Raw genomic sequence first — 72,089 nt, 5'->3', positions numbered from 1 at the left:
TCGTCGGAACTGCTGCCGCCGGGTGCCCGCTGTAAGAACAGCCGGCACCCGACGTGGTATGGAGCGGGATCCACCCGCGATCCCACTCCATACAAGCATTTGTTCGACTTGCGAACAAATCAACTTGCGAGCAGGCTCCTGGAACGGAACCTGTTCGCAAGTTGGGGACTATCTGTATTCAAAAAAACAAACAAACAAATAGTCTGACACCCACGTGTCAGATGTAAATATGCATGGTGCAACGCATTTTGGGGCAGATCCTACCCCTTTATCAAGCACAAGTCGTCTGGTCTATACCTTCCAGTACCTAATCCACTACCTGGAAGATACAGATCAGAAGATTTGTGCTTGATAAAGGGGTAGGATCGGTCCCGGAATGCGTTGCACCATGCATATTTACATCTGACATGTGGGTCAGATTCTGTTTTTTTGGAATAATAAAAAAATATTTTTTGGGGACATTCTTTTCCAGATTGCTCTATTCCATTCATAAAAACATTAGAATCCCTACAAGCACATAGATCTTCTTTTTTCCACACTCTGTTTCCACTGTTCCTTACCCACACCTCCAAGGTGTTGGGTTTTGAAGTCTCTAGTGCACTCCAATCATTGGATGTTCTATGGGTTGTAACGCACTGAGAAACATCACAGTGGATGTGGATTCCAGGGCTAGTGGGTAGGATCCCTTATCAGGGTCTTCCCTGTGAGTACCAGGTAAGTTCCCTTCCTTAAGGCCCTTTTACACACAACGATTATTACTCAAAATTCGCTCAAAAGCCATCTTTTGAGCGATAATCGTTGGATGTAAATGTGCCCATCTTTCACTTTTCTGCCGAATGATGATTTTCAGTTCGGCATGAAATCCATTGTTCAGCAGAAGAGCTGATAAGACGGACTACAGGCTGTGTTCTGCCCATGGAGCGCTGATGACATTGTCTCAGCTGTCAGACCCCTGGCAGAACAAAGGAAATTTATTCAGAGGACAGCAGGTGGTCTGTTCTCTGAATACAGCTCCCAGAGGATCACATGCTACTTATTGGTACTAATAAGCATTAGTACCAAGTAGTAATTTATGCAAAATGATTGCTCAACAGCCATCTTTTGAGCGATCATCTTTGTGTGTTAATGGGCCCTTATTTTCACATGCTTGAAAATAACGATTGTGCAAATATTTGCCCATTCCCACGCAGGCACTGTCCCTATGTATACATAGTGTTTACTGAAAGATGTGGTAATTTTTTGCCAAATTTATAGTAAACAAGTCCTGTAGTTGTACCTCTTGGAAGATTGTGTTCTCTGAATGACTACTGTTGCTAAAATATTATGAATAAAGGCTTATTTACAAGTAACATGAGCACGCATTAACTCCTTTATTCGTCTTCCTTTTATGTCCTCTTTCTTATCTCCCAGGGTGCTTAGATAATTCTGTAACCACCAGCATCAGTTTTTAGCTTTTATCTATTTTCTACACATTTCTGCAATCTAAAGCCTCTAGATAACAGTAACTGGTCGCGTGGCTGGACATCTGGTATACTGGATTCTTTAGGAGATTGACATCAAATATATCATGCTAGGAAAAGATGGTACTCATGATGTTAATTTATACTTATTTCACATATACTATTAGTTAAATACTTGTAAATAAAAGCAATCACTTTCAAGTGTCTTTCATGGGTCAGGAGGGGTAAAATTTCTCCTTAGGGAGAACACACAGTAAGGGCTCATTCAGACGAACGTGTGCGTGTGCGTACATAAGTGTGTACAAAACCATACCTTAGGGAAACATTGGTTCCCTATGGTATGTTCACATGTCTGTGTTTTACAGGCATGCAAACGCATATACCTGCAAAACATAGGACATGCATGCACTATAGGTCCATGGTACGCGTCAATATTCCCCAGCATGAGTCCCCTTGTCACTGAACACTGTGACAGCACTGTCATTGTGTTCAGTGACAAGGGGACTCCCCATGGGGAGTAAGGAATCCCCTGCCACAGCTGTCACAGCAGTGGCAGAGGATCGCAATGTTATGCCAATGCTTTCAATGGGGTCGCCGCTGCTGCCAATAGCCCCATTGAAAGCAATAGGATGCAGGCACCCCTGCAGAGACTTTCAGGGAAGTGCTTTAAATATAAGCCCTTCCCTGAAAAATCATTCCTAGCTTGTATAAAAAAATAAAAAATATATATATACTCACCTCTCCACCGCTGCCGGGGTTCAAGCGCATCTAGCCGCTTGGGTCCCAGCACTGTAATAAAGTTCTTTCAGCAGGCTAGGATTTAAAATCCCTGCCTGCTGAAATGGCTGCATCTCATTAGCTAAGCACTGTGACTAATCACGGGCAGCGCTCAGCTGTCATTCAATGAATGGCTGAACGCTACGCCAATCAGATACAGCCTATTCAGTATTTAAAATCCCCACCTGTTAAAAGAACTTCTTTACACTGCCAGGGACAGAGCAGAGAAGACACGCCGAGCCCCGACAGCGCTGGAGAGGTGCGTTTTTTTTTTTTTACACCAGCTAGGGATGATTTTTCAGGGAAGGGCTTATATTTGAAGTCCTTCCCTGAAAATCACTGCAGGGGTTGCCGGCAGATCATTGCTTTCAATGGGGTCCCCAGCAGCAGCCGCGGCCCCATTGAAAGCAATGCTGCACGGACCTGCATTAACGCGTGCTTGTGCACGTACGTGGGCGCGTCAGTTTTGCACACCTATGTGCGTACCAGCACACGCTCCTGTGAATGAGGCCTACATACTCCTCTTAGAAATTTATGTAAATGGAAGATGGAACAGTACCTCTACAGTGCCAACTATTAGAAGGCAGCCTTCCTACAAGTCATTGTACCAGCTTTGTAACAATGACTGGGAATATAAGGCAAAGCCAGTCATCTCTGAAAGGAAAAAAATAACCATGCACAGACAGACTGTTTTGGGGATTTTGCCCTTTATCAGTGTGGTGCTGCAGAGGCATTGTACCATCGTCCCATTCACATAACTTCCCCAGAGGAGTATACATGGCCTTATAAGAGTCCTCACTAGGTGCTCTCCATAAGGAGAAATTTTACGGCTTCTAACCCACATCATAGGTCTCTCACCCAGCCAGTAACCTACTGCACACTGATGAGGAGCAAAAACCCTGAAACAGTTTATTTGTGCATGGCTATCTTTTACTGCTGTAGAAGACTCTGCTTTATATTCCCAGTCACTGTTACAAGGCCAGCTAAAAGGTTAACTTGGAGGGCAAAAACACACGGGCGGGATTTTTTTCTTTTTGACTATTCAAACTCCTTGCTAGTGCAGCAAGTTGTTTTTTTTAAAGCGGGAAGATAGGTCCTGCCCTATCTTTTTCGCACGTAGTATGAACTACGTGCGAGAAAGGTAGAGTGAGTCCTATTTTTTCCTCACATGTAGTATTAACCCCTTAATGACCACCCATACATGTTTTCACATCCTGGGTGTCTGGGCTTCATCCTACAGGGCCATAAAACACGCTGGCCCTGTAGACTAAAGCCTCAGCATCGGGGAGTGTGACAGCTCCCAGATCTCTGCTACCAGTTTCCATTTTCCAGTCACACAATCATCATAAAAGTTTAAAAAAAAAAAAGTTACAAAAGTTAAATTTTAATTTCCCCTCACAGATCCGGGAGGGGAGATGAAATTACTTATCTCTGGCCCCCCAGTTCCCCTGACAATCTGGTCTTTTCAATTATCTTTTCTATGGCTTATGCGCAAGTGAGCCTCTGGTAAAATGGTGGTGCGCATGCGCAGAAGCTTGGAGTGCCCACGAAATATTATAATTTGCTTGCTCTTAGCCACCAAACGTAGCCAAGAGCCTGGAGACTTCACCGATGGTCACGTTGAGCGATCCCCAGTCACGTGATCACCATTATCCAATGGATAACGGGGATCATGTAAAATGTTTTTAAAAATGTAAAAATTTAAGGGTTCATCTCAGCTCACAGATCCGATCCGTGAGGGGAGATGAAACTTATTACCTAAGGCCTCCGTGATATCCCCCAACATGATCTTCCTACACAGACCTTCCCCGGCTTCTGTGCATGCGCCGAAAGCGGGGGGTGCTTGGGAAATTTAAAATCTCCTTGCTCTTGGCTACCAATGGTAGCCAAGAACCTGGAGAGGTCACTGGGGGCCACAGTGAGCAGTTTCCGGTCACATAGTCACTGTTATCCATTGGAGAGTGGCAATCACGTAAAAGTTTTTAAAAAGTTAGTTTCAGCTCCCCCTCACCAATTTCAACCAGTGCTATAACATTTGGGGTGCGTCTCCCTAGTTTTCCCTGTGTGAAACAAAGAAAACTGTCATGAAAGTGACATTTGTAAAAAAAAAAAAGAAATTGCATTTATTTTTCACTTACTTTATAAGGCCTTAGTCACACGGGCGTTTTTTCCCGCGATTTGCGGATCGCATGACGGATGCGCATCCGCAAATCATGTGACAGGGGCCGAAATATCGCCCGAAAAAACTGCTCCTAGCCGCGTTTCAATAGAAACGGGCCGGAGCTGTTCAGCGCATTGAATTCAATGGAGCCGGCAATACAGCCGGCTCCCTTGAAAGCAATGGGCTGCGGGCGATCTCACGATGAATTTCCGGGAAGGGCTTAAAAATATAAGCCCTTCCCGGAAATTCATCCAGAAATGTGTAAAAACACAAAAATGTATATACTCACCTGAATGACAGCTGAGAGCTGCCCCTGATTGGTCCCTGCGCTGAGCCAATCAGAGGCAGCACTCACTCACCCGTTCATGAATTCATGAATGGGTAAGTGAGAGCTGCCTCTGATTGGTGAGGCTGTGACCAATCAGAGGCAGCTCATTCAGCAGGCGGGGATTTTAAATCCCCGGCTGCTGAATACTACTCAGAGCAGTTCAGGAGAACTGCCGGCCGGCCGCGGCTGAACTCCGTCTGCCGGGACCAGGTGAGTATATATTTTTTGTTTGTTTTTACACATTTCTGGATGAATTTCCGGGAAGGGCTTATATTTTTAAATTCATTGTGCGATCGCCGGCAGCCCATTGCTTTCAATGGATCCGGCTGTATTGCCGGCTCCATTGAATTCAATGGGCAAACATCATTCTTCTCTGCCACAGCTGTTACAGCTGTGGCAGGGGAGAATGATTTGTCTACTATATGTTCTCAATGGGGTCGGCGCTGCTGCCGCCGGCCCCATTGAGCGCATATAGAGAAGAGAACAGGAATCGCAGATTGCAGATAGGTGCGATCTGCGATTTCTGTTCTATAATTTATCGGACGAGCGCATAAAAAGCGCTCATGGTTTTATAAAATCGCTGGACGCATGCGCATGCGCAAATCGCGCAAAAAAACGCCCGTCTGACTGAGCCCTAAGACTGTGGCATCGGAATGCTCTGTACACACCTGAATAAATGGGCTAAGGGGTCTAAATTTAGAAATGAGTCCCTTATGGGGGTGTGTCCTATCATTTTTGCAGCTCTACAAATGTGCAATGGGGCCTGGAATTTATTTAGTTGTGCCCTGAAAGCCAAAGGGTGTTCCCTCCATTACAGGCCTAGCCATGTGTCCATAAAGCAGATTGGGGCAACGATCGGTATGTTTCTGAACACAGGATAAACAGGGATATCCATTTTGGGGTGCAAATTCTCATTTTCATGTGTGCTATAGAAGAAAAAAAAATGTCTTTAAAATGACATATTTGCAAATATATGAAATTTTTACGTTTTCTCTAAATTGCATTAACTCCTGAAAAAACCTGTAGGATCAAAATACTCATGACACCCCTCTGTGAATACATTAAGAGATATATTTTTTCAAAATGGGGTCATTTGAGGGGTTATCTATCATTCTGACACCTATGAGCCTTTGCAATCTTGGCTTGGTGTAAGAAGACAAAGTACTCCTCAAAATTTTAGTAATTAATGTTAAATTAGTACGTCTTCTAAATGGTTAAAATAAACGAAAGATTTTCAAATATGCCTCCAGAATAAAGCAAACAAATGAAAATATATATCGCATCAAAAATTTGTACAGTATGTTTGCACATATTTGACATATTCAAGTTGAAAATTTGTAAAATTTCTTCAAAATGATCCCAATTTTTTGCGCTTTTAATAAATATACACAAATTTTATGGGTCTATTTTATGAAGCTGTAGGTAGTCATTACTGGCACGTTTGTGGTGTTAACAAATCATACTTACGGACAAAGATACATGGTTGGCGCTAGATACATGAGCTGCTGGAGGTACATGTATGCCCTTTTTCTTCACAGTAGCGTTATGGCTTGCAACCTGTCTGCTTTGTTTTGGTTGCAGAAATTCAAAACTAAAATCTATGTAAAAAGTTTGTGTTTTCCCCCCAAATATCTATGGGTTCTAACAACACTGAGGGTGCCTTCACACTGGTGAGGGAATCACACGATTTTCCAGGGCTGCAAGGCTGCAAGAAATTGCAAAATTATGAAGCCAATGGCTTCCAATGGCTCCAAGCACATTTGCGATGTTTTAATGCTTGCGATGCAGCATTAAAACAAAATCACGGCATGTCCATTCTTTTTGTGACCTTGCCCATTGTTTCCAATGGGGTCGGTGGCAGCAGCGCCAGCCCCATTGAAATAAATGGGTGAGGATCGCAATCCTTTGCCACTGCTGTGACAGCAGTGGTAGGGGAGTCTCTGCGACGAGGATTTTCGAGGGGGGGCTTGAAATATAAAACTCCCCCCCCCCCCCCTGAAAATAATCAATAACTGTAAAAAAAAAGGAGAGTACATCACCTTAGTAGCGCTGTCATCTCCGGCGCGTCTTCTTGCAGATCCCAGCACCTTTCTTCTGCTGCTCCTCTGGCCAGGGATTGAAAATCCCCGCCTCCTGAAGTGCTGCCTCTGATTGGCTGAGCGCTGTGACCAATCAGAGGCAGCACTCAGCATTGAATGACAGCTGAGAGGATCATTAGCATCTGCCATTGATTTCAATGGGACTGACGCTGCTGCCGCCGGCCCCACTGAAATCAATGAGAGGAGATCACTATTCCTTCAGCCCTGCGGAAACGCCTCGCATCCAGGGCTTCAAGAAGAATTGCGGGAGCGATATCGGGGCGTCAATCACATCCCGATATCGCTCTTGCCAGTGTGCAGGTACCCTGGAAGTTCTCCGCTTGCTTCTGTTATTTGAACACAGTGAAGAAAAGTGTGATATTTGTTCTGCTAAAGAAAAGATAATAGCACAAAAGCCTATGTAAATCTTTTCGTAGTTTCCAAAGCTATTGAAATTTAAATAGTATAAAGAGAAAAAATGTTTTCCACTTCCATTTCTGTTTACTGCTCAACAAAACCAACAGACAAAAAGGGTGGGGGCAGATACCCGCTGGTCTTTATATGTTTGGGCAGCCAGTTCATGCCATGCCCCGTCTCCCACATTTCTCTCCTGATTTGTGTGCCACATCACAGGAAACTCCTGCATGATGGCAATTAGCTTTCCCATATTATATGTAGTCATGTTGACACAGAAAAATCTCAAATGGCATGGTAGTGGCTCCCTACGCACTGTCCTACACTCAGCCAACAACTTTCTGGTATTTTTTTTACCTTCCTTCACATGTTTCCTAGCAAAATACAGAAAAGACGCTGCAAATACATATTCAACTGCATATGTATTGTGTTCGGTACGTACCCATAGAGATGAAAAGGGCTCTCATGCGCAAAAAACTTGGTAAAATAGAACATTCTGCGATCTTTTTTTACACCTTTAGCATACGCAATAAATGTACACAGGTGTTAGTGGAACAATAAAAAGCAATGCACTTTCATTGCAGCCTACTATCGCTTATTACCCGCACGTACATCGCACGCATAAAACACAATTCAAATACGTTTGCGTCAGCCTGGCCTAATTAGATTTGTGAATGCATAACATATATGCAGGTACGAGGTACAGGTACAGGTACGTACATCACCTGTTCCCAAGAACAAATGAGGAGCGTCTGACTTCTAAAGTTTACTGGAAACAATTTATTATTACTGGTGCACAGGAAAGTTCAGTCTGTTTCCTGTCTTATTGAGCAATCTGAATAATAAGACAAACGAGCCACTGTCTTCTTATTTGATCACCTTTAAAATGAATCAGCAGATAATCATCAAATTCAGTGAGAGGGAGGAGTTTACTGGAAAGATGCTGGTGCAAGAATTCTCAGAATATTCTTCACTCTGATTCTGTGCAAGAATAAAATTGTTGTATGTTTTATTCCAGAGGTCTCCAACCTTTTGTACCTTGTGAGAGACATTCAGCCTTGACTGACTGGTGGGAGCCACATTCAACTAAAAAATAGAAAAGCATCATTTTTAAGGCTATGGCCCCTGGCGTAACTATAGGGGATGCAGGGGATGCAGTTGCACCCGGGCCCAGGACCCTTAGGGGGCCCATAAGGCCTCTCTTCTCCATATAGGGAGCCCAGTACTATGAATAAAGCATTATAGTTGGGGGCCTGTTACAGATTTTGCATTGGGCCCAGAAGCTTCAAGTTACGCCTCTGGCTACGGCTACACAGCGACATTGCCTGCCATACATACCACACTATGTACCTGCTACATCGCATCCTAATGTAAGTGTATGTGGTTGCATTGTGACTTGCAAGACTCCAAAAGCAAGACCCAATAATCGCAGGAAATTCAAACCTGATGGATCTCTTGCAATTGTCGGGTCAGGGTGTGGCACGCACGAACGTGAGGTATATTGGTCATGGACAATGGCGATGGTGTTTCCCACCTCACAGACGTGGCAGCAACCGACAGAATACAAAGCCTTTGGTTTGGTGTTTCTTTGATGCTACCCGTTGGTCGGGCAGGGCATGATGGTAACAAATTAGTTTGTGATGCCAGCTCTTGCATCGGCCGCCAACTGGCTCCAGGCAAAAAATAATAAAAGGAAAAACATAAAATAAAAGTTGAGAAATAGTCCTTTCCATGGGCGATGGCATTAGTGTGGTACTTGTGGTGTGGGTGTTACTGTGGCAAGAAGGGACTCCAGGATACAGGAATAAACGGTAAACCAAAAGAACTGTTTATTTCTTTGAGAGCAGGGCAGGCCTCAATATATTAATTCATTTCCTGAGGTAAATTATTTTTGTATATGAGTGCAGCAATCACATCTGTACTCTAAGCGTGTTTCTTGCTGTCTTTTGTTATGCTCGCACTACTGCCCTCTTGCCGCACTAAAGGTGTTTGTCTCCTGATCTACTCTTTACGGCCTCCTTCTCCTTTCTGCCAACTGACACTTACACACACTTGGAATTACTCTGGCTAGAATTCCTCCACCAATCACAGATCTGTTGCTGGCTGGTGAGATACCCAATCAAAATAATGTTCCTGGCAGCCAATCAGAAAGGCTGTAGGTTGTCTGTCGGAATAAATAATCAGTAAGAAATATGCAACAATTTCTTTAAAGGCACATACACATTTAAATAACAGTAAACACATTTACTTTTTGTAGTGCCCAACTCTGGGCCACTACAAAGGTAACTTGTGAGTCACAATGCGATAGCACTCACTTACATGAAGATGTGATGTAGCACAGCCATAATGCAATCTTTGGCAGCTCGACCTGTGTCACGCCCAATGTCTCCATGTAAGCTTAGAGAAACAAATTGTGAAATTGCAAGTATTTTGTTACATTCTTGCATGGCGCAAGTACTGCACCCCTCAAGGGCCTCAACAACATGTTAGACCAACATGTAATTAACGTCCGCAAGGGACAATATAGACATATATTTTATCACCAAAACTTTGGGACACAAGATAGGGCAAATAATGGTAACAGAAATATGGGGAGGGGAACACTATCCCTAACCAACATTGGTGTGGTAGACCGCTGGAATAAATACACTTCTGTTATGGCTGATTGGCCATCTACAGGAAACACTTTGCTCTTGGCCAATCAGTCCATACACCACATATACTACAGGATGTTGTAGCAGAGTTGGGATGAATGACACATTGTACACTGAGAGACAACACCTCAGGGGCCTTCTGCAGTGACAGGCAGAAGGCACTCGTCAGCGCCGACTGACAGGGTGCATGTGCCGAAGGCTCAGTTATGTGGGCCAGATCGGCCATTGTGAGGTCACCCCAGTTCCACTTCCTGATTGTGGCCGGCGTGCTGAAACACCTTTGTTGCTAAATATTTTAGTGTAAATTTTGACACAACTGTTATGCCATAGAATTGGCAATATTTGGTGGTTAGGATATGTCTGTAATCTAATTGGCCAGTCCATATGGTCATAAATAGAGATGAGCGAGCACCAAAATGCTCGGGTGCTCGTTACTCGGGATGAAATTATCGCGATGCTCGGGGGTTCGTTTCGAGTAACGAACCCCATTGAAGTCAATGGGCGACCCGAGCATTTTTGTATATCGCCGATGCATCACTAAGGTTTTCATTTGTGAAAATCTGGGCAATTCAAGAAAGTGATGGAAACGACACAGCAACGGATAGGGCAGGCGAGGGGCTACATGTTGGGCTCCATCTCAAGTTCCCAGGTCCCACTATTAAGCCACAATACTGGCAAGAGTGGCCCCCCCCCCCCTCCCAACAACTTTTACTTCTGAAAAGCCCTCATTAGCAATGCATACCTTAGCTAAGCACCACACTACTTCCAACAAAGCACAATCACTGCCTGCATGACACTCCACTGCCACTTCTCCTGGGTTACATGCTGACCAACCCCCCCGCCCCCCCCCCCCCCCCCCGCACGACCCAGTGTCCACAGCGCACACCAAACTGTCCCTGCCCAGCCTTGCCTTCAGCTGCCCTCATGCCACGCCACACTCATGTCTATTTATACGTGCGTCTGCCATGAGGACGAACCGCAGGCACACACTGCAGAGGGTTGGCACGGCTAGGCAGCGACCCTCTTTAAAAGGGGCGGGGCGATAGCCCACAATGCTGTACAGAAGCAATGAGAAATCCAATCCTGTGCCACCTCCATCTGGAGCTGCACACGTGGGCATAGCAATGGGGAACCTATGTGCCACACACTATTCATTCTGTCAAGGTGTCTGCATGCCCCAGTCAGACCGCAGTTTTTTATAAATAGTCACAGGCAGGTACAACTCTGCAATGGGAATTCCGTGTGCACTCACAGCATGGGTGGCTCCCTGGAACCCACCGGCGGTACATAAATATATCCCATTGCAGTGCCCATCACAGCTGAGGTAATGTCGTGCTTAATGCAGGTGGGCTTCGGCCCACACTGCATGCCCCAGTCAGACTGGGGTTCTTTAGAAGTGGACACATGCAGTTACAACTCCGTGTGGACCGACAGCATGGGTGGGTGCCAGGAAGCCACCGGCGGTACATAAATATATCCCATTGCATTGCCCATCACAGCTGAGGTAATGTCGTCCTTAATGCAGGTGGGCTTCGGCCCACACTGCATGCCCCAGTCAGACTGGGGTTCTTTAGAAGTGGACACATGCAGTTACAACTCCCTGTGGACCCACGGCATGGGTGGCTCCCTGGAACCCACCGGCGGTACATAAATATATCCCATTGCAGTGCCCATCACAGCTGATGTAATGTCGTGCTTAATGCAGGTGGGCTTCGGCCCACACTGCATACCCCAGTCAGACTGGGGTTCTTTAGAAGTGGACACATGCAGTTACAACTCCGTGTGGACCGACAGCATGAGTGGGTGCCAGGAAGCCACCGGCGGTACATAAATATATCCCATTGCAGTGCCCAGCACAGCTGATGTAATGTCAGCTTTAATGCAGGTGGGCTAAAAATTAATTTGATTACACTGTAGGCGACGGCCCCCAAAAATTGGTGTACCAACAGTACTAATGTACCTCAGAAAAATTGCCCATGCCCAACCAAGAGGGCAGGTGAAACCCATTAATCGCTTTGGTTAATGTGGCTTAATTGGTAACTAGGCCTGGAGGCAGCCCAGTTAAAATAAAAATTGGTTCAGGTGAAAGTTTCAACGCTTTAATGAGCATTGAAACGTATAAAAATTGTTTACAAAAATTATATGACTGAGCCTTGTGGGCCTAAGAAAAATTGCCCTTTCGGCTTGATTATGTGAGGTTTCAGGAGGAGGAGCAGGAGGAGGAGGAGGAATATTATACACAGATTGATGAAGCAAAAAGGTCCCCGTTTTTGATGGTGATAGAGAACGATGCTTCCATCCGCGGGTGCAGCCAACGTATTGCTTAGGTATCGCTGCTGTCCGCTGGTGAAGAAGAGAAGTCTGGGGAAATCCAGGCTTTGTTCATCTTGATGAGTGTAAGCCTGTCGGCACTGTCGGTTGACAGGTGGGTACGCTTATCCGTGATGATTCCCCCAGCCGCACTAAACACACTCTCTGACAAGACGCTAGCCGCAGGACAAGCAAGCACCTCCAGGGCATACAGTGCGAGTTCAGGCCACGTGTCCAGCTTCGACACCCAGTAGTTGTAGGGGGCAGAGGCGTCACGGAGGACGGTCGTGCGATCGGCTACGTACTCCCTCACCATCCTTTTACAGTGCTCCTGCCAACTCAGCCTTGACTGGGGACCGCTGACACAGTCTTGCTGGGGAGCCAGAAAGCTGGTAAAGGCCTTGGATAATGGTCCCCTGCCTGCGCTGTACATGCTGCTTTATCTCTGCGCCTCCCCTGCTACCTGGCCCTCGGAACTGTGCCTTCGGCCACTAGCACTGTCGGATGAGAAGTTTACCATCAGTTTGTCCACCAGCGCCCTGTGGTATAGCATCATTCTCGAACCCTTTTCCTCTTCGGGAATGAGAGTGGAAAGGTTCTCCTTATACCGTGGGTCGAGCAGTGTGTACACCCAGTAATCCGTAGTGGCCAGAATGCGTGTAACGCGAGGGTCACGAGAAAGGCATCCTAACATGAAGTCAGCCATGTGTGCCAGGGTACCTGTACGCAACACATGGCTGTCCTTGACTAGGAAGATCACTTTCAGGATCCTCCTCCTCCTCCTCCTCCTCCTGCTCCTGCTCCTCAGGCCATACACGCTGAAAGGATGACAGGCAAGCAGCATGTGTACCCTCAGCAGTGGGCCAAGCTGTCTCTTCCCCCTCCTCCTCATGCTCCTCCCCCTCCTCCTCCTCCTCAACGCGCTGAGATATAGACATGAGGGTGCTCTGACTATCCAGCGACATACTGTCTTCCCCCGCCTCCGTTTCCGAGTGCAAAGCGTCTGCCTTTATGCTTTGCAGGGAACTTCTCAAGAGGCATAGCAGAGGAATGGTGACGCTAATGATTGCAGCATCCCCGCTCAGCATCTGGGCAGACTCCTCAAAGTTTCCAAGGACCTGGCAGATGTCTGCCAACCAGGCCCACTCTTCTGTAAAGAATTCAGGAGGCTGACTCCCACTACGCCGCCCATGTTGGAGTTGGTATTCCACAATAGCTCTACGCTGCTCATAGAGCCTGGCCAACATGTGGAGCGTAGAGTTCCACCGTGTGGGCACGTCGCACAGCAATCGGTGCACTGGCAGATTAAACCGATGTTGCAGGGTCCGCAGGGTGGCAGCGTCCGTCTTGGAGTTGCGGAAATGTGCGCTGACCCGGCGCACCTTTCCGAGCAGGTATGACAAATGGGGGTAGCTTTTCAGAAAGCGCTGAACCACCAAATTAAAGACATGGGCCAGGCATGGCACGTGCGTGAGGCTGCCGAGCTGCAGAGCCTCCACCAGATTACGGCCGTTGTCTCACACGACCATGCCCGGTTGGAGGCTCAGCGGCACAAGCCAGCGGTCGGTCTGCTCTGTCAGACCCTGCAGCAGTTCGTGGGCCGTGTGCCTCTTCTCTCCTAAGCTGAGTAGTTTCAGCACGGCCTGCTGACGCTTGCCAACCGCTGTGCTGCCGTGCCGCGCGACACCGACTGCTGGCGACGTCCTGCTGCTGCTGACACATCTTGATTGCGAGACAGAGGTTGCGTAGGAGGAGGAGGAGGGTGGTTTAGTGGAGGAAGCATACACCGCCGCAGATACCACCACCGAGCTGGGGCACGCAATTCGGGGGGTGGGTAGGACGTGAGCGGTCCCAGGCTCTGACTCTGTCCCAGCCTCCACTAAATTCACCCAATGTGCCGTCAGGGAGATATAGTGGCCCTGCCCGCCTGTGCTTGTCCACGTGTCTGTTGTTAAGTGGACCTTGGCAGTAACCGCGTTGGTGAGGGCGCGTACAATGTTGCGGGAGACGTGGTCGTGCAGGGCTGGGACGGCACATCGGGAAAAGTAGTGACAACTGGGAACCGAGTAGCGCGGGGCCGCCGCCGCCATCATGCTTTTGAAAGCCTCCGTTTCCACAAGCCTATACGGCAGCATCTCCAGGCTGATCAATTTGGCAATGTGCACGTTTAATGCTTGAGCGTGCGGGTGCGTGGCGGCGTACTTGCGCTCGCGCTCAAACAGTGGCGCTAGCGACGTCTGGACGCTGCGCTGAGAGACATTGCTGGATGGGGCCGAGGACAGCGGAGGTGAGGGTGTGGGTGCAGGCCAGGAGACGGTAGTGCCTGTGTCCTCAGAGGGGGGTTGGATCTCAGTGGCAGGTTGGGGCACAGGGGGAGAGGCAGTGGTGCAAACCGGAGGCGGTGAACGGCCTTTGTCCCACCTTGTGGGGTGCTTGGCCATCATATGCCTGCGCATGCTGGCGGTGGTGGCTCCCCAGCTGATCTTGGCGCGACAAAGGTTGCACACCACTGTTCGTCAGTCGTCAGGCGCCTCTGTGAAAAACTGCCACACCGTAGAGCACCTTGACCTCTGCAGGGTGGCATGGCGCGAGGGGGCGCTTTGGGAAACAGTTGGTGGATTATTCGGTCTGGCCCTGCCTCTACCCCTGGCCACCGCACTGGCTCGGCCTGTGCCCACACCCTGACTTGGGCCTCCGCGTCCTCGCCCGCGTCCACGTCCTATAGGCCTACCCCTACCCCTCAGCATGGTGTATTGCCAGTAGTGCAGAAACAGAACGCTGTAATTAAATGTGCCGCTTATTGGCCTGTGGTTGGAGGCTGACTTCGCTTACGGAACGCCAGGAAATAATTTTGCGCAAGCCTGCTGTAACACTTAGCTGGCTGCGTATGAATTAGGAGGACAACTACCCCCAGCAGAGACCCAGTACACTGAGGACAGTCACAGGCAGCCCAAATAGATTTTTTTCCACAAATGTTTTTGCTAAGGCCCACTGCCTATATACAGTGTATATGTCTTCTCTCTCTGCGTCACCACTACTGGCCCTGGAGTATGTCAAATAACTGCAGAGTGTTGCACTGTGGACTGGAATACAGCAGTGATTTAACAGCCAACACAGAGCCAGGAAATAATTTTGCGCAAGCCTGCTGTAACACTTAGCTGGCTGCGTATGAATTAGGAGGACAACTACCCCCAGCAGAGACCCAGTACACTGAGGACAGTCACAGGCAGCCCAAATAGATTTTTTTCCACAAATGTTTTTGCTAAGGCCCACTGCCTATATTCAATAAATATGTCTTCTGTCCCTGCCTCACAATATATGTGTTCTGTCCCTGCCTCACAATATATGTCTTCTGTCCCTGCCTAACCACCACTTCTGGCCCTGGAGTATGAATAATTACTGCAGGGCGCAATGCTCTGCACGGCCGATATACAAAAAAAAAAAAATGTGCAACACTGCAAAATGCAGCCTCCACAGTACTGCACATGGTTAGATGTGGCCCTAAGAAGGACCGTTGGGGTTCTTGAAGCCTAAAATACTCCTAACACTCTCCCTATAGCAGCTTCGGCACCAACAGCACTTTCCCTCCTCTATGTCAGAATGCATCTGTGGCGAGCCGCGGGAGGGGCCGATTTTTATACTCGGGTGACACCTGATCTCGCCAGCCACTCACAGCAGGGGGGTGGTATAGGGCTTGAACGTCGCAGGGGGAAGTTGTAATGCCTTCCCTGTCTTTCTATTGGCCAGAAAAGCGCGCTAACGTCTCAGAGATGAAAGTGAAAGTAACTCGAACATCGCGTGGTACTCGTCACGAGTAACGAGCATCTCGAACACACTAATACTCGAACGAGTATCAAGCTCGGACGAGTACGTTCGCTCATCTCTAGTCATAAACCAAGACTTCCATGAGGAGCCATGAAGCAAGGGGTTACGAGCCACTGGTTGCATGCTATATTATTCAGGTATTCTCCCTTATAAGCACTGTATCTAAGGAAGACATCATATGGTGGCACTATATGGCAGGACATTAAATCTATTGTTTATTTATAAGCAGGAATGATTAGAGTTATCAAGAAGAGCAACTGCAGGGAAATCAGATTCCTCATGGCTGTTTTCCCTTGTCTGACCACCAATATTCCGGCTGTTTACAGGAACTGTCTTCTGTCAACAGGGAGAGGGAGTGTCATTTTTGTGGTTACCACAGCCTCGGTGCCCTGTAACTGGCATAATATACAGTATGTACTATAAATTTTGCAGTTTGATTTCCCTGATCCTGCTTTCAAACTGAGTGAATCACTTCTACTTAGGCTACTTTTACACAGCAGTATTTTGGTCAGTATTTTGCAGCTGCACCAAATACAAGAGTGGGCCATAAACGCAGAAATGTAGAATGGAAATATATTTACATCTTTCCCATGTTTTGGATCCACTACTGGCTATGGCTTACAAATACTGATGCGAAATACAGGCTCAAATACTATCGTGTGAAAGAGGCTTTACAATCAGAGAAATTCAGAACCTTCACTTTAACCCCTTAAGGACTTGGCCAATTTTGTGTTTAAGTACACAACCATTTTTGGTAATTTTCATCTCCACTTTTCAAAAGCCATAACTTTTTTATCAGCCTGGCTATATGAGGGCTTGTTTTTTGCATGGCGAGCTGTGGCTTTGATTGGTAGCATATTTTGGGTACATATAATGCATAGTATAACTTTTTTAACATTTTTTGGGGGGAAGGGAGCTACAAGGCAACAATGCTAGCCACTGAGCCACTAGTCTTCTTCCTTCTTCCTCCTGTTACTTATTCCTTCTCCGGATGATAAGGAGAGGACGATTTTCTGCTTGTTCTCCTTTCCCTCGTGATTCCTCTTCTCATCTTCCTCCATTACTTTCTTCTTCTCATTCTCCTCTGGAGGATGTGGAATAAGAAGAAAGAACAAGTATGGTAGCTTAGTTGTTAGCAGTGATGCTTTGCAGCACTGGAGTTCGAAGTTCAAATCTGGCCCAAGACAACAACTGTATAGAGCTTTTATGTATTCTTTGTGTTTATTCTGCTCCTCTGCTGCAGAAGAAATCAAAAGTGACTTGTAGTGCTAGAATTCTAGGTTCAAAAGTAACCAACAAAACTTTGTTAATCAATGCAGATGTTGTACTTATTGAAATTTCAACTTAGGACCGCAGTATCGCAAGACAATGCTAACCACTGAGCCACATTCATTGGTTAATGTCTGATAACATACAACATCTGCATGGAGTTTGTATGTTTCCTTTGTGTTCATTCTTCTTTTCCTCCTCTGAAAAAAGGAGGAGGGAGAAGAAGTATGGTGGCTCAGTTGTTAGCAATGCTGCTTTGCAGTGCTAGAGTACTAGTTCAACATATGCATGACATTTGTGGAGGCTTAGTTGTTAGTACTGCTGCTTTGCAGTAGTGGAGTTCTAGGTTCAAATCTGATCAAGGGAAATATCTGTATGGAGTTTTTCAAAGTCTATGAAGATGTTGTCCTTGATCAGATTCGAACCTAGGATCCCCACATCACAATACAACAGTGTTAACCACTGACCACTGAGCTACATTAATTGATGGCTGATTGTATCGTTCAATCAGCCATCAACCACAGCCCTTAGGCTTAAAAACACTTCCTTGAGACATGTTCTATATCTGGTATTACAGTACAAACCAAAATTTAAGGGAATGGTACCAGGTTGGAAAAAAAAATGAAGAGGTTTTGGTACTTTGATAAGCCCTGTAGTTTCTTCACAACATTCAGGCATTCACATTGCAAGTGTCTTTAATTGGAAAACCCATTTGTGGGCTTAAACAGACGGGTACATGTGCTAATACACTCGCTGCTACGGAGCATATTAGCACATGAGCCAGTATTTTTGGGGGCCTTTTTTGACTATTCCACCTCTGCGCGTAGAAAAACTACACGCGAGAAAGATAGGGCAAGTCCTATCACACATATTAACACACAAGAATCCCTCTAATGAAAACAAAACCATTGAAATCACTGGCTTAGTCTTGTTCCTCTTTGTAGCCGTGATTTTCACAGCCGCAAAACGGGACAAAATCACGGTCATCTGAAGAAGCCCTAAACTGAATAATTCTACTATTCACATCACATTAGTGAAGTTGGGAACACATCTTTATATAGAAGGAGCTAAATGTTTCGAATGTTCCCCTTCCCTTTTATACTAGGATGGACTCCCATCTTTAAAAAGAGACAGGAGAGCAGAGCTTACATCCTCAGTGGGAAGGAAACTTTCTTAATCTGTTCCATTAATTCATCTTTACTACTCTCCATGGATGATTCAACATGTTTAGCATTTTGCAATGTAACCTTCCAGTTTCAAAACCTTGTTCTTAACGATAACTTTCTATATACACATCTCTGTGGAAATATAAATGAGATATAAATACATTTTTTCACTTAATACGCCTGAATTTGGTTGATATGACATCAAGTTGATACATGAAGCTCTAGTCTCCTACGATATACATAGGAAGGAGTGGAACCTTCATACGTGCTGTCATTCTAGTCGCGGGGTTGTGCAATACCTGAATAGCATTAATGGTATTAATTTTGTTTTAGTAAGAGTGGGTGTGAGATAACCTTCCCGACAGGCTGTTGTGTACACACTTGTAGACTAAAAGCATTGGTTCGGAGAGCAGGCAGCAGTTAGGACAGAATATTCATGGCTTGATTGCTGCTCCTGTACATGGATACTATAAGCACGTGTAAAAAATTCCACATTTTCAACCTAGAAGACGTCTGCAACTGGAATAACATCAACATAAACATACGGTAAGTTCTCCATACTACAACATTTTCTGTGTTTTCTCGTACAAAGTGAGTATAGATAGTTTTCTAAACAATTTCTCTGAAAAGGTGAATTCAATGTAACAATACTTTACTACAAACAAAAGTCCTATAAAATGTGTGAAAGTACATACTAACCTCTAGGCAATGCATTACATTACAATAATCCATTGTATTGACTTTGTTATTTCTGCCTCTGATTTTATATTTCGTAAAGTCCCCCACTATTGGCGTATTATTACACCTTACAAGGACATGTAGTAGGATGTGGAGAACACTGAATATTTAGGAAAGGAAACAGTAAGTATATCAAATCAATCAAGTAAAAATGTTGATTTGATGTCCCAGCGAGAGGTCCATTTTCATTTCTTAATTTTTTTTTCATGTTTCTTGGCTAAATTCATGGTGATTTTTTTTGCTGATTTCTATTGATGTCTGTGGCATTTAAACTGAAGTCAGAGAGGGTACATTAGTACTGTATTTGTTCTTTAAGGGATAGATAATTTTTTTCAATAACCTTTTTTGATTTTCAACCAATCTTTATTGAGATCATGTTTTCTTTTAATTGTTAATCAATGAGGAATAAAAATAGTTTCATTGTGAGCATCGAGTCGTGAAGAATTTTTACTCATTAAAGTCAATGGTAACTGACTAAAACAGATTGTCGTTATCTATACTAGTTTCTTTTATAGTTTTTTTCATATTTATTTGCTATAGGAAAAATGGACAGATTTCATTTATTTCTATGGAACTTAAACAGCTGATAAAATCTATGCGTTTTAAAGTAGGAAGCACTGCTTGTTTAGAGGCATTTAAAGGTAGAATATGGCCCAATAAAAGTCTATAGGCGTTATATGGCATGTATAATTAAGAGATTGACGTTAGGAAGTCATAATACAGTTGTGCGCATGAGCCCTAAGTGAACCTAGACTAATAGTGTGTGATGATGAGGCACAGGAGATATATCTCACATGATTCATTCATACTCAGGAAATGTTAGAAAGTTTCCTATCACTTCACTTTATAATAAGTTGCCAGCCCTCAATCAATACTTTAGGATTTTTCTCCAAACTGGTAAAGTATGCTGCTAGTCGCCTGCCACATAGTGTAAACAGTATGAAGTGGTTTATAATATATTGCGTAATCTCTTATTTATGCGTTACAGATATTAGCAGATCATTTATTTTAATAGAGGGCTAGCTGGTTAGCGTAGAGGAAAGCAAATTACATTGTAGGGTTTGCTGCCTACAGTATTTACAATAATATTTTATGGAAAAGGATTTCACCGATGTAAATGATAATAATAATAAACTTTATTTCTATAGCGCCAACATATTCCGCAGCGCTTACATAGACAGGGGGAATACAGAAAGACAAAGTACAAGAATTACAGAACCACGGTTACAATTGTAATCAGTTGATGGAAACAATAGGGGTGAGGATCCTGCTCCAACGAGCTTACATACTACAAGTAATGGGGTGCTACAGAAGGTAAAGGGGCTGGAGATGTGCACGGTATGGTGAGGTGGAGAATGAGGGATGCTATATACAGACAATGGTCAGACATTTAGCTACGCGATGGCAGGATCAGTATGACTACAGGAGCAGTTTATGACGGCTAGCAGGGATTGCAGTCAGTAGGTTTGTTTAGAGAATGCGGTATGCCTCCCTGAAGAGGTGCGTTTTTAGAGCACACCTGAAGTTTTTCGAGTCCTGGATTGCCTGAGTATCCTTTGGTAAAGTGTTCCAGAGGACTGCTCTGGAGAAGTCTTGGAGGCGGGAGGGAGAAGTTCAAATTAGAGGGGTGTGCAGTCTAGTTTCGTTTGCCGAGCGGAGAGCACGGGCTGGGTGATGGATGGAGATGAGGGAGGCAATATAGGGGGGCGATGCACTGTGGAGGGCTTTGTGGATGAAGGTAGTGAGTTTAAATTGAATTCTGTATTTAACGGGCAGCCAGTGCAGTGACCGGCACAGGGCAGGGGCATCAAAGTAGCGCCTGGACAGGAATATGAGCCTGGCTGCTGCATTCAGGATGGATTGGAGAGGGTAGAGTCTGGTGCAGGGGAGGCCGATCAGCAATGAGTTGCAATAATCGAGCCATGAGTGGATGAGGGCAACAATAAGCGTTTTCAGCGTGTCTATGGAGAGAAAAGAGCGGATTCTTGCGATGTTCCTGAGGTGCAGCTGAAATGATGTTTGCTTATGCTTTTCAAGAGATAGCCATAGCTGTGCTAAGTTCCTTACCATGCAGTAAACAGACTCCATGGCCAATATTACCTGAGGGGGTTAGAAAGTAATTGGACTGTGATACCCTGACCTCCATAGTTTCATATATAAAGAAAATAAAATCGAACAATACAATATACTGTATAAAACAAGAATGAGTGCACAGAGTAAAGAGGTTTTTGGTTTAACCCCTTAAGGACCAAGCACCGTGAATTTACAGTGCTTGGTACCGGGCTTTAATCCTGGCCGATAGTAAATATACAGCAGAGGATTTAAGCTCCTGTTCTTGCAATGTAGCAGGAACAGATTGGGTCCTCAGCTGTCAGACACAGCCAAGAAGCCGAAGGAGAATACAGAAACAATTTTTAACCACTCCTGCCTTCTCCTTTACAGGCTAGCGCTATGTAGTGAAGGGAGAAAGTGGAAGTGTTTCTACCGCTATACATCCCACCGATCACGTGACCTCCGGGTGCCCCCTACCACAGCAGAGCTGCAGCGTCCCAGTAGACCCTAATCAGATCTGTTAATGACTATTGTCACTACAGGGGGATGTTTTCCCCTGTAACTCAGGCTACTATGGCTGCCCCAGCTACAGTAGAAAAGTATCAAACTAAAAAAAAAAAAGAATGACCCACCACCGTTGCAAACCAAAACCATCGCCATATGTACCCTGTAATCTGAAACTATACAAATTATATATCAAAACCTCCAAAACAATTGAGGAACCCATTCCTGTACTTTAATTTAGCGTAAATGTACTCATTTTAAAAATAAAAATATATTAAAAAACAATTGTTTTTAGCTTTTTACCCCTAATAAAACTAAAAAACTGGGAAAAAAAAGTCAGTGAAAGCATATATAAAAGAATAGCCCTAAAAAAACACAGCAAAAATAATTTTGGTAGCTGAAGAAGAAAAAGTAGGGTAGTAAAACCACCCCATGAGTAAAATCCCTAAAACGTGTCTGGTCTTTTTGGACCAAAACACCCTGGTCCTTAAGGGGTTAACAGGGTATTTCAGAGATAGGTATTAGTTTTTAACCATAAGGTAAATATACCTATGCAGCCCGTGAATTCAAATTTCTATATCTGTGGCCAACACGCTGCGGAAGACCATCATGGAGACCCACCCATCCAGCACATCAATGGGGATCCTAGTTCCCAAACCTTCTTGTCTAATTAGAAAAAAATTGCAGCTATCTGATTGTTCATTTCCAATAACACAGAGGTAGAATTATTATGTATACTTTAGCTGCAGCCCAGCCGACTATTCATGGGAAACATTAGGAGACAGAACATATCTGATCCTTTGTACCCTGCGACATAACCTATTGGCATTGTCTGGCTGCAGTATAATGCCCTCTTCCCATTGAAATAAACATGCAAGTATAACTATATGGCAGAGGACCTTATTGGGCACAGTCTTTACTGGCTGTACATTCCATCCCATCTGCCCAAGACCTTTAATTAGAGCAGAGTAATAGCTGGATCCTAGCTGCCCTCAGTTAATTTTGTATGTCTAGGACCAGAAAAGATAAATCTGTTAGAGTTAGGGTCCCATCTGAAGACGTCACCTTGTTGGAGCAGATGGGCTCTTACAATTTGGTCAGAATCTTCAATAGGAACCTCAAAAGTATAACTACATTAAATATAGCAATAAAGCCATTCAAAATTCACACTGTTCATGTTTTAGTGCTTCGCGTGCAGATGCATATTATTTCTTTGCCTTTATGTTTGAATTATCCTTTCTGTATAATACTTTTTTTACGGTATGGTATCTTAGTACAGGGTAATATACTTACAGAGTCTCCTGTGTTTTTATGTAGCATAGTATTATAGTGTGCAAGGCTGAAAAAAGACGTGTCCATCTAGTTCAGCCTATTATCCCCCAATGTTGATCCAGAAATAAAATGTCATAAATAAAAATACTCATACTTTTTCAAATGGCAATACATATTTAGAAAGCTAACTTTTTCTATTTAAGAAAACTAAATCTGTAGTAATATCATGGTGATATTAAATGAGAGCTTTTCTGTTTACTTCTTGAAGACTACCTACTTTACCCAAATTATTTCATGTGGATAACTTTTACGTTCAAAGGACTTTTAATATACAACTATTCAGACACCATACAACGCATAGTGTTATAATATATGAAAGAAGTATGCCATTACGGAACAGCTCTCATGTTGTAACATTCCATAACCTGTCCGAAAAAGAATCTTAAGTAAAAACATAGCTGTCATATTTTTTACTAAACATGAAAAATTCCAAAACTAAAACCTAAAGGAACCATTGAGTATATGTGTAAGAAAGGAAAGGAGGACCCGAAAGAGAGATAGTGGAGGGGGCTTTGCCGTAGCATCAACACTGACTCAAATATTATAGGATATCACACATACTAGGATACAATCAGGCCCTTACAAATCCACTCATTGAAATCTGGAGATGACTGGATGGATACCCAAGGCTGACGGATGCCACAAAAAATGCAGAATTATTATATTTATCTTCTTGCATTTCCTTGCATTGTAGTTAATGGAATCTATCCATATCACTCCATGCTAGGGGCAACATTGGACCACCATAGTCTAGGAATGACTAATATAACTGGGAGAACAAAGAAAAAGAGGAACCCCTTTTTGATATGTTAGATAGAATCAGTGAACATAGATACCCGTTTCCTTGAAAATAAGACCCACCCTGAAAATAATCCCTAGCATGCTTTTTCAGGATTTTTCAGAATGCCGAATGATTTTTCAGGATGCTTGAAATATAAGCTCAATTCCAAAAACAAGCCCTAGTTACAGTTAATAAAAAAGACAATGCAAATAGTGTTCAGGCAGCTATACATGTAAAAAACTAAAATCTTTTGGAGCAACAATTAATATAAGACCCTGTCTTATTTTCAGGGAAACATAGGGTAGTAGGGCAGCCTCTAGGGTCAGAGTTATAGATGTTCTACAAATATGATTATATAATACTATAACATCTCTCCAATGAGTGGCCACTTCAGTGCATGCCCACTAAATATGCAAAATATTGACTGAATCTCCAGAGCATCTCCAAAGTAGAGGGGAAATCTGTCTGTATAGTCTATGAAGTTTCTCAGATGTTCTATATCATTGAGTCAGTATTTTATAGTTGAGTTCCTGAATCTTACATGGCACCGCCCCTGGTGGGTTAAATTAAAGACCAAAATTCTTTACCATTTACCCAACTTCTTCTCTAAAGCATTGAAGCCAGAGTATGTGTCCCCTGTCTCCTTCGTCAGTAGCATCTGGTAGAGCACAGATATTGCATGTCTAGGAGGCTCTGTAGACACACATATTTTCTCAAATGGTGTGAGTGGTCTAAGCAAATTCTCCAAGGCTGTCAAGGAGCCCATAAACCCTCACAGTTGAAAATACTGCAACCACTTTCCAGCACAGACCCTGATCTCCCTCTAAAAGCCTGACAATGGTTTTAATTTTGACCGGGTCAATATATCTCGCTCATGTGGGACAGGTGTACTGGATAGGAAGAGGAGGATATAACTCTGTACTGTGGCCTCAAATTGGGGATTGCCCACTAAAAGTGTAAGGGGGTGCAGAGAGGAAATTAAATCACATCAGGTGGCATAACTATTCCACATCTCTAACAGCTATTCAAGCAATGGGGCCAAGATGAGAATATCTCTAAGATTAGAACTGCATCTTACATTATATAGCAGATCAATTGTCAGACTGTACTGCCCTAATGTTAAAGCATATTAGTGTGCAGGCTAATAGTTGATATAAAAAAATACAGTGGATTCATAGTTAGGCCTAATGAACACGGGGTATTTGCATTGTGGAATCCGCCTCTGGATTCCGCAGCAAATATTGCCCATAACACGTTATGGAAAAATTGCTTTTCCATGTCCAAGAGTAGAAATCAATAGCGATTTTCTGCTTGCGGAGAGAAAATCGCAGCATGTTCTATTTAAGCGCAGATTCCATGCGGACGGCTTCCATTGGGGTCAATGGAAGCCTTTCAATCCACGGAACTTCCGCAACCATAATTGCGGAAAGATCGCGGGCTCTGTGTCGTCACCTAGCGACGATGCGGCATAATCTGTACTGCACATGTGTCGGCTGGCACATCCGCAGCACATCCGGACAGGTACGCTGGGGTCACCGGCCGAGCACAGGGGCGGATTCCACTGCCTAATCTGACCCGGTCACGTGCATTTGGCCTTATGCTCTACTCATAAGGAAAGAGCTTTGACCACGTCCCCCACCCCCTCAGAGTGACGGGCTGCATCCACAGCAGCAAACAAACATTCCTGGGAGTTCCTCAGGATCAGTCCGCTGTATACTTTGATACTTAGCTACTTGACCAATGTCAAATCTGCTTTAATACATTTTGGTTACAACAATATATAAAGAGCCAGAGCAGTTCTTTTATTTCCATATCAGTGCAATATGCAGTATGGTGTTTCAGATAAGACAAAAAACCTGTTATGAACTGAATGCATTTAAATAAATAATTTGGAAAATATATAAAGGCTTCTTTGTCAGGCATATTCCACAAGGCTTCTTTTGTAATACCACAAAATTGTATCTGGGTAAGCAACTGTTTATATGGTATTATGGTTGTCTGCACTCTTCTAGGAGTGTCCCCTTCATTCCCATTGCCCTTTCTCAGAAGTAATCAATTGATCACTGTGAGTTTATTTACTGTTACAGCCACACATTTCTATTGATAGTGAAATGTAGTGTCAGAAAATGCCCATTCATTCCAAGTCCAACATGGTCAAAGTCACTCTAATACACAAGGATTCGGCGCGAGGGACCAAAGTGTATGACTTTAATATGTCCTAAAAGCGGTAGATTTGAGAGATGTAGTCGTAGAGATGTCTGTTCTTATTATAATGTGATTTTCTTTTGCTATACTAGTAGTTTCGGCATAAGCACCAACTGTCAGAGGTTAAAGGGGTTGTCCCGCGCCGAAACGGGTTTTTTTTTTAACCCCCCCCCCCCCCCCCCCGTTCGGCGCGAGACAACCCCGATGCAGGGGTTAAAAAAACAAATCGGAGAGTGCTTACCTGAATCCCGGCGGTCCGGCGTCTTCATACTCACCTGCTGAAGATGGCCGCCGGGGTCTGCTCCCTCCGTGGACCGCAGCTCTTCTGTGCGGTCCATTGCAGATTCCAGCCTCCTGATTGGCTGGAATCGGCACGTGACGGGGCGGAGCTACACGGAGCTGGCATCCAGCACGAGCGATCCCATTCATAAAAGAAGAAGACCCGGACTGCGCAAGCGCGGCTAATTTGGCCATCGGAGGCCGAAAATTAGTCGGCACCATGGAGACGAGGACGCCAGCAACGGAGCAGGTAAGTATAAAACTTTTGATAACTTCTGTATGGCTCATAATTAATGCACAATGTACATTACAAAGTGCATTATTATGGCCATACAGAAGTGTATAGACCCACTTGCTGCCGCGGGACAACCCCTTTAAGTCTTCTACAGGTGACCTGGATATGATCTGTTTTAACCAATTTCAATGGCTTCTATTTTAAAAGACGTTTTGCTCACGTTTCTATTTTCCTCTTCATAGATAGGCTCCATAGGGTAATCTACCAGGACTGATTTTTGTGTATTGCACATTACTGTTTGCTTAGTTATATCATATATCCTATCATATCATATATCATGGGAACATTGGAATAGCTTCTCTGTGTCTGTAAATCTGCTTTAAATTTTAAAGCACAGTGGGATATAGTTACATGATATAAATATGCATATTCTTACATCTGCATATTTATTTACAGAGAGTATACATCACAGATACAATGCAGGACAGGAGATAAGTTAATAGGCATGAGTTGACCATTTGTCATTAGGACAATGCTTATGGGTCCATAGCTAGAAGGGGTAAACAGCCATAGGTCAGATGCATTAAAGGTGTTCACCCACTTCTAGCAATAGCAGATCAGTGACGGTCCAATGTTCGCGACTCGCAAAGATCAGCAGTTTCCTTGGGTCGGTGGCTGTACCCGTGAAGCTATTTTTATCCCTTAGGGCTTATTCAAACAAGAGTATATCAGCCACGTTTTCACGGCTGGCCAATATACGCGACGATCTTATGCATTGGATTCCAATACATCAGTTCAGATGGCCAGTGCATAAAAACGGACGGCCTGAAAAGATAGCACATATGGTGCGCATTCCCGCCATCTGGAAAATATATGTCTGAACCTATCCTTTCGTCTTGAATACGCCGGCCCGTCCCATAGACTCCTATGGGAGTCTATGAGAGCTGCTGGAAAAGGGAGGTGGGAGGGAGTTTAGCAGCATCTCTGCTAAACTCCCTCTCCCTCTCTGCCACTTGCCAGCTGTTGGCAAAGGGAGGGGGCAGTACAGGGAGGGAGATTAAATCTGTGCATTTCAGTCGTTCGGTGTGTCGCTTGGTAGCGTTTACATGAAAAGATAAGTGGACTAAAAGTCAGCGATGAACGAATATTGAACGAAAAATGCACGACTGCCCGCTTTTACACATAATGATCATCGCTCACTTTTGGACGTTTGAACAAATTTTATTGATAATCGTTGCGTGTACAAGGGCCTTAAGTCCTATTGAAGTAAAGTCTGCGTCTGGCAGTAAAACTACTCTATGCACACGGGCACCGGCACAAAGGAGCAGCTGATTGCCAGTGGTCCTGAGTGACAAAGGATAAGTCATCAATAGCTAGAAATGGGAGAACCCCCTTAAAATTTAATTAGAGGGTCTGGAATAAAAAAGGAAGCATGATATAACTGAGATAAATACTTCTAAAAATCACCGTATTAACCCAGCTAAAATGTATTATGTTTGTGGTTGGTAAAAGGCCTTGACCGTTATTTCCTGGGGGCCCAGACCATTCTCAGTCTTCCTTTACAAGTCAACACCTCATAGCAATGAGAATATTATTATCAGGAAACATTACTTCATATCCAGCCAACAACAGGTTCTTGTTCAGAGTATTGTCCTTAACCGAACTCTCATAGTAAGAATCCATAACACAACAGAAACTATTGCTGTTAGAAAAAGTGGAAAATTGCCAAATTGCAATATTTGGCACTGGCATGAAGTGATATTACTGACTGAAAAGAAAGAAAGCAAAAATTCATCCAAGTAAATCAGTCAATTCAGCGCTACATATGGAATTGGCTGCTATATGGAGGTTTTTCTGGAACATTACACCATGTTTTTAATTAACTGTCTTTATTTACAAGGCAATACATGACCAACAAGAAGACAGTTAAATTAAAAGGGCTGTTTAAAAATGTTGCCCCACTTCTAGCTGTTTTGTTGCAGTAAGCAGACATATCCATACACTGTGAAGTGGCCCACGTTGGTACTGCAGCATGAGTCCTATGGAAGTGAATGGGACTCAGCCTGTAGTACCAACTCGGGCCACTGCACAATTTACAGCGCTGTCTACTTCCTGTAGGAAAACAGCTAGAATTGGGACAAACCCTTTAGGATTAGAAAACATGGTTCTTTTCTTGTAGAAACAACGTCACAGCTGTCCATAAGTTGTGTCTGGTATTGCAGCTGAGCTTAAAGGGGTTTTGTCATAAAAAAAAATCAATACTTACCTATTCCTCTCCAGGCAGTCTTCTTACCGCATCTTCTCCTCGCTGATCTTCTTCAGTCTCCCGGGTCTCTTCACCGCAAGCCGGCCGGATCCTCTTCTTCTTGTTGTGGAGCGTTATTTCTCTGCATTCTTCTTCAGGCAGGTCAGTGTATGTTACATCACTAGTGACGTTAATGTCCACTACCTAGGAAAGAATGCCAATCTATTGTCGAGACTGCGCATGCATGCTGTCTCGCCATGAGAGTTAATATATACTATTGCAGAGAGACAGCGTGCATGCGCAGTCTCCACTGTGGCTTGGCACTCCCTGCTAGGCTGTGAAAGCTACGTCACTAGTGATGTAGTGTACATTGCCCTGCAGGAAGGAGAATGTCGGAAAGAAGAAGAAGAATCAGCCGGCTTGCAATGAGGTGATCAAGGGATCGGCAGAGAGAAGATGCAATAAAAAGACTGCCTGGGGAGGAATAGGTAAGTATAGAATTTTGAAATATTACTAGAGATGAGTGAACGTACTCGTTACGGGCGACTTCGCAATCGAGCATCGCTATTTTCGAGTACCTGGCTACTCGGGTGAAAAGATTCGGGGGGCGCCGGGGGCGTAGGCGGCGTGGTGGAGCGGGGGGGGGGGGGGGTAGCAGTGGGGAACAGGGGGGAGCTCTCTCTCTCCCCTCCACTTCCCTCTGCAACCCCCCGCTCACCCCCGGCACCCCCCGAATCTTTTCACCCAAGTAGGCAGGTACTTGAAAATAGCGATGCTCGATTGCGAAATCGCCCTTAACGAGTACGTTTGCTCATCTCTAAATATCACAAAACTTCTAGACAGTTGTGGTGCTGATTTTGGAATAAAGTAGTCATGTTGTTTAGAGATGAGCGAGCATACTCGTCCGAGCTTGATACTCGTTCGAGTATTAGGGTACTTCAGATGCTCGTTACTCGAGACGAGCACCACGCGGTGTTCGAGTCACTTTCATTTTCTTCCCTGAGAAATTTGCGCGCTTTTCTGGCCAATAGAAAGACAGGGATGGCATTACAACTTCCTCCTGTGACGTTCCAGCCCTATACCACCCCCTGCTGTGAGTGGCTGGGGAGATCAGATGACACCCCGCCCGCGGCTCACCACAGATAATAATAATAATAATAATAATAATAATAATAATAATAATCATCATTATTTGTATAGCGCCAACTTATGCATGCTGACAGAGATCAGGGAAAGTGCTGTCTTGCTGTAGCTGCTATAGGGAGAGTGTTAGGTGTTATATTCGTCTTCAAGAACCCCAACGGTCCTTCTTAGGGCCACATCTGACCGTGTGCAGTACTGTTGAGGCTGCTTTTAGCAGTGTTGCGCAACTTTTTTTTTTTTTAACGAGTACGTTTGCTCATCTCTAAATATCACAAAACTTCTAGACAGTTGTGGTGCTGATTTTGGAATAAAGTAGTCATGTTGTTTAGAGATGAGCGAGCATACTCGTCCGAGCTTGATACTCGTTCGAGTATTAGGGTACTTCAGATGCTCGTTACTCGAGACGAGCACCACGCGGTGTTCGAGTCACTTTCATTTTCTTCCCTGAGAAATTTGCGCGCTTTTCTGGCCAATAGAAAGACAGGGATGGCATTACAACTTCCTCCTGTGACGTTCCAGCCCTATACCACCCCCTGCTGTGAGTGGCTGGGGAGATCAGATGACACCCCGCCCGCGGCTCACCACAGATAATAATAATAATAATAATAATAATAATAATAATCATCATTATTTGTATAGCGCCAACTTATGCATGCTGACAGAGATCAGGGAAAGTGCTGTCTTGCTGTAGCTGCTATAGGGAGAGTGTTAGGTGTTATATTCGTCTTCAAGAACCCCAACGGTCCTTCTTAGGGCCACATCTGACCGTGTGCAGTACTGTTGAGGCTGCTTTTAGCAGTGTTGCGCAACTTTTTTTTTTTTTGTATATCGGGCGTGCAGACCATAGCGTCCTCAGTCTGCAGTCATTTTACAGAGTATAGGGGCAGTACTGGTGAGGCAGGGACAGTGGTATACTGGCTATATAGGCAATGGGCTTTTTCAAAAAAATTGGGGGAAAATACTATATTTGGGCTGCCTGTGACCGTCTTCAGTTTCCTGCATGTCTGCTGGGAGTAGTAGTCGCTAATTAATACCCAGCTAAGCGTTACAGCAGGCTTGTGCATAATTGTTTCCTGGCTCTGCTGTGTCCGTTACATGATCGCCGTCACCCCGGGAAACAGTATACATATATACGCTGCATACGGTGTCTGTCTGCTTTTTCACCCCACCATTTTAAAAAATTGAAGCAAAATACTTAAGGCCTACCACGGACCACTGGCTACTTGACTGGTTCTGCCCTGTGAATTCCAGCAGCTCAGTCATACGCACCTAGGTCTCACGACAGGCTTGCGCATAATTGTTTCCTGACTCTGCTGTGTCCATTACATGATCGCCGTCATCCCGCCACAGGGAAACAGTATACATATATACGCTGCATACGGTGTCTGTCTGCTTTTTCACCTCACCATTTTAAAAAATTAAAGCAAAATACTTAAGGCCTACCACTGGCCTTTGGCCACTTGACTGGTTCTGCGCTGTGAATTACAGTAGCTCAGTCATACGCACCTAGGTGTCACGACAGGCTTACACATAATTGTTTCCTGGCTCTGCTGTGTCCATTACATGATCGCCGTCATCCCGTCACAGGGAAACAGTATACATAATATACGCTGCATACGGTGTCTGTCTGCTTTTTCACCTCACCATTTTAAAAAATTGTAGCAAAATACTTAAGGCCTACCACTGCCCTTTGGCCACTTGACTGGTTCTGCGCTGTGAATTACAGTAGCTCAGTCATACGCACCTAGGTCTCCCTACAGGCTTGCGCATAATTGTTTCCTGGCTCTGCTGTGCGCTCCGTCAGCAAGTCAGCCTCCAACCACAGGCCAATAAGCGGCACATTTAATTACAGCGTTCTGTTTCTGCTCTACTCGTAATACACCATGCTGAGGGGTAGGGGTAGGCCTAGAGGACCTGGATGGGGGCGAGGACGCGGAAGCCCAAGTCAGGGTGTGGGCACAGGCCGAGCTCCTGGTCCAGGTGTATCGCAGCCGACTGCTGCGGGATTAGCAGAGGGGCAAGTTTCTGGGGTCCCCAGATTCATCTCACAATTAATGGGTCCACGCGGTAGACCTTTATTAGAAAATGAGCAGTGTGAGCAGGTCCTGTCGTGGATGGCAGAAAGTGCATCCAGCAATCTATCGACCACCCAGTCTTCTACGCCGTCCACAACTGCAACTCTGAATCCTCTGGCTGCTGCTCCACCTTCCTCCCAGCCTCCTCACTCCATAAAAATGACACATTCTGAGGAGCATGCAGACTCCCAGGAACTGTTCTCGGGCCCCTGCCGAGATTGGGCAGCAATGGTTCCTCTCCCACCGGAGGAGTTTGTCGTGACCGATGCCCAACCTTTGGAAAGTTCCCAGGGTCCGGGGGATGAGGCTGGGGACTTCCGGCAACTGTCTCAAGAGCTTTCAGTGGGTGAAGAGGACGATGACGATGAGACACAGTTGTCTATCACTGAGGTAGTAGTAAGGGCAGTAAGTCTGAGGGAGGAGCGCACAGAGGATTCGGAGGAAGAGCAGCTGGACGATGAGGTGACTGACCCCACCTGGTTTGCTAAGCCTACTGAGGACAGGTCTTCAGAGGGGGAGGCAAGTGCAGCAGCAGGGCAGGTTGGAAGAGGCAGTGCGGTGGCCAGGGGTAGAGGCAGGGCCAGACTGAATAATCCACCAACTGTTTCCCAAAGCGCCCCATCGCGCCATGCCACCCTGCAGACGCCGAGGTGCTCAAAGGTGTGGCAGTTTTTCACTGAGAGTACAGATGACCGACGAACTGTGGTATGCAAGGTTTGTCGCGCCAAGATCAGCCGGGGAGCCACCACCACCAGCATGCGCAGGCATATGATGGCCAAGCACCCCACAAGGTGGGACGAAGGCCGTTCACCGCCTCCGGTTTGCACCACTGCCTCTCCCCCTGTGCCCCAACCTGCCACTGAGATCCAACCCCCCTCTCAGGACACAGGCACGACCGTCTCCCGGCCTGCACCCACACGCTCACCTCCGCTGTCCTCGGCCCCATCCAGCAATGTCTCTCAGCGCAGCGTCCAGCCGTCGCTAGCGCAACTGTTTGAGTGCAAGCGCAAGTACGCCGCCACGCACCCGCACGCTCAAGCGTTAAATGTGCACATAGCCAAATTAATCAGCCTGGAGATGCTGCCGTATAGGCTTGTGGAAACGGAGCCTTTCAAAAACATGATGGCGGCGGCGGCGGTGGGTTCCAGGGAGCCACCCATGCTTTGGGTCCACACGGACTTCACATTAGGGATTTGTACCTGCCAGTGTCTATGTATTAAAACCCCGGTCAGACTGGGGCATGCAGTGTGGGCCGAAGCCCACCTACATTTAATCTGACGTTACCTCAGCTGTGCTGGGCAATGCAATGGGATATATTTATGTACCGCTGGTGGCTTCCTGGGACCAACCTATGCTGTCGGCCCACACGGAGTTGTAACTGCATGTGTCTACTTATAAAGAACCCCAGTCTGACTGGGGCATGCAGTGTGGGCCGAAGCCCACCTGCATTTAATCTGACATTAGCTCTACTATCCGGGGCACTGCATTGGGACAAACTACAGGAGCAATACAGCGCTAATGAGACGTGCACAGCTACGCTAGCATTGGAGTCCGCTGTAGGCCTGCGATTGCTGAGGGTTTGTGCAGAGGCCTATGTCCTGGTGCAGTGAAAGTCCGCTTCCTGCCTAGGATTGCTGAAGCTGTGGGCCGAGGCCTATGTCGTGGGCGCGGTGCAAGTCTGCCATGTTTGGCCGGTCGGATCAATTTTTTGTTCATGTCTTGGGTTTCCTAGGACCCACCTATGCTGTTGGTGCAAACTTAGCTCCCATCGCGGAGTTTGACCTGTCTGGCACAAAGACACTGACTGACTTGGGTAGGGGGCAGAGCGCAGAAGGCTTTCCCCTTGCAGTGTCGATTGAGCTATGCGACACCTTGACAGAATGAATAGTGTGTGGCACATGGATTCCCCATTGCTATGCCCACGTGTGCAGCTCCTGACGGAGGTGGCACAGGATTGGAGTTCTCATTGCTTCTGTACAGCATTGTGGGCTATCGCCCCGCCCCTTTTAAAGAGGGTTGCTGCCTGGCCCTGCCAACCCTCTGCAGTGTGTGCCTCCGGTCCCTCCTCAAGGCAGGCGCACTTATAAATAGACATGAGGGTGGTGTGGCTATGAGGCCAGCGTGTGGCATGAGGGCAGCTGAAGGCTGCGCAGGGACACTTTGGTGTGCGCTGTGGACACTGGGTCGTGCAGGGGGGTTGGGCAGCATGTAACCCAGGAGAAGTGGCAGCGGAGTGTCATACAGGCAGTGATTGTGCTTTGTTGGAGGTAGTGTGGTGCTTAGCTAAGGTATGCCTTGCTAATGAGGGTTTTTCAGAAGTAAAAATTGTTGGGAGGGGGGGGGCACTCTTGCCACTATTGTGGCTTAATAGTGGGACCTGGGAACGTGAGATGCAGCCCAACATGTAGCCCCTCGCCTGCCCTATCTGTTTCTGTGTCGTTCCCATCACTTTCTTGAATTTCCCAAATGAAAACCTTAGCGAGCATTGGCGATATACAAAAATGCTCGGGTCGCCCATTGACTTCAATGGGGTTCGTTACTCGAAACGAACCCTCGAGCATCGCGGAAAGTTCGACTCGAGTAACGAGCATCCGAGCATTTTGGTGCTCGCTCATCTCTAATGTTGTTATAATCCTGGACAATTCTTTTAATCTTAGAGATATATGGACACCAAGCAGCTCTAAGACTTCTACAGCTTCTGCTAGTGGTATAATGTAAACTGAACAATTGGCTCAGGTGCATTGCTGGTAGCAGTGGTTCTGCACATTAGATTTACCATGACATTAACTGTATATATTAAAGGGGTGGTCTCGCGAAATCAAGTGGGGTCATACACTTCTGTATGGCCATATTAATGCACTTTGTAATATACATCGTGCATTAAATATGAGCCATACAGAAGTTATTCACTTACCTGCTCCGTTGCTGGCGTCCCCGTCGCCATGGTTCCGTCTAATTTCGGTGTCTTCTTGCCTTTTTAGACGCGCTTGCGCAGATCCGTCTTCTCCCTTCTTCTCCCTTCGGCTCCGCTCGGCAGCATCGGCATTTTGGCTCCGCCCCCTTGTACGCATCATCGCGTAGCTCCGCCCCCGTCACGTGCCGATTCCAGCCAATCAGGAGGCTGGAACCGGCACACATCATGGGGCGGAGCTACTCGATGATGCGTACAAGGGGGCGGAGCCAAAATGCCGATGCTGCTGAGCGGAGCCGAAGGGAGAAGAAGGGAGAAGACGGATCTGCGCAAGCGCGTCTAAAAAGGCAAGAAGACACCGAAATTAGACGGAACCATGGTGACGGGGACGCCAGCAACGGAGCAGGTAAGTGAATAACTTCTGTATGGCTCATATTTAATGCACGATGTATATTACAAAGTGCATTAATATGGCCATACAGAAGTGTATAACCCCACTTGCTGCCGCGAGACAACCCCTTTAAATGTATAACTAGCCCTTATTCTCATTATTATCTGAAGCACTAGAATATCTCCTGTCTACATCATCTGTTAAATGAATGGGTCATACTTTTGGCTTTTTCTAATAGATTAACCCCTTATTGACGAAGCCTGTTTGCGTCTTACTGACGGTGCCATATTTTGGAAATCTGACATGTGTCACTTTGTCATAGAATAACTCCGTAAAGGTTTTCCATATCCAGGTGATTCTGACATTGCTTTTTCACCACATATTGTACTTCATTTATGTGGTAAAAATAGACCGATAGAATTTATGCATGTTTATTAAAAGCGACAAAATTGGGAAAAAAATTATAATTTTTTCACATTTTTAATTGCAATAACTCAAATATGTGCAAACATACTGTACACATTTTTGATAAGATATATATTTCATCTGTTTACTTTATTCTGGATGCACATTTGAAAAACTTTCATTTTTTTAAACTATTTAGGAGACGTACAAATTTAACATTGATAATCAACATTTTGAGGGTGCTTTCAGACGAACGTGTGCGTACATAGGTGCACACAAAACCATGCGTCTATTAGAATCATTGGTTCCCAATGGTGTGTTCCCATGTCCGTGTTCTACAGGCGTGCAAACACACGTACCTGCAAAACATAGGACATGCGTGCACCATAGGTCCGCGGTGCGTGCCAATACTCCGTGTGGGGAGCACCCTCATCACTGAACACTGTGACAGCACTGTCACAGTGTTCAGTAACAAGGGGACTCCCTGCGGGGGTAAAGAATCCCCTGCCACAGCTGTGACAGCTGTGGCAGAGGATCACGATATTCTCCCATTGCAATCAATAGGTCTGAGGCTGCTGCCAGCAGCGCCATTGAAAACAATGGGCTGCTGGAAACCCCTGCAGTGATTTTCAGGGAAGGGCTTTAAATATAAGTGATTTGTGTAAAAAATAAACAAAAACATATACTCACCTGTCCGCCGCTGCTGGGACTCAGGCGAGACTTCTCTGCTTGGTCCCCGGTAGTGTAATGCAGTTGTTTGCAGGGAATTCCTTGGATGTGAAACCCCTGGATGCTGTCACATCCAGAGGTTTCACCCTGTGGTCAATGGGGCAGGCAGCAGCAGTGGTGGCCCCATTGACAACATACAGAAAAGATCTGCTACAGCTGTGACAGCTGTGGCTGCGGAAAACTTCATCTTCGCAGGGAGTCCTCTCATTATTGAACACTGTCACAGTGTTCAGTGACAAGAGGACTCTCTGTGGGGCTGAAGAATTCCCCTGCCACAGCTGTCCCAGCTGTGGCACAGGAGCGCAATGTTCTCCCATTGCTTTTAATGGGACCGCGCTTGTGCAGCCCCATTGAAAGCAATGGGCTGCTGGTAAGCCCTGCAGTGATTTTCGGGGAAGGGCTTTAAATATAAGCTCTTCCCTGAAAATCATCCCTAGAATGTGTTAAAAATAAAAAATATATATACTCACCTCTCCGCAGCTGTCGGGGCTCAGGCGCGTCTAGCCACATCTTCTCCCTGCACTGCTCCGAATCACTTTCAGAAGGCTGTATCTGATTGGCTGAGCATTTAGCCAATCACAGGCAGCGCTCAGCCATTCATTGAATGACAGCTGAGTGCTAGCTGTGATTGGCTGAGTGCTCAGCAAATCAGATACAGCCCTTTCAGCTGGACGCTCCTGAGCCCCGGCAACTGCGGAGAGGTGAGCATATATTTTTTTCATTTTTAGCACATTCTAGGGATGATTTTCAGGGAAAGGCTTATATTTAAAGCCCTTCCCCGAAAATCACTGCAGGGGTTGCCGACAGCCCATTGTTCTCAATGGCGCCGCCGGTGGCAGCCACGGCCTCATTAAAGGCAATGGGCATGGAACTTCATTCACACATGTTTGTGCACAGATGTGGGTGAGCGATTTTGTGCGCACCTATGTACGCACACACTCGTCTGAAAGTACCCTGAGGAATACTTTGTTTTCCTGCACCAAGCCAAGATTGCAAAGGCTCATGGGTGTCAGAATGATAAATACTCCCACAAATGACCCTATTTTAAAAACAACACCCCTTAATGTATTCACTGAGGGGGGTCAGGAGTATTTTTACCCCACAGTTTTTTTAATGCAGGAGGAGAAAAAATAAAAATTCATATTCTTGCAAAAACGTTATTTTAAAGGCAGTTTTTTTCTATAGTGCACATGAAAATCAGGATTTACACCCCAAAATGGATACCCCTGTTTGTCCTATGTTCAGAAACATACCAAGTGTGTCCCTAATATTATGTCTGGGTGCACAATGGGGCTCAAAATGAAAGGCGCAGACGGTGGCTTTCAGAACAGAAATTTGTCTTGAAGGCATTTTAGGCCCCATAGCACACTACTAGAGCCCTTGAGTGGCCAAAACAATAGAGAACACCCACAAATGACCCTATTTTAAAAACCAGACCCCTTAATGAATTAATGTAGGGGTCTACTGCGTATTTGACCCCATCGTTTTTGAATAAATCTAAGCAAAACAGGAGGAAAAAATCACAATTTTCATTTTTTTGCAAATTGTGTCATTTTAAAAACTGCTTTTTTTCATACAGCACCCACATGAATGAAGACTTGCACCCTAAAATGGATACCCCTGTTTGTCCTGTGTTCAGAAACATATCCGTTGTGACCCTAATCTTATGTCTGTATGCACAACGGGGCCCAAATCGAAAGGTGCAGCCTGTGGCTTTCAGAACAGACATTTTGCTTGAAGGTAATTTAGGCCCCATTGCCCATTGGAGAGCCCTAGAGCAGCCAAAACGATGGAGAATGTCCACAAATCACCCCATTTTAAAAAATAGACCTGTTAATAAATTCATCTAGTGGTGTACTGGATATTTTTACCCCACAGTATTTGAATTAATCTAAGCAAAGCAGAAGGAACAAATTAAAATTTTCATTTTTTTTGGCAATTGTGTGAATTTAAAAACATTTTTTTTTGTACAACACACATATGAATGAAGACTTTCACCCCAGAAAGGATACCCCTGTTTGTCCCGTGTTCAGAAACATACCCATTGTGGCCCTAATCTACTTACAGGACACATGGTTAGGCCTATAATGGAGGGAACACCCATTGGATTTCAGGGTAGAACTGAATAAATCCTAGGCCCCATTGCCCATTTGTAGAGTCATTGAGCGGCCACAACGATAAAGAACCCCTACAAATGACCCCATTTTGAAAACTAGACCCCTTAAGGAATTTATCTAGAAGTGTTCAATGTATTTTGCCCCCACAGTATTTGAATTAATCTAAACAAAGCAGAAGGAAAACATTTACTATTTTCATTTTTTTGGCAATTGTGTCAATTTAAAAACAGGGTTTTTTTGTACAGCACACACATGAATGAAGACTTTTAACCCAAAATGGATCCAACTGTTTGTCCCGTGTTCAGAAACATACCCATTGTGGCCCTAATGTACTTATAGGACACATGGCTAGACCTTTAATGGAGGGAACACCCATTGGATTTCAGGGCACAACTGAATAAATTCCAGGCCCCATTGCTGACTTGTGCGGAAAAAAAATGGACTCCCTAAAAATAATCCCCCATCTGCACCCTTTTTGGTGTTCCCTAAATCTTAGATAAAAGTAATAATGTAAACTTTGTGGTATTTCCAAAGGCAGGGATAATTACGGGGGCCTGGTTTGGATGGGCACATGGGGCAATTAAACCGGGTATCCCTCCTCCTCCCATGCTTTTTTGGGAGGTATTTCTTGACCTCCGCGGCAGTTATGGGGTGTAAAAAGTGGCACTCAGTGAGGCTTCGTGAGATTGCTGAGATGCAAAAGCGCTCAACAAGCTGCTCCTGGAATTGCAAGAAGGCGAGCGTTCCAGAGGACTTCTTGTAAATTACATATTACAGGTAGTGATCTGAATAAGGGCAGGCTCACATGGCCATATGTGGAATCCGCTTGTGGAGGCCCACTAAGGATCCCAGCTATGAGCCTGGTTGTGGCCCTGCATATGGCCGTGTAATGTATTGTGCATAACTGCGTACTCACACAGACGGTCATGCGCAGTACACTATTTTTTGTTTGTATTTCCGGCACCGTCGCTTAGCGATGACGCGGGTACCTGCAGCCCATACACAATGTAGTTGCATATGGGCTGCGGGTATATCTGCAATCATAGAGCACAATGGGCTGTATGTTGCGTATATCCACGGTAACATAGAACCTGCTGTGTTCTGTTTTCTGCGAGTTGATTACGTAATTCCAACCCGTTAATGTAAGCAGAATTGTGTTTTCCAATGCATTTGATTGATCTGCGTATAACTGCGGATCAGACGCATGCGGAATCCGTAATTCCTATCCGGTCCTGTAGGTCCAGCCTAATGGTAGATCACTGCCTTTTTATCATGTAACCATGGACCGCTCAATGAGGCCACCAGTCACTGCTCCAGTTCCTCGGTGACCTTTGGTAGCTGGGAGCAAGGAGATTTAAAATTTCCCGGGCCCTCCCAGGCTCCTGCGAATGTGTCTGGCATTTTGCCGATGGGTGCATGCTCAGAATCCGAGTAAGGTCCGTGGAGGAGGATTGCACTGGGCTTCGGTAACTGGCAGCATGTAGCTGTCACGTCCACAACCCACGTGGCTTTAGTCCTCAGGGATGCATGCTTTTTACATCCCTGAGGATTAAAGCCCACTTAGCTAGAACACAGAAAGGCAATGGGGCAGTCACTAAGTGGTTAATAAACTTTTCAGTGCAAGGTAAGATCAGATCATTGCGAATTATAAAGACCTTGGCTGATCCCCACATATGATGCTATCTACAAGGACAAGTTCAGACTTGATTAAAAGTAAATATAACAGAGAATTGTGGCTTATATGTTCATTGTGCTGTGATGAAGGGATATAGAGAAACAAAAAGTGGTGAAAGTTTAATGAAAACTTTCCTGTGCTACACAGAAAAGAGACATTCAGCTAACTCATAGTCTGCATTGCTCATATTTTCCATGAAAGATTTCAATAAAAGGTCACAACTGCTTTCATACATACGCTGAATGGACACTTTATGAGAGACACCTACTCTTTCATTAATAGAGCTTGTAACCCTGAAATGCTGCATAAAATAAAGTGAGCAAGTTTTCCATGGTTCAGTTTTAAAGTGAATCCACATTATAATTGAGCAATATGAGTGAATTCGAATAATACATGCCAGAGCCACTATTTCAAAAACCACCAGCCTTGTGTTTATTGTACAAATTTATCAAGAGTATACAGACAATAGTGTGATTGAGGAAAAACATCTAGCAAAAGGAGATTCTGTAGACATAAACAAGTCATTAATGAAAGGGCTCAGAGCAAGACGTCAATCGTCCTAGTGCACAGACTATGGAAACAGCCAGTAAGCATCTCACCTATAAAAAGTAGCAAAAACGACACAAAAGTGGTTATGGCAATGAAACAACTAGCCAAAAATAAAGCACCAGGCATAGATAACATACAAGCAGAGCTAGTGCTGCCAGTACCAGTGAAAAGCATTGCAGCGTTGTGCTAGGCAGTATGGGCATCCACACAATGGCCACAGGACTGGAAAAGATCTGTCTTTATCCCTCTACCAAAGAAAGGCAATTCCCAGAATTGCTCCAACTACCGAACAATAGTCCTCAGTCCGCATGCAAGCAAGATCCTTCTCAAAATTATACAGGTTGAGAAAAAAAGCTAAAGTTTGAGAATATCAAAAGAATATCTACATGTGCTTCATCAACTACATCAAGGCCTTTGACTGCCTTGACCATGACAAGCTATGGCATGCCCTACAATAGCTGAGCGTATTGGCCCATCTAGTCAAACCAATAAAATTACTTTATACCAATCAAGAAGCCACTGTGAGAACACAGTATGGGGACACAGATTAGTTTGGGATCAGCAATGGTCTCCAACAGGGCTGCATCATCTTACCCTTTGTGTTTAACCTATATGTGGAAGTGATCATGTGGAAAATGGACCAAGACGAATTGGAAATTGGGGTGAAAATAGGTGAAAGAAACCTTAACAATCTCCATTTTGCAAATGACACAATTCTGCTTGCAAAAACAAAAGCAGGTCCGAAGCAGCTGATATGTAACATTAAAACTGAAAAAATGGGCCTTTACCTGAATTTAAAGAAGTCTAAGATTATGACAACCTCAAAAAATGTCCAAATTCAAATCAAAATCGAGAATGAGGTCATAGAATGCATGTGACACCTTGTCTTCCTTGGCTCAAAAATTGACCAGGCTGGAGAAATTATGCCAGAGATAAAACGTAGGATAGTATTGGGGCGAAGCATAATACTAAACATGGACAAAATCTGCAAAAGTAGGGATATCAGTATAGCAAATAAATGCAGGATAGTGCAAACCACCATTTTCCCCATAGCCATGTATGGATATGAAAACTGAACTGCGAAAAAAGTTGATAGAAGGAGGATTGATGTGTTTGAGCTGTGGTGCTGGAGAAAGCTGCTGCGTATGCTGTGTATGGCAAGAGTAACAAACAGAGAAGTCTTCAATCGTATAAGACACGATATATCACTGGAGGGGCAGATGGCCCACCTTAGGCTCACATATTTTGGCCATGAAATGTGAGCAGAGTCGCTCGAAAAATCTATAATGCTTGGACAGATAGGACCTGGCCGTCAAAGGACATGATGGCTTTATGCGGTCAAAGCTGATACTGACAAGCATATCACACAACTGAAAGAAGCAGTGCAAAACTAAAAAGCATGGAGGGAGGGAGCCTTTAGGTTGCCGAGGTTCATGAACGACTAAACGGCTAACAACAACAATGTACAGTCAAGCAATTTGCAACTGAATATAGTGCTGATTGCTCCAACTAATATCTCTGAATGCACAACTCATTGTCCAGTTCCAGTGTCTTTTCAGAACACTGATATAAACTACAACTCCCAGAGACCCGCAGAATTGAAAGTTCCAGCCAATCAGCAGCACTATGGAATACAGTGGGTTAGGTTGTTCTGTAGGTTATCCAGTGTGATTGATCTTTAGCGGAAACCAAAGAATAGCAATAGCACATAAAATACATTTACTATCAGAGGTATACACACCTATAATTAATACTCTAACCACTTTAATAATGCAAGGTTCTTGGTACATAATTTTATCAAATCATATTGGCCCATCTACCAACGTCCATGTGATCTGTAGTGGAGTCATGGAGTTATAAAAGTCATACATCATTATATGACAGAGTGAGATAAGCAGTGCATTCTTGAAACATACTTTATAAAAATGGCTGAGAAGAAGAAATTCCATCAATATTCAAATGAATTCTTGAAATATGGATTCATCCCTTCTCATACAAACGGACAGCTTCCCTTGTGCTTCGTTTGTGAAAAGGTATTTTCGAATGAAGCTATGAAGCCTTCGAGACTGAGTGATCACCTTGCAAAAATGCATTCAGAGAAAGTGGGTAAGCCTATTTCATTTTTTCAAAGTTTAAAGTCAAAGTTTGAGAACCGCAGCACTGTAGGCAAGCTATTTGGAAAATCTGCTCTCAATGCTGACAAAGGCTCCTTGCTTCCTATAAAGTCTCTTTATTAATAGCGCAATGTAGCAAATCATATACTATTGGGGAAACACTTGTGTTACCCACAGTTAAAGAGATTGTCAGTACTATGCTGAGGCCTGACGCGTGTGCCATGGTGAAATCAATTCCTTTGAGTAATGACACCGTTTCAAGAAGAATTGATGAGATGACTGCTGATGTGGAAGAAATGCTTTTGGACGTGTTAAAGAACTCAAAATTTGTAATGCAAATCGACGAGTCAACGGTTAAAGACAATAAGCATTGCTGCTAGCTTACATTTGTTTCATTAACAAGAATGAAGTCATAGTGGAGGAACTGTTGTTTAACAGAAATGTAACCACCAACACGAAAGGCTCCACTATATACAAAAGAGTGGAAGAATTTTTCCCAGAAAAAAACATATAGCCCATTTAAAATCTTCTATACCTGACATAATGGCAGTCCAGTGTGTGATTTATTGGCAGCACCTTGTTGCTAAACATTTATGTGGGAGATTGTATGATTCTCTGCGCTATGTAATTAATGCTATTAACAAGAAAAAAGTGCACTCTTTGAATGAACGTCTTTTTCGCGAGCTCCATCAAGATCATGACGAAGAAACGAACGTCTACTCCTACACACCGAAGTGAGGTGGCTGTCAAGAGCAAAGTGCTTACGACGCTTCTACGAACCTTTTGACACAGTAGTCGAGTTTCTTCAGCCAATTGACCCAAGCCTTTGTGATGCAATCGAACTATGATGTCTTGACATTCAACACAAAACTACAAGGAGACAAAATGAATTTCATTAAGACTAAAGGTATAATCTCTTCTTTCAATGCCAAACTGGACCTTCATACCAATAACCTGAGTCCACACAAGTTCTCTCAGTTTCTGAAGCTTCAAGAAATTGCACGCGAAAACATAAACAAACTTCAAGATGCAGACTTTGATGTTTTTTGCTCACACCTCAAACGAGCCAAGCCATGATCTATTTACCCTTGAAATACCAATGTGGGTACTCAATCCATTTTCAGCAGACGCAGGAGAATTTCATCCCAGATGATCGACTTGAAACACGATAGCGTAGCTCAAGCACTTTTCCAACAATGTGGCTATGAATGCTTTTGTGTGAAAGTGAAGAATTCCTGTCCTATCCTGTTGCCCGTCTTAGCTTTTCCATCTACGTACTTAGTAGAGTGGGGCTTCAGCATGGTTCAGCAGCTCCTGACAAAAGTGAGAAAAAAACTTCAGATATGTGTAAGGGGCGACTTGAGACTGCGGTTGACGAAGATAGAACCAGATATCGCGAAATTGGTGTTTGCTCATCAGACCCAAGGCAGCCATTAATTACTCAGAGTGATTGTGGCAAACATTATTATTACTAGTCAAATTTCACTGTTCTTGCATTTTAATTAGTCTTCTGACCATTAAGGATTGAGGTGTATCCTGCATTTTTTTTAATGCGTTGTAAGTTTCTATAGACTGATAATTAAAGATGGTATAATTGCTTGCTCCCCCCCAAAAATATCTTCTGCAATAAAACTTATTTATTATTGTATCAATAATTAACCGGTTTTTAAATATTTAGCACCTACATTTTATCAGCTAAACGTTAGCTAACTAAAATACTTATTTGGTACTTTTTAGGCCTCCCTCACACAGGGCGTTTTGTACAGCGTTTAGCGCTGCCTTTTCAGCCCAGCGCTAAACGCTGTACAACACTCCCATTCATTTCAATGGGGCTACTCACACAGGGCTGAAAATGCAGCCCCTTCCAACGCTGCACTTTGACAGCGATGCATGTTCTATTTTGGGGCGTTTTCAGCCCTGCGTCGCCCATTGAAATGAACGGGCAGCGGTTTTAGCACTGCTGAAAATGCAGCAACACTTGGTGCCGCGTTTTTGGCAGCATTAACCGCTCACCGATTTTCGGGGTGAGGGCTTGCAATAGAAGCCCTACGCCGAAAATCAGTCCCAGCTAGGTAGAGCAAAAAAAAAAAGCAATACTCACCTAGCCGCTGCAGTCCGGGTCGCGGCTGCTGGTCTCTGCCGCTGATCCGGGCTTCCTCTGCACTCACAAGTCTATTGCCGTAGGCCAGGTTTGAGAACCCCGCCTCCGGCAATAGAGTGCTGTGATTGGTTATCGGCACACTCGATGTCCAATCACAGCCCTTCATTAACTGTCTCAGCCAATCAGCGCCGGCAAGCTCTGATTGGCTGAGACAGTCAATGAAGGGCTGTGATTGGGCATCGAGCAAGCGCCGACAACCAATCAAAGCACTCTATTGCCGGAGGCGGGGTTCTCAAACCTGGCCTACGGCAATAGACTTGTGAGTGCAGAGGAAGCCCGGATCAGCAGCAGAGACCAGCGGCCGCGACCTGGACTGCAGCCGCTAGGTGAGTATTACTTTTTTTTTTTCTTTTCACCATCCTTGGCTGCGTTTTCAGCCGAGCTGAAAACGCAGCCAAAACGCTGGCATAAAGTATGCCAGAGCTGGTGAAACAGGGCGGAATCTGCAGTAAACACAGCATTGAAAAACGCTGCATTTCTGCCAGCGCCCTGTGTGAGGGAGGCCTTAGAGATATGTTTTCACAATTAATGCTAGTCTGTTAAACACTAGAGATGAGCGAACGTACTCGTCCGAGCTTGATGCTCGGGCGAATATTAGGGTGTTCGGGATGCTCGTTACTCTTAACGAGTACCACGCGGTGTTCGGGTTACTTTCACTTTCATCTCTGAGACGTTAGCGCGCTTTTCTGGCCAATAGAAAGACAGGGAAGGCATTACAACTTCCCCCTGCAACGTTCAAGCCCTATACCACCCCCCTGCAGTGAGTGGCTGGCGAGATTAGGTGTCACCCGAGTATTGAAATCTGCCCCTCCCGCGGCTCGCTACGGATGCATTCTGACATTAGTTCAGGGAAAGTGCTATCGTGTTGGAGCTGCTATAGGGAGAGTGTTAGGAGTATTTTAGGCTTCAAGAACCCCAACGGTCCTTCTAAAGGCCATAAATCTTCTCTATATGCGCTCAATGGGGCCGGCGGCAGCAGCGCCGACCCCATTGAGAACATATAGAAGACAAATTCTTTGGTATTTTAATTTGTACTTTTAACTTTGTAAACAAGGCAAACCTTGACTGGGTTTAAACTACTATCAGCAATCAGCTCATTGTCCATCGTTTATGCAGCATACGTTCAGTGTAAATAGCAGGCGTTCAGTACTTAACAGCCGCTATGTTAAGTCAATGGAGAGGGGCGGGGGAGCGAAGGGAGAGAAATCTCCTGCAACCTCCCTGCCTCCCTGCTGGCCACTTTGTGCATCTGAAAGGCTTCTAAGAAATGCCATCCTGGTATACCTCAAGGAAAATAGCTGTATAACTCCATATCAGCATGAGTTTATGAGGAGTCAGTTTTGTCAGACCAGATTATAAGGGAAGAAGGGGGAATCATTGGATCTTAGGTATTTAGTCTTTTCCAAAGCCTTTGATACTGTGCCACATAAAATGTTGGTATATAAAATGAGAATGCTTGGTTTTGGCAAGAATGTGTGTAAGTGGGTAAGTAACAGGCTCAGTGATAGAAAGCAGAAGGGGGTTATTAATGGTACATACTTTGATTGAGTCACCGTTACCAGTGGGGTACCGCAGGTGTCTGTATTTGTCCATATTCTTTTTAACATATTTATTAATGACCTGGTAAAAGGATTGCACAGTAAAATATAAATATTTGCAGATGATACAAAACTGTGTAACGAAATTAACCAAAGAGAGGACACAAGGCAGTTGCAAGTGGATCTGGATAAATTGGGGACTCGGGCAAAAAAAAGTGGCAAATAAGGTTTAACACTGATAAATGTAATATTATACACATGTGCAGAGGAAATTCATGTCCCCGTTACACACTAAATGGGAAACCACTGGGCAAAACTGACATGGAAAAGGACTTTGGGATTTTAGTTAACTGTAAACTTAACTGGAGAAACCAGTGTCAGGCAGCTGCTGCTAAGGCAAATAAGATCATGGGGTGCATCAAAAAAGTTACAGGGGCACATGACGAGAACATTGTTCTCCTCTTTATCTCCTCTCCAATTCTTACTCGTGGCTTGGAACCTAAAGCCCAGTCATCAATTGCAGAGAGGCCTGAAGTACTTGTGCTACTGCCCCTACACAAAACTGCCTCTCTGTGCTAAGAGGCTACTGCATGAACAAGGAGGCAGATGGAGGAAGAGGCAGCTGAAGCAGCAGAAGATGGAGCAGGATGAGGCTGACTCTCCTCCCTCTGGCCCAGCACAATGTTTATGAACAGTTACATGAACACCCACCATCCCCTGCCCTCTCTCAAAGACAACAGGTGGTGGGAGTTCATATGACTGTTCTACATGTTTTGTTGAGGTAGCTTAAGTTCTCTTCACAATTTAAATGCTTACTGCAAATCGTACAGTTGACCACTCTTCTGTCATCACTTGGGGTTTCAAAAAATGCCCAAGTCCAGTGAGCAAACCCAGCTGTGAGCCTCATGTTTGTGCTGCTGCAACTAGTAATAGCTGATGATGATGGTACAGCCCTTATGTCTGTCTGCAACACCCTACACCCTGTCCGCCTCTTCCTCTTCCTACTGCAAGCTGCTATCATGACTCTCTCTGTCTGATGCCGCTGACACGCACTGAGTGTATTTGATGATTCCCTGTTTGGGTTTATTTTTGTTTTATATTAACATAAAAACCATCACCAACTAATTAAGCCATAATCCCTTGGCACAATCTGTGAGAACAGGTGGTCACACAGTACAGCTTGTAGATTTGTCAACTGTCCCTGTTTGGTGCAGCCTAATTGAATTCTCCTTACCCCACTGCTAGCTGGATAAGGCATGCAAATAATTCATATTGGTGTGAATGGCAACTTTGAACGATGTCTGAAGCTACAGTCAACGGCAATATTCCCGACGCCAAAGCATAGTTTGTCTGTCTGCTAAATACAATGACAGCAACAGCAATATACCTTCTCCTGATGTACAGACTATGTTTTGTATAGACATATAAATGTTATGCAGCTTCTTTCTCTGCTCCCTCCAATAGAACCCTGTTTAAGCTCTCTGCTAGTACACAGGTTTTTACAACCAGCAGGAATGTATCCTCTGTAGGACATCTGTCCCTATTATCGACAGGCAATGTGTTATTTAGGCATATAAACATGATGCAGCTTCTTTTTCTGTTCCCTCCAATATAACCCCGGTATACAAGCTTTCACACCATCAGCAATATATATTTTGAAGAATATCTGTCCTTAACAACAGACTACATGTTATATGGGCATATAAACGTGATGCAGCCTCTCTGTCCTGTGTTCAACTGTAAAATGGTCGCTGGTTACACTGTTGCCATTTTATACTGTATATGGCTAGGTCATGTGATGCAACCATCCACTAAAACTTCTGCACAAATGCAAGAGGGAGGACATATTTGATGACATCATCAAGGCACCATAACTACTGATTGGCTTCACACTGACCTTTGTAGCAGGTATTTTGGGAAATTCTATTTTCCACGAATTCTGCCAAAAATCAGGCTCACCGGATTCAATTTAGCTAAAATCTGTTCGTTTTTATTACCCAGTCGACCAACACAGGCAGTACTTTGTCAACTGAAATTCTAAATTTTATTCAGAAAAATATTTCCACAATGTTTGGTAGTTTGCTTTCAGTTGGGGATCTGTTATGATAAAAATTGATTGCATCACTCTTAATCACATGAGGAACAGAAACCACAGTGATGTTAAACCTTCAAGTAATGAAGTTTCTTAACCCCTTAATAACAAAGTTTTTTCATTGTTGCATTCCTAGAGCCATAACTTTTTAATTTTTCCATTAATATAGCCATATGAGGGCTTTTTTGTGGGAAAACTTGTATTATTAATTACATCATTTTGGGGTACACCTAATACATTGTATAACTTTTATTACATTTTTTTAGCAAGACTGGGAGAAAACAAAGAAATTCCGCCATGTGTTTTTTTGGATTTCATTTTTATGGCATTCAGTGTGCAAAATAAATAATGTCATAACATTATTTTCTGGGTCCACACGATTTTGGCAATACCAAGTTTATACTGTTTTTTCATATTTTGCTATTTTTGTACATGAAAACGCTTTTTTGCTTTTTTTTTTAAGATTTGCTTTTGTGTTACTGCATTCCAAGAGCCATAGCATTTTTATTTTTCCAGTGACGGGCCTGTATTAGGGCTTGTTTTTATTTGCGTGATGAATTCTAGTCTTCATTTATCCAACTTTTGGGTACATATAACATTTTGATTGCTTTTTATTAATTTTTCCTTATAGAGGCAAAACTAACAAAATCTGCAAATCTGGCTTTTTTTTAATGGCAGTACAATTACGCCAATGCCAAATGTATTTATTTTTTTCTCTTGTAACTAGAGAGCGAACGTACTCGGTAAGGGCGATTTCGCAATCGAGCACCGCGATTTTCGAGTACTTCACTACTCGGGTGAAAAGTACTCGGGTGCGCCGGGGGGCGGGGAGAGGCGTGGCGGCATGGGGGGTAGCAGCGGGGAACAGGAGGGAGCCCTCTCTCTCTCCCTCTCCTCCCCACTCCCCGCTGCAACCCCCGCGCCGCCACGGCGACCCCGAATTTTTTCGCCCGAGTACGGAAGTACTCGAAAATCGCGGTATTCAGGCGAAAAAGGAGCGTGGCCGAGCACGTTCGCTCATCTCTACTTGTAACATTTTCACATTTTTTAAGAAATGTTTATTTTTATGACTGCATTTAAAGACCCCTAACATTTTTCTTTTTTTGTCAATGGGGCTGTATGAGGGTGTTTTTTTTGCATGATGGTACCATTTGTTGGTTGCTTTCTATCCGCAAGATATGCAAAATTAGCTAATTTTGCCATGTTTTTTGTATTTTTTTATGGCGTGTACTGAGCTTGTTAAATATACTAACTTTTTTCTGGGTCATTATGAATTTGGCAATTTCAGATTTGTGATTTTGTGAAACCAGCTCAACATAATCCACACTTTTATTTTAATGCTGATGGTGTCAGAAGAAAATTGTAGTATATGTAATGATCGGCAAAAACACAAAATTCTGTACATGTAGTTAATAAACAGATATAATGAGGTAGAACAGTATATAATTTGTAAGTGACTTCATTTGTGGTCTCTCTTTAATTTTCAGCCTATTGGCATGTGTCTTACTACAGTCTCATCAACTCTAGATACATTTCAAGACTGAAAGAAGGTGAGAAACTCTTCATATTAATGAACAGTGAAGATACTAAGAGAGCTTAAATCTTTACTTTATAGGATCATTCTGTTTTTCGGTTCAAAAGTCTGTGCTGATTAATTTCCTAATATATTTTTATTGCCTCCTTAGCTGTCCTTCAAATCAGCTGGTTTCGAGCCCAGTTTTTGGCTGTCTAAGACGGCTGCAGCAATTTTTTCTCTACCTACTGCACAGATGAGCAACTCTGGCAAATCAGAGAGCTGTATAGTGCATTAGTAGTTTAACACTGTGGGGAGATTAGGTAGTCTAAAGATTGCATCGGCCATCTTGGACGGCCTAAAACAGGACCCAAAACTGATAGATCGTAGGGATAGATGAGGAGAACAACTGCAGATAACATACCTGCCTCTCCCACCAGTAGCGGGCCAGTATAAAACTAGAGGATTGCTTTAATTCCCACATGTCTATGCAGAAAATTTGAAGCTGTATTTCAAAAAAAGGTTCTCCAACTGTATATAAAGATATACGAAGAAATTAATCCGCTCCAAAAGTTGGACCTACAGTATTTAGAATAATAGAAATAAAATGTTATTCCAAGGGTGAAGACTGACTTTAAAGATCTTATTGTTTTTAAGATGGTTTATTGAAAAGAATATTATTACATATTACAGTGTATTATAAATTTGAGGATATTGTAGCTTCAAGTTCAGCTATTACCTGTTTAAATAAAAGATATGTTTAATTTACAATCATTTGTAATTGTCTACCTTTGATATAGTCCTAGAATGGTAATAATGGAAATGTTTTAACTGCTTCTGCCTTCTCTTCTACAGCCTACATAGTACTCAATGACCCCTATGTAGAGAACGGAGGAAGCGGGACCCGGTGATCATGTGATCGTCGGCAGCAGCCAGCTTGTCAGAACAGCAGGGTCTTAGCAGACCCCTTGACCAGCTCTGAATGGGACTACTGTCACACTAGGGGAATGTTTTCTCTGTAACTATGGATGTTAGTGATGCCAACCTATTGACGCCAACCTAAACTGTAGCCATATCTGCCCTGTAATCCAAGATGATACAAATTCTATATCAAAACATTCAAAACAAAGTGGCAAACCCATTGCTATAATTTATTTTAACAGCAATAAAACAATTAAAAAAATAAAGCTATATATAATATAAAATATATATTTTAAAATTCAATGAAAAAAGGTATTAAAAAATAGCCTTATGCATAGCAAAACCATAAACAAAGCAAAGTAATTGTGCCAATCCAGGAAAAAATAGGGCTATAAAACCACCACAAGGGTAAAATCACTAAAAAATGCCTACTCCTTTATGACCGAAACACTCGGGTCTTTAATGGGTTAGATCTGTTGAATCAGTGTAGCAACACCCCTTCTCGCTATTCCACACCCAAGTTGTGGCATGAGCTGGTACAAACTTAAAAAGTGGCAATTTTTGATGCAGTTGTGCCAGTAGTAAATGTCCCCCATGTGTTTGGTGAGACATGGAAACTGCCCCCACTGCATTTCAGATATTTTAAACCTAACTCAATAAAGGTTCTGCTTTTATTTCAAGACGAGTGCTGGACTTCACAATTATCATTTCACTCCTGTATTCTGAACCAGGAAAGAACACGACATATTAAGTGATCGGGATTATACTGATTACAGTTTGATATTAGTGTTAACACACCAGATATCAGTGTAGGCTACTTTGTGGGTACGGTATTTTGCGCACAGTTTGGCTCTGCTATACCATGCTGTCTGAAGATGAATGGGCTTATCATCCATGAGGATAGGTGACACAAAACCTTTTCTGCTTTCCAAATCCCATGCTGCCTGTTATGCTGACTACATACAGCCAAATACTTTTCCGCCCCCTCCTGTATTGCCCATTGTGATCTCTTAGGTAATTTGTGCAGGTTATAAATAAGGATCATTAGACCTGGAACACATAAACTAATCCTGTGTGGTATGCAGTTCTGGTTATAAATACAATACAGTCGTCATCAGAGTTCTGGGCTGATCTTGTTTCACTGCACGCGTTAGCGGGCATTCCCATTGCGTTATTGTACACGCTATGTGACTAGGCTCGGGTTGCTCCGTGATAGCTGGTAAAAACAGCGCTGTGACCGATTCCCCAGATGGAAACAAACAGGGCCATTCACTTATATTGCCCATTGGACAAGCTTTCTATGTATTAATGCTTTATTTGCAGTATAGAAAAACATAGTTGTCTGCGCTATTCTGTACTCCCAATATAACCATTTTACAAGGTTCCCATTTGTTTCTGACACCAAAGAGTTGTCTGTTTCACAATAGATGTGAATGGCATGTTTGTTTCTGCATGAGGAGATCGTCGCAACACTGTTTTCACCAGCTGCCACGAAACCCCCTTGTGTAGTCACATAGGGTGCGTTCCCACTGCGTTATTGTACGTGCTAAGTGAAGAATATGTTGTAGTATGAAGATGTACAGATAAAGATCTTCTATACATTTTGAATAATTGTATTTTACTTACTAAACCACTTTTTGGCTGAAAAACAATCATCAACCAACGTATAAAGCAGTGCGAACTGATAATATCCTGTATTACGAAAGCTGACAATGTGCCCGAGAGTATAAATAGCAATAGTGACATGCATAGCAGTTGCTATGAAGCCCATTGTCTGAGAGAAGGCTCACCTTTGGGCACATGACTAAAGATAAATTACCTGTAATCCCTAGTAATACATGTAGAGAAAGGGCAGCCGACTCTGCTACCAAGCAGGTATTCTGCATCCACTTTGAAAACAGCCTCAGCATTGAGGAGTAATTATTGAGCAGCTGGGCCACATCTATAGCCCTCTGTGCCTTCTACAGTAATAAGGCAAGGGCTACAAACTAACCAAAGATCGCTGTGGAGCCCTGTGACCTCACATTCTCTTTGAGGTCAATGGGGTTGCAGTGTAACTCACAAGTTGCCTCAATGAAGAGTCACAGATTGCAAAAAGTGCACCAAAGTTGGACTTTTTCTTGATCTTTGGGTTACAGCAACTTGGGAGTCGCACAGCAACTACATTGACCTCGGTGAGAATGCAAGCTTGCAGGACTACACAGTGATATTTCGTCCTGTGACCCATTTTGGACAGCTAATGTCTAAATATGGAAATTATTAATCACTATATAATAGATTTAACCCCTTGAAGACCTAACAATTTAGAAAAAAAATTCACTCCCATATCAAGATCCATAACGTCTTAATTTTTCTATCAAGGGCCTGCTCTGCAGCGGGACACGTTGTACTTTTTAATGATGCAATAAAATTGGTCTGGAAAAGAGTGCCTTTACACATGGCAGAATATCTTCCATGCAAATGTTGTGCAGATTTGCCATAGATTAGCAAATACGCAGCAATTCTGCGGCAAATCTGCAGGTAAGACAAGTAGATATCGGGGCAGATTTTACTGTAAAGTAATCTTTTGCCCCATCAGAAAGCACATTTGGGGCTCGTTCAGACGGGTGCTGTCCGCACATTAAAGGCGCTTAGAACATGTTTCTATAGGAACCAACAGGTACCTATAGAAGCATTTACATGAACAACTATTAGACGCGCTAAATTCACGCATCTAACAAAGATAGGATATACGAGTGCAGGTCGCATCTAAGGTCCGTGGTGCGCGCAAAGATAGAACCTGTCTAGAGATGAGCGAGCCTACTCGGCCATGCCCCTTTTTCACCCGAGTACCGCGATTTTCAAGTACTTCCGTACTCGGGCGAAAAAATTTGGGGGGCCCCGTGGGTGAGTGGGGGGTTGCAGCGGGGAGTGGGGGGGAGAAGGAGAGAGAGAGGGCTCCCCCCTGTTCCCCGCTGCTACCCCCCGCTCCGTCACGCCTCCCCCCGCCCCCCGGCGCCACCCGAACCTTAGCACCCGAGTACTGAAGTACTCAAAAATCGCGGTGCTCGATCGAGTAATTACTCAAAACGAGTAGGTTCGCTCATCTCTAAACCTGTCCTATTTTTGCTGCATGCTGTCCAAACACTTTGTGAATGGGCTACTTCAAGTAGCTGGAATTAGTCCTTTCACGTGATCCTTAGAGCAGTAGAACCGTGATCTTTGCACACGGCTATACTGCGCACGGACAGCGCTCGTGTGAACAAGCCCTGAAAAGAATAAAATTAATATGAACTGCTGTGGTGCCTGAATTTATTCCCTACAGCAGTTTGTATAAATGTTATTACTTTATTTTTGTTTCCATTATAGTGTTATTATTATCATTACTCTTACATTACGTTTCCACTATGTGTAATATATGTGGAGCGCTTGTTGTTTTTGTATGGTGTTTATTAGCACTCTTTGGATACAAAATCAGACCAATACACCCAATAGTTTATCCATTGATAATTGATTGTAAGCTGCATGCAGTTGCTATATTAATGTACTGCTTGTCATTGTTTTATAGGAGTGAGGACACTGACATACCAGGAAAACACAGCGTGTTTTTGGAAAGTCTAAGCTTTTAGCTGCTACACTTATCATGGCTGAATCTGGAAACATTTCATCAAATGCTACTCAGCATTCAAACAATTCTGATCACATCACATACTCCGTTGTGGCTTGTGTCGGTTTTATACTCTGCCTGTTTGGAATGCTCGGAAATGCTATTGTATCCTGGATTCTTACATTTAAAATCAAGAGGACCAAATATACGGTGTATATTCTGAACCTTGCCATTGCTGACTTTATCTACCTTCTTTTTGTGGCTGTTTTGCTGCTATTGTTGGTTGAAAGAATGTTAAACCGCAAAATGCCATCCGCTACAGCCCTGTTTGCAATAGAAGTAATATATGATTTTGGAATAAGCGCTGGTATGATCTTCCTTACTGCAATAAGTGTAGAAAGATGCCTTTCTGTACTCTATCCAATATGGTATAAATGTTACCGGCCAAAACACTTATCAACCTTTACTTGTGGGTTGATCTGGTTGTTTGGCGTTCTCTGGTCCCTTTTGGATAACTTTATCTGCCCTGAAGAGTCCTTCCTGGCTGGAACAAAAGATTGTACAGGAATGCAGATATTCTCAACAGTCGTCACGTTTGTCATCCTCATACCCTTGATGTTTCTGTCCAGTTTTATTTTAATCTATATCATTAAAACAACATCGAAGAAATCCCGACCACCCAAGATCTATCTTGCCATAATAATGACAGTTGTGGTTTTTCTCATTTCAGTGGCACCTATGAGATTGTTGTGGACTTTACTCTATTTCAAGGCATTCACAAGCATGTCCGCTGTAACGTTCTTTTTTGTCACCACATATTTTACTATATTTAACAGCAGTGCAAACCCTTTCATTTACTTCTTTGTGGGTAGACATAGGAAGAAGAGGTTTGGTGGTTCCATCACTGCAGCAATGAGTCGGGTGTTCAAAGATGATGAAACAGAGCAGACATCTGATGGGAACACAACTAGCAGTAGCATGAACTAATAGTGCCAGCCATTCATAGTGTTCAGTTCTGCAGCACTCTATGGTCAGCTTTGCACGGGCGCAAGCATATTTACACACACACATTTGCATATTTGCAAGATGGGCTTTGCACTTTGCACGGATGTGTGTGTATTTTACTGTTTTTTGCATGCGCGTGCCCTTTGTATTTCCACATGTAAAAAAAACACGCAATTACGCTCCCATTGATTTCAATGGGCAATTAAGTTTAATATGTGCTATTTTCATGAACAATACGCTTGAAAATAGAACATGCTGTTTAATTTTTTGTGTGAATGAAATGTGCATGCAAAATACGCTCATATGAATGAACCCATTAAAGTCAATGGGTTCTACTCACTGCTTATTACCTGCGCAAATGCGTTCGTGTGAGTAAGCCCTCAATAAAAAGGAGGTAAGTCATAAATACTTAACAGAATAGTTACTTTTCTTGAATAGCACAGACAATAACTTGTAATTTAGGCTAAGCTATAGATATAATAACAGTGTGAGTGGATTGAATTTTAGGATTATTACTGCACTTTATTGCTTTGCCTGCATTTAACAATGGCAGTTTTGCTTTTTGCATGTCAGAATTATGAAACCCTAAGTGCATTAGAGTAGAGCAAGTTCACGACTGTTGTGGAGAATACCTCCACACTAAAACATGTATTTCCCAAAGGACAAAACACAAAAGGGTTTTATATTACATTTCAGGAAGAAACAGTGAAGGAAAAACTTATCAAGGTGGAATCATTATTATACGGTCGTAGGATTTTGTAAAGTGTTCTTGAATAAATGCAGTAAAATGTCCCATTATTTTAACTGGGAAGACCGCCGTCATAAAGATAAGACATCTTAGCACTTATGTGGCCGACTATTGTTCATGTTAATGTTTTATAAAGCCTACAACACACAGAGAGGCCATTTCAGTGGAAGAAGGGTATTTTCTATGACTAATGTTGTACCATTATACAGATGTAGCAATAGTTCGCATGACTGGTGTATCGTGATAACTTGTTTTGCACTGTTGCACTACTTTGTAGTTGTATTATCAGAGCACATTAAGTGTCAAATTAACATTTGTCACATCTGTGCCTTGTGAAATGAACTCTGGATTTATGGCAGAAGATACAGAGCGATGAAACAGGTGTAACACTAACCATTTACCACCAGAAACATCTTGCTTTGAGAAAGTTCTTATTGAATTCTGTACATTGTCACAAAATTACATTTTCATTTGTATTCTCCAGCACATTTTGAAAATGTTGCCAGTGGAGAGTTACATTGTGTTTAGCTAATGGATGTGACAGAGGCAGAACTTTGAGAGTGTAGAAGTGGGAAGGAAAGAGTCAATGTAACAAAGTTAGAAAGAGTTTTGAATGTTTCCCCTCCATTTGTAAAGTACAGTTCGTAAAAGGCGGTGCTGATAATTCTCCTACTGGGCATTCTACCGCCACATTGTCCGCTCTGCTGCGGTCTGGTGTTATTTCATACTACATGCTCCCAACTTTGACTACCTGAATATATCAGCATTTGCTGTGTGGACTAGAAGTTAGTTTCTTTTTGCAGGTCTAAAAGAGCCTTGATGTGAGTCTCATAGGAACACATAGAGGGACTGACTTTCAGTTCACACAGCAGATACTGTAGGATCCAAGTGGCAAAAGAGGAGGGGGGTGGTTATAGTATAATGCCGAACCAGATTAGCTGTAGAATTCAACAATAAGAGAATAATCGGCACTACATTTTACATACTGTACTTTACAGACAGGAAAATTTCTCCACCTGCTTCTCTAAGTAACTAAATTTAATTTTTTCCATAAACTGGTAGGACAAGCACAGTTAAGCAACTTTGCAATATTTTTAATTACAAAAAATGCTTATACTCCTCTGCCTCCTGCACTAATCACTCTCTCAGAATTTACTGATTAAATTTATACACAAAGGTTAATATACTGAGAGATTTGATTACAGCTCCAACCATAGATGTCTACAGAGGGGGGAGGAGGAGGAAGGAGTTGCTGGTTGGAGGCAAAGATAAAGACATATGCAGAGATGCTGCTGCAGCATCTGGCAAATATTTTATTTCACCCCAGTGTTAGAATAACAGCATCACTGCTCAGTAAAGCTGTATAATGTCCTTCATTCTGCTGCTGTTTCCCAACATATGATAGACAGAGGTACAGTAGAGGAGAAGGATCTTCTCTTCTTTATATGTGCAATCTATGGGATACATCATAGCAGCTAGTCTTCAGCATTCTGGAGTGGGGTCAGGGAAAACGAGCAATTAGAATCTTAGTCTACAAAAGGGATAAACTAATAAAAATGCCGGTACAAGTGATATAAAGGTGAGAAATAATGTTATTCTGCATGTACACAGAACGGCTTATACTGAAAAGCCTTCTGAAAGTTTACTTACAGTTTTAATAAACACAAAATAAACAAAATATCAACACCTATAATTGCTACTAACTGTTTTCATTAGATCTTCCTCACAATTATCTTCTTTTCTCTTAAAGGAACACTTATGGAATAGGAAATAAATGATACACTGTACTATGTCCCATTTAGACAGGACGAGAGTCGTCAACATGACTGTACGAGCGCAGACGTCACTGTGAAAGGGGTTGTCCCGCGAAAGCAAGTGGGGGTAAGCACTTCTGTATGGCCATATTAATGCACTTTGTAATGTACATCGTGCATTAATTATGAGCCATACAGAAGTTATTCACTTACCTGTTCCGTTGCTAGCGTCCCCGTCTCCATGGTGCCGTCTAATTTCAGCGTCTAATCGCCCGATTAGACGCACTTGCGCAGTCCGGTCTTCTCCCTTCTGAATGGGGCCGCTCGTGCCAGAGAGCTGCTCCTCGTAGCTCCGCCCCGTCACGTGTGCCGATTCCAGCCAATCAGGAGGCTGGAATCGGCAATGGAACGCACAGAGCCCACGGTGCACCATGGGAGAAGACCTGCGGTCCACCGTGGGTGAAGATCCCGGCGGCCATCTTCGCAAGGTAAGTAAGAAGTCACCGGAGCGCGGGGATTCGGGTAAGTACTATCCGTTTTTTTTTTTAAACCCCTGAATCGGGTTTGTCTCGCGCCGAACGGGGGGGGCTATTGAAAAAAAAAAAAAACCCGTTTCGTCGCGGGACAACCCCTTTAAGGTCATTAGCGCTCATGCAGAGCATTTAGACAGGCAGAGAACACTGCTGGATCACAGGCTTCTCTCTGGCTTATTGCTCAGCAATTCACTTTCTATCTCAAGCACTGAGTGGAGCATTTACACTCAGCGAGAATCCAGCAATGTGTTTTACATTTTTTTTATATTTGAACAAATGGCCCTTTATGCTTCTGTTTGTCGTAGAGTGTGGTACAGGGATTCTTTTTTTTACAGTTTTCTGAATCCCATTTTCATGCACCCCCCCTTGGGCTCTGCATTATGCAGAATACAGTCTATCAGTGTTTTCAGAGAGTTCTTTTAAGAGAGGAAAGCAAATTATAAGCATAGTCCCACCAATGCAGTTAGTGGCACATAATGTATAGGGCTCTGACAACATCTCATTTATGTTCTTTAACCTAGTAGTAAATGTCATAGGTCACATAGCTATGTGCACAGCATACAATGAATGTAAAGTTTAAAGCTACTTTGAGAACTCATGTAAGACTCTTTAAACAGAGTTTACCTGTCACACAAAGAATGAGATCCCTAAGCAGCGCTAAGGAATGTTTAATACATATTGAGGTCTAGAACCACGTTTATATTCCATTGCTTTTATGTAAACTTTATTGTAATGTTTTTATAGGACATTAGACTGAAACTATGTATACTTTAGCAAACATTAATGTATTGATGATTTCCCATACTATGTGAGCCAATTATTATTGTTAATGCCTGGGACGTCATATATATACAGAACTGTGTAAAGGTTTATACAGGTGTAGAAAAAATGCTGCAAAGAAAGATTCTTTTTTCCAAAATAGAAGGCGTCTGATTAACTTCAAATTTATTCTGTGGCAGGACAATGACCCCAAACAAAACCGATGTCATTAAGAACTTTATTCAATGTAAATAAGAACAGGGGGGTCATGGAAGTGATAATATGACACCCACAGAGCTCTGATCTCAACATCATCAAGTCTGTCTGGGATTATATGACTAGACAGAATGATTAGAGCAAATCTACATCCACAGAATATCTGTGCTTAGTTCTCCAAGATGTTTGAGAAAGACACCCTGCCAAGTTCCTTCAAAACCTGTGTGCAAGTGTACCTAGAAGAATTGATGCTGTTTTGAAGACAAAGGGTGGTCACACCAAATATTGACTTGATTTAAATTTCTCTTTTGTTCATTCACTTTGAATTTTGTTAATTGAGAAGAAAATTATTAACACTTCTATTTTTGAAAGCATTCTTATTTTGCAGCATTTTTCCATGATTGCCTAAAACCTTTACACATTATCTATCTGTATTTATCTATTTATCTATCTATCTATCTATCTATCTATCTCATATCTATCTATCTAACTCATATCTATCTATCTAACTCATATCTATCTATCTATCTATCTAACTCATATCTATCTATCTATCTATCTATCTATCTATCTATCTATCTATCTATCTATCTATCTATCTATCTCATATCTATCTATCTATCTATCTCATATCTATCTAACTCATATCTATCTATCTATCTCATATCTATCTATCTATCTCATATCTATCTATCTATCTAACTCATATCTATCTATCTCATATCTATCTATCTATCTATCTCATATCTATCTATCTATCTATCTCATATCTATCTATCTATCTAACTCACATCTATCTATCTCATATCTATCTATCTATCTATCTATCTATCTATCTATCTATCTAACTCATATCTATCTATCTCATATCTATTTATCTATCTATCTATCTCATATCTATCTATCTATCTATCTAACTCATATCTATCTATCTCATATCTATCTATCTATCTATCTATCTATCTATCTAACTCATATCCATCTATCTCATATGTATCTATCTCATATCTATCTATCTATATCTATCTATCTGTATCTATCTATCTATCTATCTATCTGTATCTATCTATCTATCTATCTATCTATCTATCTGTATCTATCTATCTATCTATCTGTATCTATCTATCTATCTATCTATCTATCTATCTATCTGTATCTATCTATCTATCTATCTATCTATCTACTGAGAATGTAGGGGATTAATGAAGTAGTTTACTGTTTAGCGCACAAATGTATTTTATATTATTGTGAAATTGAATGAAGATCCATTTTAGGCTCTATTTAGAATAGTGCTAGTGGTTTCTTTTGTGGTTTATGTTACATTTTAAATGTTTGACAGCAAAAACAGCGTAGTCTGTAGCACTATTGTTGCCATTACAAATACAGTATCCCCAATACCTGATGAATTCTATTAACGTTAATGGGATTTGTAAGAATTTGTCAGGTATGTTTGAAAATCAACTTTGCTTTGAAATAGATGAAAGCCATAACCCTAGTGTGAAGACAATCAAATAATTATAATTAAACACATTTTTTGGTTTTGTTTATAAAATGGAACTAAAAACAATGTTTATCTTGCGTGAGATTTATGAATGTTTTTAGATCATATTACTATACAACCAAATTACTACCCGACTCTGTAGCTCAGTGAATTCCAAAGACAGAGTAATAAATATCCGTTATTTGTCTCTATTTCATGACTGCAGTTACAACTTAAAATGTCTATTATTAAATGTATTTTTTAATATAACATTGATTTATACAATAAGCCTTAACTTGTATATACTATGTTGTCAGTACATATTCTTGATGATGAAGTAAAAAGAACTTGTCCCCTCGAAGTCTCCTTTTTCGAAACCTTTTAAAGATACCCTCATTATGTTGAATTAATAGGTGCAACACCTTTCTATGGAAGTTTTCTAGTAACTTCAATGGCAGCTATGCCTTCTATACCACCCCAGGTTATTGCACAATATACAGAGCTATCTGCTTCCTGCTCTGTACAGTATGCCCCGTGACAACAGCCCGGCAAACAGCTGATCGACCAAGGACACTATGGCAGTGGAGCCCCACAGATCAGTTATTGTTGACCCATCCAGTGGATAGGCCAGCAATTTTTAGGGTCTGGAAAATCCCTTTAATGTTCAGGTAATATACACCCTCAAGCTTAGCTATGAGGACATAGCACTTTAAAAATATCCTTTAAGGTCATTAAAGGACAACCATGGACTTTTATGACCTACTTACCTATCTGATAGAGATCTCATTGTTAGGGTTCTGACTACTGAAACCCTGACAGCTGTTATCACATGGATCCATAGCACCTATTAAAGTCAATGGACTAACATGTAATACATGATCATGCTAAGTCCTACAGTACAAGGGCTACTCTTTGGAGCAGCTCTCTGCTTTGGCTAATAGAGGGGAGAGCCAAGTAAAAGGAATGCAATAATACCCGGTAGACAAAAACTTCAGATTGGAAGTAGCAATAACTGTATAGATTGGAATAGATACTTTAATCTGTGTAAGGCCGCCTGCAGACGAGCGGGTCGGATCCGGCAGCGAGAATTCTCGCCGCTCGATCCGACCCGAGCGCCTGCAGGGACGAGCGCGTACTCACCCGCGCCTGGCGGCCCCGGCTCTTTCATGTGCCGGCTGCCGCGCAGCCGGCGCATGCGCTGACCGGAGCCGGCGACCGGGTGAGTGCGTGCCCCGCAGAAAATTAGGACATGCCGCAGTTTGTTTGCCGCGCGAGATTTCGCGCGGCCAAACCGCGGCCGTCTGCATAGGAGTGCGTATTTTAATGCACTCCTATGCAAACTTTCAGCGGCGGAAATCCCGCGGCGGGATTTCCGCTCGTGTGCAGGCGGCCTAAATCAGATGTGTGATGTTGCTATTGTGTCTAACTACATTGTAATGGAAGGTGTGGTTTTAGAGAAATTATGCAGATTATTCAATATAAATGTATATTAGTTGCATTAGTACAGTTACATATAACAAAGCATTAATACTGGGTCACAAATTATCATATATTACTTTAATATTTAATGTTCTCTCTATACTACAAAGACTTCATTCCAAAGATCGATAGACAAAGCGGTTGCTACATGAAGAAATCTCTATTCAGTAGTTTTCTATCTCAAGCCAAAAAGACCCAGAACGTTTCTATTTATAAAAGCCACGGGAAAATGGGCCTTGTATATAGTGTAAGTTTACTTGCTGCTTCTTATTACTTTCAATAAAGTTATTTACGAAAAGGCTTTATTCCATATATATGAAACATATGTAACAAATGTGGTATGAACATAGCCTAATAGTGACTTTGGATGTGGGTCGCAGAAGGGTTCACAAGACTGTATGTTATCTATTGTCACTGTATCCTTTCCAATGACACTTTGTTTTCTTTGTTTGCATTTGTTATAACTTATATTCTTAGTTTAGTCATTGTTGAACAATGGGAATCGGCACTCATGATAAAATCATTCATTTTGTACTTTTGTTTTAATAAACTTTCGATATAAATTGGACAAAGGTGTCTCTTTATTTCCTGGCAAACTGATGAAATATGAATGTGTTCCTAGTCATATGAGTGTCAAGTCATTGTTGCAGATGTATAAAGTAACTAATGATTCATACTGTGTATTAACAGAGATTATAACGTGTGAACGAAATGTTCACGATCCTTTTCAAAAGAAGGACTGAACTAACAAAACTAATCACCACAGTACAAGAAGTCATCCTGGATAAGGAAGGTGTGATTCTCTACATGTAGTGAAACAAACTCTTACTTGGCTACTCTCCTGGATGTGAACTGCTACTTTTTGGCAGAGAGAAACAATTTAATAGCTAGGAAGTGATGGCTTACATGTTAATAATTACATATACCGTAGTTATAACTGGCTGATAGTGTTTACATAATAACTTTAGGTTGAAGCTGAATATGTTCAGTCTATTACATTCAGCGTTCTTTTAAATGAGTTGTCCAAGTTATGATACGGCATTTCAGTTGGGTCTCCCAAAGAGTAAAATAACAAAGCAGCTGATACTCACCTCTCCCTGCTCTCTGCTCGTTCCCCATTGGCAGCTCCAGGTTTCCCTGCTGACATCATCTTCACAGGCTGTAATCAGCCTAAACTGGGTCCAAACAAGCTGCTGCAGCCAATGACAGCCCTCAGGGATAGTCATTGAGTGATACCATTGGCTGCAGCAGCAGGTTTAAAGGGTGTTGTTGCGGTATGGGCTGGCGACACAGGAATCAGGGTACAATGCGGACACTAGGCTTACAAAAATATTTTAACAAAAATTTGGAGATGAAGTTGGCCATAGAAGCTTCTGTTGATAGATAAGCAATATGTAGTTATTCAGGAATGTTAGATAATCTAATTGACTCTAACTAAGAGTATTCTTAACCCTGACATTAGTGGGGTATGTTAACATGCTTTTCTAAACCACAAACATTCAGTACCACAACTGTATAAAACATGGTACTACCACTGAACTTTTCAACCCAGCAATGGCGGTCGCTTACACACAGTCTTAAAGTAACACAAGTGCTGTCCAATAACTTGTCTACAACTGGCAGATGAATTTGTGTTCTTCTGATGTTGGCTGGAGCTAGCGTATTTTAACTGGCAAGCCTAAATTTAAACCACTACCTATGTGCACACATCAGGCCATTTTCTGAGTGCACACCTCACTTACATATCTCCAGTGTGTTCAGTGCCATAAAGTAGGTGACACCTCTTTGGACGTTTCAAAGAGCTGCAGGACATTGTGAATCCTTTGTAGCAGTCTCTCTAACTGTAGCCCCTGCAGCTTTGTTCCCTCAGCATTGTTCGTTCTGGTGTGTTATGGAGCAGCGCTTCTTATAGATAGGACAGGCTCTCCTACATGTCTACCAAGCCTATTCACTCTCGAGACATTTTTATAGAAAACTGAGCTCTGGGCAACAAGCAACGTTGCCCAAATCAAGATATTTTGCTTCTTCTGTAGTCTGTATCCATAAGGCCATATGGCCATAGAGCATAAGACAGTACTAGCATCTACATTTCAGATAATATACCACCATTTATTGCCAAGATAATAAGCAGCATCTAAATAATAACTCCTTAAAGAGTTCACATGACACTGTCATACAGTTCCCACATAATACTGCAAACACCAAATAATTCCACCACGCGCAGTAAATTCTGTAGTACTGGGTTGTTTTTTCTCCCTGGGAAAACAGGCCCTAGGCAATTGCTTAGCATACTACCCCCTAAAACCATTTCTGATGGTTACGCAAAGATTAGTTTACCTTAAACGTAAAAGGAACCCTTTATCACTGTAAGCCCCATAAACTAAATTATGGGCATCGTAGGTAAGGGAATGGAGAGTCTTGCTCTGTGTCCCTGCAAAGTTGGTACACATACCACAGCAGCAGACTTCTTTGGTGCAAAAAAATGTATCCAAACGTTATTTCTCCATAGCAGGATAAAAATGACCACGCGACGTTTCGACCAGTAGTTGGTCTTTCTCAAGCATGAATCACAATAAAACATACCCCCTTTAAATACTAAAACATGTCTCAATGCAAAGGGGGTATGTTTTATTGTGATTCAAGCTTGAGAAAGACCAACTACTGGTCGAAACGTCGCGTGGTCATTTTTCTCCTGCTATAGAGAAATAAGGTTTGGATACATTTTACTGCACCAAAGAAGTCTGCTACTGTTGTATCTGTATGAGGACTGTTATTCTATGAGGAAATCGGAGTCCATTTTCCTTACACGGCTGTGCAGCTGGATAAGCCTCCCCTGGGAAGGGTTGTGGATTGGTGGTGCTGGTGGTAGTATATTCTATATTGCAAAGTTGGTACATGGACACAATATGTCTCTTTTCACAAAGCTGAGTGCACTCTCTCCCATTTATCTCTATGAAAGAGTGAGTGCACAGAGATGTCTGGAAAGAGTCATGCTGTGTGCGTGCCAACTTTGTGTGGACACCATGCCGGAGCGGGGCACCCAGTGAGTATGAAAGATACCTCCCTGTTCCATTCACCTTTGAGTTCCATAACATAATTTATGAGGCTCAAGGGTGATGACAGCTTCCCTTTAAATGAGTTTCATGGGAGCATCTGGTGGATGAAGTAGCAAAAATGAGTAAAGGCCACAATTGGGCAAAAATCTGGACAATTGTTCATTTTTATGGGAATGGCTTTGTTGAAGGATGTATGGTCTTTGTGGCCTGACAGATCTCCGATAATTTACACTTGAAACTGACTGGTGTAGATTTGCTTTTCTGGCACACAGACTTAATGGCCCTTTTACATTGAATAACTTGTAGGGCACCGATGCATGACAGGTCATTCCAGTGACAATCGTTCTTGTGCTTTTACACAGGAAGGATCATTGCTAGTGAATGAAGGCGGAGCGGAGATAAGGATGGTTCCAGCCCACCTGCCTCCATTCACAGTAAGCAGTGAACGACTAGCTATTAAGATAGGCCAATCTCTCGTTCCGTTTTCTGCACGTAGAAACTGAACTGCAAATGAGAAGCAAACAAATTCTTGTTTGTTGCTCAGTTGGGTCATGCATTTATACTGAATGATAATCCTTCAGGTTTCTGCTGGATGCAAGAATATGAATGATTTATCGTCCATGTTAAAGGGTCCTAAGAAGAAAGCATCTCCTAGTAAGTTGGCCACATCTTACTATTGTGCACTGCTGCTAAACACTAGTGTAGAATTGACAGTCTTTAGTAAATTCCCCCTAAAGCCTATCTATGGATATTCTATTGCATTGACTTCTATGTACACGTAGACCCATTTACATTTTAGTATCTACAAGATGCCATAATAGTGATCAATTAGTGGATGGCATAAATGCTAATCATGACAGTTAGGTGGCTCAAATTTCTTGTCACTGACATCCCTGGCTAGTCAGTAGAACAGAAGTATTTAGATTAGTTTGAAGCGGTTCTCGTTACACAACTAGGAAAGTAAAAGCCATTCAATAAAAATGTTTTTCAATTTGCACAATACCTTTCAGTCTTTTTTCTGATCAATTCCTGTTCCTGTTAACTACTGTAACCCTATGGTTGTTTTTTCTACAAGCAAAGGGAATATTGTATATAAGATTCGTCTTATTCTTTATGGATGTTAGGTTTTCATTGGGACATTGTCTCTATCACTCCCCCAGAAAACATACTGCAAAGCAGAACAATTATTAGAATTGCAGAATATTTGCCTTTCTTGAATATCCCCTCAATTTGCTGGATAAACAATAAGCAAATACGGGATTCTTCACCTAGAAAATTAGACTCCATTCCCATACAGACTTCTCTGTAATTGTAATCCATCAATTAAGTCAAATAAAGTGGTGATTTTAATTTGCTTATGAGCTTTCGCAAAGCAATCACTACGGCAACCCACCCTACTGAGCTACTGGGATTGTACCCTATCCCTAGGATTTGCATAGTACATGTCCTTGTAACTCCATTACACATAATATTTTCTGCACATTGATCACTTGCAAACATTTGAATTACTGATTTGCATTTATGTTGGTACACTGACCTTACTTTCATGGTATAGCAAATATATCTTCCTGTGACATCTCTGTGGGACATGGCATTCTTGAATATATTTACTGTCACATAAATAGTGTATGTAAAAATAGGACTGAAAAGACTAAACCTGCCTTTACAGTCACCGTCATGGGTATAAGAATATTCTGGGGAGATTTCTGTATGCCCCCCTGATATATCTGATATAGTTATTGGGTCTTCCCTCAGCCAATTTTTTTCTAAACTAAATAACCCCTCTCTGTGTATTGTGTTCCACCCATTCCATTAATTACTTTGCAATCACATTCTGTCCTCTTGTGTTAATTACTTACATAGTTTTATATCTGCAAATATTGCTACTTTACTGTGCAATCCTACCAGGTCATTAATTAATATATTAAAAAGAATACGGTCCAATACTAAAACTTGGGGTAGCCCAAGTGACCCAATCAGAGCATGTACAATTTATAACCACCCTCTGCTTTCTATTATTTAGCCAGTTACTTACCCAATTACACACATTCCCACCCAGACCAAGCATTCTCACTTTACATACCAAGTCCAACCTCTTATATATCAAATGGTTTGGAAAACTCTAGATATACAAGATTCGTTGAATCTTCACGGTCTACAGGTATTTTCCTTGAAGTTCTCCGGTATAGCACCTCTTAGAAACCCTTCAAACATTTTACCTACAACATAAGTAAGACTGTAGTATCCAGGTTCACTATTTGACTCCTTTTTGAAAATCACCACATTAGCTATGCGCAAGTCTAGTGGAACAGACCCCATCACTATATAGTCTTTAGAAAAAAGAAACAACAGTCTGTCTATTACTTAAAGGGGTTGTCCCGAGCCAAAACCTCAAAATTTACTATTAGCCCATTCCCCCTGTCACACCCCGGCATAAAGCAGCCCTTTAAAGCGGTTATAAACCGGTTTCCTACTTACCGTTTTGAAGAAAGAATAACTTATAAAGTTCTTCTTCCAAGATGGCGCCTGTGATGTCCCAGGGTGCGTTCCACGGTGCACCGTGCTTCCAGGAGGCTTTCATGCGTGCTCCCGAGACGCCGGTCACGTGAGCAGGTGACTGATGTCATCGGTGGAGGCGTGCACTTGTACTGAATGAAACGCCGCTCCCGTGCAGTGATAGCTCGTCTGCGCATGCGCAGACGAGCTGTATCGCGCGGGCACGCTGGAGCGGCTCGTTTACAGCGGGGAGAGGACAGTCTGCGCAAGCGCGTCTAAAACAGACTGCTGAGGAAGAAATTAGATGGCACCATGGCGACGGGGACGCAGAGACAGTGCGAGGACGGAGACAAGTGAGTGAATAACTTCTGTATGGCTCATATTTAATGCACGATGTATATTACAAAGTGCATTAATATGGCCATACAGAAGTGCTTACCCCCACTTGTTTTCTCGGGACAACCCCTTTAATTCTTTTAGAACCCAGGGATGTATGCCATCAGTTCCTGGCGATTTGTCTATTTTAATCTTTTTAAAGCAGCTCTGCACTTCTTCCTGGGTAAAAATGATGACATTTAGTGGAGAGTTTACTTTATCACTCTGCATCTCATCTGACATTTCACTTTCCTCTGTGAATACACTGGAGAAAAAACTATTTAATAGATTTGATTTCTCCTCATCACCCTCTACTATTTTTCCCACATTATTTATTTATATTGTATTCATGAGTGGTAGGCTACCTAGCCCTCCTGCTCTTAAAGGGGTTGTCCCATGAAAGCAAGTGGGGTTATACACTTCTGTATGGCCATATTAATGCACTTTGTAATATACATCGTGCATTAAATATGAGCCATACAGAAGTTTTACACTTACCCCCTCCGGCGCTGGCGTCCCCGTCTCCATGGCGACGACTGAAGCCTTCTTTTCTGGTCGCCGCAACAGTCGGCGCTTGCGCAGATAAGAATCCTCTGCTGGCTGTGTCCGGGCTCACGAGCGGCGTCCTGGCTCCTCCCTCTTCTCCGCGTCATCGTAGCTCCGCCTCCGTCACATGGTGCCGATCAGCCAATGAGGTGGCTGTAATCGGCAGTGGAACGCAAGACTGGAGAAGAACATCCATGGTGCACCATGGGAGAAGACCCGCGGTGCACCATGGGAGAAAACCGCGGTGCACCTTGGGAAAGGGCCAGCGGCCATCTTGAAAGAAGAATTTTTATAAGTTCACGAAACGAGCTAATGGTGAGTAAAAACGCTCTTTAAAAACGCTTTTCACGGGTAGTGTAGTATGTTTGCTTTAGAAGGGGGACTGGGAAGAGAAAAAATTTACATTTCTGCCGCGGGACAACCCCTTTAAGTGACGAGTTTCTGCCTATACTGCACTTAGGCAGCAGAGTTTCTCAATGAATGACCAGCGAACAATTAAATATTAAAGACTTAGCAAAAAATTATGCACAAAATATATTTCATAATAATAAATATTTTCCTCGGTGAATACTATTTATTAGATTTACTTCCTCCTCATTACCCTCTCCAATTTTTCTAACATTATTTATTAAAGGGCCAACACTTTCAATATTAATCTTTTTATTATTTATACAGTTGAAGAACAGTTTCAGGTTAGTTATGCTGTCTGTGGCAATGAATCTCTCTGTCTCCATCTTTGCTGCTTTTATCTGTTTTTTGCATAACTTTTTTTTTCTTTTAGGTTTTTAGTACTCCTTTGCTGCCTTCTTGATTTAGTAGTTTAAACACTTTCTTTTTGTTGTTTATTGTCCTCTTTACATCTTTATTGAGCCACATATGTTTTCTCCTATTCCTAATCATTTTATTTCTGTTAGGTTTGAACCTCTCACAGTAAGTATTTAAGATGTTTTTAAACATTTCCCATTAATTGTCTGTGCTCTTATTTTTGAGGGTATTGTCCGAGTCAATAAGGTTAAGGGCATCTCTGAGCTGATCGAACGTTGCCTTCCTAAAGTTTAGTACTTTTGTAGCCACCCCAATAAAACTTAAGAAAAGTGAAAATGTATTATATTATGGCTACAATTTCCCATGTGCCCCCAACCTGCACCCTTGTTATTCTGTCAGGTCTGTTGGTTAATATTAAGTCCAAAATCGTCCTCCCTGCTTAAGTTGGGTAAGGTTATTATCTTTAGTAATTGACAGAAACTTGTTACCTTTATGAGAGTTTTTGCAGGTTTCAGCTTCACAGTTTATATCTGGATAGTTAAAATCTCCTATAATAATTACTTGATTGTGATTCGCTGCTTCATCTATTTGCTTCACTTTATAGATTTTTGGTGGCTTCTGTTATATTTGGTGACCTATAGGGATCCCCTAGGAGAATTTTAATATATTTTTTCCCTCCATGTATTTCTACCCATAAAGACTCCACAAGTTCATCTCCCTCACATATATCTTCCCGTAGCGTGGCCCTTAAAGACACTGAGATTGTATCTTTGCTTTTTACAAGCTAGTATATGTACCTGCTAAGGAATACAGCACCAGCTACTAAAGAACAACAGAAACATGCGAGAAAGATGTAGGAAGTCTGTCACATTTCATGCAACTGTTAAGTTCCTTCGCATGCAATTTAAACATTTCCTAGGGGTTTCATGAACATGGCATAAATATGTCTCCTCTTCAATGCCAGTAATTAAATGCTAAAAATGGAACATGTGTATAATAGTCTACGACTGTCTTAGCAACTTCTCATTTCTGCACTTGCCTTTTAATTAGATATATCAGCTTCTACCTTATGAATCACTACTTACAACTGGGGGGGAGTTGCATGCTCCTCTGGGTAATATGCAAATAAGGGAGATGGAATAAATCCTCCACAGTGCCACTCACCGTATATAGTTCCTCTCCCTAAGGAGAAAAGATAGCTTTTCTGACCCCCATCACAGTCCTCTCACTAGCAAAGCCAGACTCCTACTGTACACTGATGAAGGGCAAAAACCCTGAAACAGCTGTATGTACATGGAGTCTGGCTTTGCTTTTAATTCCCGGTCATTGTAACAAGGCTTGAAGGAATGCTATCTTTCAATAGGTGGCACTGTGGAGGATTTATTCCATTTCCCTTATTTGCATATTACCCAGAGGAGCATGCATGGCCATTTGAGTCTCCTCACTCACTGTATATAGTTCCTCTCCCTAAGGAGAAAAGATAGCATTTCTAACCCCCGTCCCAGGCCTCTCACTAGCAAAGCCAGACTCCTACTGTACACTGTTGAAGGGAAAAAACTCTGAAACAGCTGAATGTACATGGAGTCTGGCTTTGCTTTTAATTCCCGGTCATTGTAACGAGGCTTGTATAAAAAGTCTGACTTTGGCTTGAAGGAATGCTGCCTTTCAATAGATGGCACTGTGGAGGATTTATTCCATCTCCCTTATTTGCATATTACCCAGAGTAGTGTGCATGGGCATTTGAGTCTCCTCACTCACCGTATATAGTTCCTCTCCCTAAGGCCTCAGTCACACAGGCGCATCGGCGCCCGTGTTACTGCAGGAAAGAGACGGACGTACCTGAAGATGGCCGTCTCTCTGCAGCGCCGTAGGAAAGAACATGTGACCGGATGCTGATGCGCCCGTGTGACTGAGGCCTCAGGAGAAAAGTTAGCGTTTCTGACCCCCGATGAGTTTCAAAATGTTTCCTATTTATCCCAGACTAAATCATTCTTTGTATTTTCTGCTGAGCAACGCTTTCATAACCTTGGTACTAGATTCAGCAGTTTCTTTCTATTCACTATTCATTCATTGGTTTACAGTCACCTACATCATCTGTGTCTGCATTTCTTTTCACAGGTGGAGATGATAACGGTGAGAAAATG

At 43.1% G+C, this 72,089-nt stretch overlaps 1 protein-coding gene across 2 annotated transcripts; it reads left to right on the top strand.

Annotated features, from left to right (window-relative positions):
• The first annotated feature begins 18,854 nt into the window (after positions 1 to 18,854).
• LOC136612252 (proto-oncogene Mas-like) lies at positions 18,855 to 57,284 on the top strand. 2 transcript variants are annotated; one of them, XM_066592469.1, is made up of 3 exons: positions 18,855 to 18,988; positions 50,201 to 50,263; positions 54,695 to 57,284. In XM_066592469.1, exon 3 carries the CDS (start codon positions 54,770 to 54,772, stop codon positions 55,718 to 55,720), a length of 951 nt encoding a protein of 316 aa, XP_066448566.1. In that variant the 5' UTR covers positions 18,855 to 18,988; positions 50,201 to 50,263; positions 54,695 to 54,769; the 3' UTR covers positions 55,721 to 57,284. The 2 variants fall into 2 exon arrangements, with proteins under 2 accessions (XP_066448566.1, XP_066448567.1); XM_066592470.1 differs by lacking the exon at positions 18,855 to 18,988 and adding an exon at positions 29,238 to 29,301.
• Positions 57,285 to 72,089: the final 14,805 nt, after the last annotated feature.

This window comes from Eleutherodactylus coqui, chromosome 2 (assembly GCF_035609145.1).
Source record: "Eleutherodactylus coqui strain aEleCoq1 chromosome 2, aEleCoq1.hap1, whole genome shotgun sequence".
NCBI classification, from domain to species: domain Eukaryota; kingdom Metazoa; phylum Chordata; class Amphibia; order Anura; family Eleutherodactylidae; genus Eleutherodactylus; species Eleutherodactylus coqui.
Note: the sequence above shows the minus strand (reverse complement) of the source record. Positions and strands in the feature narration are given on the sequence as shown.

Excerpts from the sequence above, each read along its gene's own strand:
- LOC136612252 (XM_066592469.1), top strand. The coding sequence starts at position 54,770 with ATGGCTGAATCTGGAAACATTTCATCAAATGCTACTCAGCATTCAAAC.